Below are 61071 nucleotides of genomic sequence, written 5' to 3'. Positions count from 1 at the left end.
GGTGCTAATCTCTTTTAGTATTTGCTTGTCTGTAAAACTTTTGATCGCTTATTCAAATGTGAATGAAAGCCCCACCAGCAGAGTATTCTTGGTTGTAGGTTTTTCCATTTCTTCATTTTAAATATATTGCACCACTCCTTTCTGGCCTACAGGGTTTCTGCTGGAAAGTCAACTGATAGCCTATGGGAGTTCCCTAGTAAACAATATGTTGTTTTTACTTTCCTGTTTTTAATATTCTCTAATTTTGCCCTTTTAATTACAATGTTTCTTGGTGTGGACCTCTTCAGATTGATCATTATGGGACCCTCTGTGCTTCCTGGACCTGGATATCTGTTCCCTTTCCCAGGTTAGGGAAGTTTTCAGCTGTTATGTCGTCAAATATGTTCTCTGCCCCTTTCTCTCTCTCTTCTCCTTCTGGGACCTCTATAATACGAATTAGTACATTTGATATTATCTCAGAGGGCTCTTCAACTGTCCTCGTTTCTTAAATTCTTTTTTCTTTTTCTGTTCAGCTTGAGTGATTTCCACTATTTTGTCCTCCAGTTTTCTGATCTGTTCCTCTGTAACATCTAATCTACTGTTCCTTCCTTCTAGTGTATTTTTTATTTCAATTATTGCATTCTTCAGCTCTGCCGAATACTACGGCTGATGGATATGGGCCCTGTGTTTCTCTGGGGCTGCACTAACCCACTCATGGGCCAGACCACGTTCATGGCCTGTTGGTGAATAGTTCTGGGTACTTGTGCAACTGACTGCTTATCCTGGGGGGTCCTGAGTATGTTGCCAACCAGATGGCGGTCAGGTAATTCCCTGGCGCTAATAGGCTTGAGAAAGGACTCCAAAATGGTGCTTGATGCCAGCACCACTGTCTTTGTGTAGAATGAGTTCCCCAAAAAGGCTGCTGTCAGTGTCTATTTCCCAAGGAGGAGTTCCAGTTGTCTCTCACTTCTCCAAGAGGCTCTCTTAAGATCAGGAAATGCGTCTAAACCAGGCTCCTTTCAAATTACTGTCTGCAGTGGGATGAAGAGCATGTGAGATTTTGTGTGCAGCCTTTAAGAGCAAAGTCTCTGCTTCCTACAGTTCTCCAGCTCTCCCATAAAAAGCCCTTCTGGTCTTCAAAGCAAGCCATTCTGGGGGCTTGGGTTCCTGGTGCAGCATGCCCAGGCTGAGGAGCCCAATGTGGGACTCACTCCTTGGGGAGAACCTGTTCAATTTTGATAGTCCTTCCATCTGTGGGTTACCTACCTGGTGGTGTAGTCTTGACTATACTCATCTCTGCCATTTCTACACATCTTACTGTGGCTCCTTCTTTATATTTTTAGTTGTGGACAATCTTTTCTGCTAGCCTTCTGGTCATTCTCATTGATAGCTGCTCTGTAAATGGTTGTAATTTTGGTGTGCCTGTGGGAGGAGGTGAGTGCAGGGTCTTCCTACTCTGCCATCGTGGCCACATCCCATACCAGCATCTTTATAACAATGGCATTCTATCTTTGTGCCCAGCCAGACACACACCAGAGGCAACTTCAGAAAGTTACAAAGTCATTACATTATTTCTCCAAATTCTTCTCATCGGACATTTTAGGTCTCTTCTTCTCCTTCTCAGCATTCAAGGTCAGAGCAGCCGGTAAAGTGGTATTCTCAACAGGTGAAAAGGGAGATGTCATCATGTACCAAATTGGAGTACCAAATAAGAATTGGATCAATCACAGACTGTATATACCTACATTTGGTGCAACAATTTGGCAAGACCAGCCTTTTAGCATAGGGAAAGTCCATCTACCATAGATGTGTGGTAGAACATCCACAGAAGAAAAACGTCCCAGTAAACTCATCCTTTCTCCTAGATCAAAGTCTATGTTTGTCCTCCTCTGTGCCCAGACCTGGAGGGTGGAACGGCCTAACTTGCTCTCACTATACACAACAGGGGTTAATGAGAGTCTGAGCACTTAAGATATTCAGTACAGGTTACAGGACATTCTATAATTAAATGGGAATCCCCTTCATCTGCAAAATTTTATCCTTTCCCAAGCTGAAATGAATACCCTGCATTCCCACAGCATGTTTCACTGCTAATCCAACACTTAAGGTTTTCTTCTTTTGACTTACTCCTACTTTAAATCCTGAACCCTCGCAGAGAAGGAACTGCAATTGTTCTTTAAGAGGCAAGGGTGTACTCATTTAGACCACAGATTCTGGAATCTGACTGCCTGGGCTTAAATCCCAACTCTTATTCTTACCACATGTATGACCACGGGCAGGTTGCTTAACTTCTCTGTGATTCACTTTCCTCATTTGTAAAATGGTGATATTAATGATACCTATCTTATGGGGTTGTTGTAGTAATAATTAATGTGTGAAATGATTATCATCATGCCCAACAGATATTAGGCTTTCAAATTTTTGTGAATATTATTTTATTTCCTCTTAATCCATTTACTTAGCAAACTTTACTTAGAATCTATTCTTTGCCTTGCTGTAAAAAATACTGCCCCATCCTCTATTCTTGTGAAGGATGAGCAAACTATAAACTACTGAGGTTCAGAAGAAGTGAGCACAAGTTATACAGCCATTCACAGGAGATGCTTCAAGTCATTTATCACTTTTTTTCATAAAAATATCACCACAATTTTTTGGTCAGTCTATAATGTCTATGAAGACAGGGAATCTGTGTCATTCATCCCTGAGCTCCTATGTCTAACCAGCTGCCTGACCAAATGTAAGCATTCAGGTAAATGTTTGATGAATAAATGAATAAGAAAATGAGATTCTTCAGCTGGATCATGAAGACTGGACAAAATTTTAATAGGTGAAATGGGAGAGGACTTTCACATAGAGGAAATAGCAGTAAGTCAAGACACTGAGATCAGAAACTATAGCTTCCTTCCTGACTAATCCAGCATAATAATTTCTTAATTTTCTATTTTTGTACATGTAGACAAACTATATCGCTGGCACCTAAACCTGTACTTTCATGCCTTGTCCTCTTCCTTTAGCTCTCCTGACATAGCTCCTTGAGAGCACAAAGCCTGCCTTTCCCCTCCCTAACATTCTCCTTCTCTGGCTCCCAGCACATGTATGTTCACACAAAAAGGCCAGCCTGCTATGCTGCAATACAACCTGGACTTCGGGTCAATTACCTGCTTTCAGTCCTGGCTCTTTTGCTTACTAAGAGATTTCGGATACATCAACTTACCTCTCTAAATCTCAGCTTCTTCTAAAAATTAGGAATTAACAATGCCTTCTGTAGAAAGGAATGCTATGAAGATCAAATTTATTGATTCATTCATTCATTTAATACTTACTGCCTTTCTAAAACCTGCCAAGAACTATGTTAAGCACTGTAAAAACATGTTTATGTGTGCTTCCTCTACTTTTCAGGAGTTCATGGTTTAGTGGGAAATTTTTTTTTTTAATGAATATGCTTGCAAACCAAAAAGAGCCATACCAATATGAGATATCTTGAGAACTCTCCAATTTTGAAGCTCATTTTCCTTAAAGTGACTCTGTAGCCTACAGAAAGGGTGATTCCACAGATTCTGCTTATAAATTCTAATCCTAAAAGGTCATCTAATCCCCTTGAATTTCCTCCACAGCATCTCCCATAGTCAGTTAACCAACATCTGCTTGAACAACTCCATGAATTCTCTAATCCAGAGACAATCTTTTTTTAAATATATATTATCACAGAGTTTAAGCCCTAGATCATTCTTTCATTATGAAGCTCTTGTCATAATAAAAAGTCCAAACAAAGAAACACTAGAAGAGTATCATCTGATGATACATCAGTGCTCAATGATGCTAGATCATGTAACAAGCAGATTGTGCCAAGTGAGGGCAGAGGGACCTGGCTATTCAGAGATGCAAGAACCTCAAAAGAAGTTAAATAAAAATCACTGCCAACATCCAGCATCAAAATGCACTTCTGATATCCAGCATACTAATAGCACTAACGTTTTTATAAATTCTCTGGAGCCTTTCAGTAACGTCAATGATGTACTAAGAGGCTGAACACTGCACATTTAACAGAGAAAAAAAGATCTATAGCAGGCTAATTTGTTGCTTCCCAGGAGACTGGAATAACTTATGTTAGTCCTAAACTAAGTAACATTAATTTTGTATATCTTCTTGTCTGTGAAGAACAGGCTAAGTAAACTGGGATAAGTTGATACAAACACCAATTATCTAGGACACTTTGGGACTATCTGCAAACTAATGATAAATAAATACACCACTTCTTGTCTTTAATCATACAGAAAATACCTTTCAATCAAGGTAATTTGGTGATTTCACCACCTGCAAAATCTAAGGACTGCTACCAGATTATTAAACCTCTAGGCCTCAGCACCCACCCCTCACTCCCCCTCCAAACTCTAATAAATCACAAAGCCGCTCATGTCCCCAAAGACTCACAGATTTTGTGTGCTCTGGGCGTGGAGCAATCACTGGAGGTGGGGTAGCATCATCATCATCTTCTTCTAAAACCGGTGGCACTGCAGGGGTCTCAGACACCATCTTCACATTATTCACAGTGGAGAAAAGCCAGATTCATCATGTCCAGCTGACATGCAACTTAAACTACCAGAGTCACCAATCTCCCAGAAGAAACCTTCTCCTGACACCCTTCCTGAAACACACATCAACCTCCAAGCTCTCCACCTTTATGTAGCCAGTCTCAGGAACTCAGCCACCTTCCTTCTCTTCTTTTAGCTACCACTCTCCACTCAGTCCCTTGGGGGCTTCCTTCTCCCACCCAAAGCCTAATTGTGGATGGGGAAACCAGCTTACATCTTCTCTACCTGGCTACCCCAATCCAAACCCTGAAGACAAGACTATAGTTCCTTCTTATTCTGTGAATTTTACTCTCTATGCTGATCAGGGCATAAAGTACAAAATGTAAGGAAGGGATCAAAAGCTTCTAATTTTACAAAGTTTATCTTTGTGACTACTTAGTCCTTTCTGATATGGTAAATGAAGTCCTGACAGGCCTTTGCCTCTTCTTTTCCTTTCTTTACCAAAACCTACTATATCCATTATGCCATCAGGTGCCCTCGCCTCAACCTGAAGATTCAGAACATCAGGAAACCCTTGTCTCAAGAGGACAATGTCTCTCCCCAGACTAGATGCTATCCATTTCACTCAGCTTTTGCCCTGTCCTGGAATGAACCTTACCAGCATCACTAATTGAACTTGCTAGAATCTCAGCAACTTGATTTTCCCATGTAAACTGTAACAAAGCTGGGCCAAGACTGGCAGGTTTTAGGGCAGGTCCAGGCAAAAAATCATACCATTACTGTTTACAACACATATTCAAGAGACAAAGTAGCTCCAAAACATAAGATTTTTGATAAGATTAAATGATTACAGCATAGAGCCAGAGAAGCAATAGGGATCTCTTAATATATATTAATATAATTCAACAGTTTCACATAATTTCAGAGCATCTACTCTGTGCTCAGCAAGATACTGTGATGGATGCTGTTGACATAAATGTATGAATATGAAAAAATGGTCCATGTTCTGAAGGAGCTCACGATCTGACGCAGGAGACAGACAAGGGGAGAGTTCCCCTCCTCTCTGCCATTTGGGGTCTCTGGAGAGAGGAATATCAGGAGTCAGAACAACAGGGGATAAGTGAAGGAACTTGTCTAGTCGAATACTAGGATAGAGCTACTGTGTGGGAGCCTGGCCTTTACTATATTTGACATACTAAGATAAGGAAAACTGGCAAGCTCATAGATTCTAACAGGACCTCTAGTGCAGGGAACTTAAAAACTGCCAGTGACAGGCATATGTAAGCAACTAGCTTTGGTGACCACAGGCAATGAATCCATTCTCTGGCTCTCAAGTTTCATCACTCGAGGAACGTGGAGGAATAGGACAGGTATAATTTGAGGGGTGACCCTAAGTCACTTTCTGTTTTAAAAGACAATAGAGGTTCTTTCCCTATCAAAGCACATATTTAGATAAGTGTGTGCTCTAATTTTTTTCTCCTATTTCACTAAACAAATTTTTTAAAATTTTTATTGGAGTATAGTTGATTTACAATGTTGTGTTAGTTTCAGGTGTACAGCAAAGTGAATCAGTTATACATATTCATATATCCACTCTTTTTTAGATTCTTTTCCCATATAGGCCATTAAAGAGTATTGAGTAGAGTTTCCTGTGCTATACACTAGGTCCTTATTAGTTATCTGTTTTATACATAGTAATGTGTATATGTCAATCCCAATCTCATAATTTATCCCTCCCCCACTTACCCCCAGTAACCTTAAGTTTGTTTTCTACATCTGTAACGCTATTTCGGTTCTGTAGATAAGTTTATTTGTACCCTTTTTTTAGATTCCACATACAAGAAATATCATATGATATTTGTCTTTCTCTGACTTACTTCACTCAGTATGACAATCTCTAGGTCCATCCATGTTGCTTCAAATGGCATTATTTTAAACTTTTTATGGCTGAGTAATATCCCATTGTATATATGTATCTCATCTTCTTTATCCATTCATCCATTGAGGGACATTTAGGTTGCTTCCATGATCTAGCTGTTGTAAATAGTGCTGCAGTGAACACTGGAGTGCATGTATATTTTCAAATTATGTTTTTTTTCTAGATATGTGCCCAGGAGTGGGATTGCTGGAATATATGGTAGCTCTATTTTCATATTTTTAGGAACCTCCATACTGTTCTCCATAGTGGCTGTACCAATTTACATTCCCACCAACAGTGTAGGAGGGGTTGTTTTTCTCCACAACCTCTCCAACATTTATTGTTTGTAGACTTTTTGATGGTGGCCATTCTGACTGGTGTGAGGACATACCTCATTGTAGTTTTGATTTACATTTCTCTAATAATTAGTGATGTTCAGCATCTTTTCATGTGCTTTTTGGCCATCTCTATGTCTTCTTTGGAGAAATGTCTGTTTAGATCTTCTGCAATTTTTCATTGTGTTGTTTTTTTCAGATTTAGCTGCATGAGCTATTTGTATATTTTGGAGATTAACCCTTTGTCAGCTGCTTCATTTGCAAATATTTTGTCCCATTCTGAGGGTTCTCTTTTCTTCTTGTTTATTTTTTCCTTTGCTGTGCAAAAACTTTTCAGTTTAATTAGGTCCCATTTGTTTGTTTTTATTTCCATTTCTCTAGGAGCTGGGTCAAAAAGGATCTTGCTGTGATTTGTGTCATAGAGTGTTCTGCCTATGTTTTCCTCTAAGTGTTTTATAGTGTCTGGCCTTACATTTAGGTCTTTAATCCATTTTGAGTTTATTTTTGTGTATGGTGTTAGGGAGTGTTCTACCCACCAACACTTACTGAAGAGGCTGTCTTTTCTCCACTGTATGTTCTGGCCTCCTTTGTCATAGATTAGGTGACCACAGGTGAGTGGGTTTATCTCTGGCTTTTCTATCCTGTTCCATTGATCTATATTTCTGTCTTTGTGCCAGTACCATACTGTTTTGTTGACTGTAGCTTTGTAGTGTAGTCTGAAATCAGGGAGCCTGATTCCTCCAGCTCCATATTTCTTTCTCAAGATTGCTTTGGCTATTCGTGGTACTTTTGTTTCAATATATATTATAAAATGTTTTGTTCTAATTCTGTAAAAAATGCCACTGGTAATTTGAAAGGGATTGCATTGAATCTGTAGATTGCTTTGGGTAGTATAGTCATTTTCACAATATTGATTCTTCCAATCCAAGAACATGGTATGTCTCTCCATCTGTTTGTGTCATCTTTGACTTCTTTCATCAGTATCTTATAGTTTTCTGAGTACAGGTCTTTTGCCTCCTTAGGTAGGATTATTCCTAGGTATTTTATTCTTTTTGATGCAGTGGTAAATGGGATTGTTTCCTTAATTTCTCTTTCTGATCTTTTGTTGTTAGTGTATAGGAATGTCAGAGACTTCTTGGAATTAATTTTGTATCCTGTGGTTTTACTAAATTCATTGATTAGCTCTAGCAGTATCCTGGTTGCATCTTCAGGATTTTCTGTGTATAGTATCACATCATCTGCAAACAGTAGACATTTTAACTTCTTCTTTTCCAATTTGGATTCCTTTTATTTCTTTTTTTTCTCTGATTACCATGGCTAGGACTTCCAAAACTATGTTGAATAATAGTGACGAGAGTGAACATCCTTGTCTTGTTCCTGATCTTAGAGGAAATGCTTTCAGCTTTTCACCATTGAGAATATCGTTTGCTGTGCGTTCGTCATATATGGCTTTTATTATGTTGTGGTAGGTTCCCCATGTGCCCACATTTTGGAGAGTTTTTTTTTTTTTTTTTTTTATCGTAAATGAGTGTTGAATTTTGTCAACAGCTTTTTCGGCATCTATTGAGACAATCATATGGTGTTTATTCTTCAATTTGTTAATATGGTGTATTACATTGATTGATTTGCAGATATTGATAAATCCTTGCATCCCTTTGATAAATCCCTCTTGATCATGGTGTATGATCCTTTTAATGTGTTGTTGGATTTGGTTTGCTATTATTATGTTGAGGATTTTTGTGTCTATGTTCATCAGTGATAGCGGCCTGTAATTATCTTTTTTTGTGGTATCTTTATCTGGTTTTGGTATCAGGGTGATGGTGGCCTCATAGAATGAGTTCGGGAGTGTTCCACACTCTGCAACTTTTTGGAAGAGTTTGAGAAAGGTAGGTGTTAGCTTTTCTCTAAATGTTTGATAGAATTTGCCTGTGAAGCCATCTGGTCCTGGACTTTTGTTTGTTGGAAGATTTTCAATCACAGTTTCAATTTCATTACTTGTGATTGGTCTGTGCATATTTCGTGTTTCTTCCTAGTTCAGTCTCAGAAGGTTGTACTTTTCTAAGAATTTGTCCATTTCTTCCAGGATGTGCATTTTATTGGCATACAATTCCTTGTAGTAGTCTCTTAGGAAACTTTGTATTTCTGCAGTGTTAGTTGTAACTTCTCCTTTTTCATTTCTAATTTTACTGATTTGAGCCCTCTCCCTTTTTTCCTTGATGATTCTGGCTAAAGGTTTATCAACTTTGTTTATTTTCTAAAAAGAACCAGCTTTTAGTTTTATTGATCTTTGCTATTGTTTTCTTCATTTCTATTTCATTTATTTCTGCTCCAATCTTTATGATTTCTTTCCTTCTACTAACTTTGGGTTTTGTTTCTTCTTCTTTCTCTAGTTGCTTTAGGTATAAGTTTAGGTTGTTTATTTGAGATTTTCTTGTTTCGTGATGTAGGATTGTATTGCTATGAACTTCCCTCTTAGAACTGCTTCTGCTGCATCCCATAGGTTTTGGGTTTTCATATTTTCATTGTCATTTGTCTCTAGGTACTTTTTGATTTCCTCCTTGATTTCTTCAGTGATCTCTTTGTTATTTAGTAGTATATTATTTAGCCTCCATGTGTTTGTGTTTTTTACAGGTTTTTTTTTCCTGTAATTGATTTCTAATCTCATAGCATTGTGGTCGGAAAAGATGCTTGATATGATTTCAATTTTCAAAAATTTTCTGAGGCTTGATTTGTGACCCAAGATGTGATCTATCCTGGAGAATGTTCTGTGTGCACTTGAGAAGAACGTGTATTCTGCTGCTTTTGGATGGAATGTCCTATAAATATCAATTAAGTCTATCTGCTCTAATGTGTCATTTAAGGCTTGTGGTTCCTTATTAATCTTCTGTCTGGATGATCTGTCCATTGGTGAAAGTGGGGTGTTAAAGTCCCCTACTACTATTGTGTTACTGTCGATTTCCCCTTTTATGGCTGTAGCATTTGTCTTATGTACTGAAGTGCTCCTAGGTTGGGTGCATAAATATTTACAATTGTTATATCTTCTTCTTGGATTGATCCCTTGATCATTATGTAGTGTCCTTCCTTGTCTCTTGTAAGTCTTTATTTTAAAGCCTATTTTGCCTGATACGAGTATTGCTACTCCAGCTTTCTTTTGATCCCATTTGCATGGAATATCTTTTTCCATCCCCTCACTTTCAGTCTGTATGTGTCCCTAGGTCTGAAGTGGGTCTCTCGTAGACAGCATATATAAGGGTCTTATTTTTTAATCCATTCAGCCAGTCTGTGTCTTTTGGTTGGAGCATTTAATCCATTTATATTTAAGGTATTTATTGATATGTATGTTCCTATTGCCATTTTATTAATTATTTTGGGTTTGTTTTTGTAGGTCTTTTTTCTTCCCTTCCTCTTCTGTTCTCTTCTCTTGTGGTTTGGTGACTATATTTAGTGCTGTGTTTGAGTTGCTTTTTCTTTTTTGTTTGTGTATCTATTGTAGTTTTTTGGTTTGCATTTCCCATGAGGTTTTGATAAAGCAGTGTGTATATATACAAGAGTTTTTTTTAAGTTCCTGTTCTCTTAATTTCAAAAGCCATTCCCATTTCCTGCATTTGTACTCTCCTCATAGTTGCTGGTTTTGATATCACACTTGTGTATGGATGATTTCCTTCTTTTACTGTACATTTGCCTTTATCAGTGAGTTTTCCCATTTGTCATTTTCTTGTTTCCAGTTGTGGTCTTTTTTTCCCCCCCTGCCTAGAGAAGTTCCTTTAGCATTTGTTGTAGGACTGGTTTAGTGGTGCTGAATTCTCTAAGTTTTTTCTTGTCTGTAAAGCTTTTGATTTCTCCATTGAATCTGAATGAGAGCCTTGCTGGGTAGAGTATTCTTGGTTTGAGGTTTTTCCCTTTCATTACTTTAAATATATAATGCCATTCCATTCTGGCCTGCAGAATTTCAGCTGAAAAATCAGCTGATAACCTTATGGGGATTCCCTTGTATATTATGTGTTGCTTTCCCCTTGTGCTTTTAATTTTTTTCTTTGTATTTAATATTTTTACTTTGATTAATATGTGTCTCAGCATGTTCCTCCTTGGGTTTATCCTGTATGGTACTCTCTGTGTTTCCTCAATTTGGGTGACTATTTCCTTTCTCATGTTAGGAAAGTTTTTGATGATAATTTCTTCAAATATTTTCTCAGGGACTTTCTCTTTCTCTTCTTCTTCTGGGACCTCTGTAACTCAAATGTTGGTGCGTTTAATGCTGTCCCAGAGGTCTCTGAGACTGTCCTCATTTCTTTTCATTCTTTTTTCTTTATTCTGGTTCATGGCAGTGATTTCCACCATTCTGTCTTCCAGCTCACTTATCTGTTCTTCTGCCTCAGTTATTCTGTTATTGATTCCTTCTAGAGTATTTTTCATTTCAGTTATTGTATTGTTCATCTCTGTTTGTTCTTTAGTTCTTCTGGTCTTTGTTAATTATTTCTTGTATCTTCTTGATCCATGCTTCTGTTCTTTTTCCAACATCTTGGATCCTCTTTACTATCAATACTCTCAACACTTTTTTAGGTAGATTGCCTATCTCCTCTTCATTGTTCTTGTAGCTGTTTATTTTGCTACTTCATCTGCAGCATGTTTCTCTGTCATCTCATTTTGTCTTACTGTGTTTGTGGTCTCCTTTCCGCAGGCTGCAGGATCCTAGTTCCTCTTCTGGTGCCTGCGCCCTGGTGAGTGAGGTTGGTCAAGAGGTTTGTGCCATTATCCCCTTGATAGAGGGTTTGACTTGTGTTGTGGTGACCAGAGCCTGCCCTGGATATTGAGTGGGGCCTCCCTTTGCTCTGTGGTTGTCACTGCCCTGTCAGGGGTGGGATGTGCTCCCTAGTTGTTGGAGTATGTGCCACGAGATCTGTCTCTTAGCTGTGTTTCTGATCTGTGGTGCAAGGTAGGCAGGATTGGAGCATTCCCAATGGGTGAGAAGCCACTGAGTATTCCTCCTCTGGAGGTGTTCACCTGTGAATGTGCTCTGTTGTGTCCCCTTTCACCCATCGTATGGGCTCACAAAGTACACTGTTGTTTGCACTCCTCTCAGTCCCACCTTATCTGTGGGTATGCCAGCAGTTGGCCCTGGTGACTCTCAGGTATTGTTTTCACCAGGCCACTGGCACAGATCCACTGAGGTCAGGTCCCAGGACTGCAGTAGTCATGCACCTGGACCTGCTGTGGTAGCTATGGAGGCAGCTCAGACTCTCGCCTGGCCTAATCCCCACGTGTACATGCCCACGAAGCCCACAGCTGCCAAAGACAGACCTGTCTCAACTGCAGGAGCACTTGTCTGTTCAGATGTTCCTCAGGCCCAGAATTTAGGAAGCCATCAGTGGAGATGTAACTCCACGGTTCACACAGCCACGAGGAGAGATTTCAGCTCTTCTTCCTTAGCCCCACAGCCCCTGCGGCTCAGCTATTGTTTCAGCCCCATCAGTGCTTGTGTTCCTCTCACTGTAGTCTGCCCCAGAAGTTGCCAGAGCACACAAGCCTGTCAGGTGCGAGAGGGCTAAGGCAGTGATCAGGGCGAGTGCGCTGCCCAGGCAGTAGGATGCCAGGGTGGCAATCTGGTTGTGCAAGCCCATCAGGCAGGAATGAGCCAAGGCAGCAATCAGGGCAACCAGGCTGCACAGGCATGGAGAGGGCAGAGGAGGGGATGGTGGGGGTGCACTCAAGCCGACTCTGGCAGGAGCCTTCCCTAGTGCTGGTGGAGGCAGTGGATGGCACATAAGGAGAGAGGCTGCAATGGTGCCCCCACCCTTTGCACGTCACTCAACAATGGTGCTTCACTTCTTTGGCAGTCTGGGCTTCCTCCATGAGAATTTCCAGTTGCAGAGCTACTCACTCCCATCTCCTCAGGCTGTCTCCTCACAGCCAACAGCAATTCCCTCCCTGGGTCTGCTCTTCAAACCCTACATTCCAGCCCCCAGCTCCCATGCACACCACTGGACACCCGTCTCAGGCTTGGGTGAGCAGGGCTGTGGCATGAACCATCTGTGTAGGTCTCACTCTGTCCTGCCTGCCACAGACTTGTTGCTGCATTCTCCTCTGATCCCCTGGAGCTCCCCTTCTGACCCAGCTGATCTCCCCACAGGCGAGAGGGCTTCCCCAGATGCACAAACCTCTTCTCACCTTCAGCTCCCCACCAGGTGCAAAGGTCCTATCCCATTTCCTCTCCTCTTCCTTTTCCCTTCTTATTTCTTTCATCCTGCCTGGTTATGTGGAGATCTTTCTTGCCCTCTTAGGTGTTCGAGGTCCTCTGCTAGTGTTCAGCAGGTGCTCTGTGAGAACTGCTTCATTTGTAGATGTATTATTGATGCATTTGTGGGGAGAGATGAACTCATCCTACTCCACCATCTTGAGGATCTACTTGACAAAAATTAACTAGGAACTCAAAATGTGAATGAAGTTAACTCAATAGTCTCTTCATCATCAGGTGGCCCTGGCTGCCCAATGTAGACTGTAAACAATAGGTTTGTTTGCTTTCCACAGGTGACCTGTTTTCCACAGGTGATGGCTTTGGGTGGTAGTATTAACAACTACCAGAATCAAGAGATTTAGGTTTTTGTCCCATACTTTTATTTCTTATCCCTGTGTTCTTGGGCAAGGCTATACCACTCTAAGTCACAGTTATCATCTATAAAACACAGTAATGACAGCAACTCTCTGCCTACCTCAGATGGTCACCTTGAGGAAGAAATGATGTGGGTATAAAAACACTTTGTAATTGGTAAGGAGCTAGAAAGATGTAAGTAATCAATTAATCATTATGTCTAACAACCACAAACTTCTTTTTTAAAAAGCCAATGACTTCAACTCACTCATTCATTCACTGTGTACCAAGCTCTGTTAGAAGCTCTGGGTCTATTTTGAAGAACAAAACAGATAAAGTCCCTGGTCCTATGGTTTCCATTTTAGAAGAGGACACAGTCAAAATTAATCACCAAAGTGTCAAGTAGTAATAAGATAAACATGAGAGTAGAGATTGATTCAAAGTGGGGAAATATTCCTCTAGACAGAGCAGTCATGGGAAGGTCTCTTTAATGAGATGTCATATAATCAGTGGCCTGAATGAAATGAGAGAAGAAACCATCAGAGCCTCTGAGAAAAGATTGTTCTTGGCAGATAGAAGAAGTACAATGACTGTAAGATGGGAACATGTTTGGTGCATTCCAAAAATCTCTAGGTACCTTCCTATGTTACTGAGAAGTGCTTGTGATTTAAAATTGCTGAACTTTGGGTAATAACAGTAGGAATCTCTGATGTTCTAGGCCAGGGTTGCACCCATCCATCCTGCCCTAGCTCGATCAGAATGGGGTTTCTTCCAGGGAAGGCAGGCTGTAACTACATGGTCCAAGAGGGCTCACTTTCATTTGGAGCAGTGGGCAATGCCCAGGCCCAGTGGTGCCATCAGTGGAAGTGACCTCCCAGAGGTGGTAGCAGGAAAGGGACAACTGCTACTAGCCTGAGATTGCAATCTTGGATAGGGCAAACAAATTTCTGGCTGATGCTGCTCACAGACACAGCAGACTCTAGAGAGAGGCCTCACACAAGTCATACATACCTGACTGTGTGAATGTACAAAAACTTTCCAAGTTTGGTGGAAAATATTAATACAGAGATCCAAGAAACTCAATCCACACTAAGTACATAGAGACATCATAGACAGACTGTTGAAAGTCAAAGCCAAAGTGAAAATATTGAAAGCATCAAGAGAAAAATGGCACATGATGTAAAAGGAGAATCAATATGATTAACAACTGACTACTGATCTGAAACAATGAAGGCTATAGAGCAGTGGGATGACATATTCAAAGGGCTGAAATTTTTTAATAATCCCAATCAAGAAACCTATATCCAACAAAACAATCCTTTTAAAAATGGAGGTGAGGGGGTCTGGGCAAGATGGCGGAAGAGTAAGACGCGGAGATCACCTTCCTCCCCACAGATACATCAGAAATACATCTACATGTGGAACTGCTCTTATAGAACACCCACTGAACACTGGCAGAAGACCTCAGACCTCCCAAAAGGCAAGAAACTCCCCACGTACCTGGGTAGGGCAAAAGAAAAAAGAAATAACAGAGACAAAAGTATAGGGACGGGACCCGCACTAGTGGGAGGGAGCTGTGAAGGAGGAAAGGTTTCCACACACTAGGAATCCCCTTCGCGGGTGGAGACTGCGGGTGGCGGAGGGGGTTAGCTTCGGAGCCACGGAGGAGAGCACAGCCACAGGGGTGCGGAGGGCAAAGCGGAGAGATTCCCGCACGGAGGATCGGTGCCGAGCAGCACTCACCAGCCCGAGAGGCTTGTCTGCTCACCCGCCAGGGCGGGCAGGGGCTGGGAGCTGAGGCTCGGGCTTCGGTTGGATCGCAGGGAGAGGACTGGGGTTGGCGGCGTGGACACAGCCTGAAGGGGTTAGCGCACCACAGCTAGCCGGGAGGGAGTCCGGGAAAAGGTCTGGAGCTGCCGAACAGGCAAGAGACTTTTTCTTACCTCTTTGTTTCCTGGTGCGCGAGGAGAGGGGATTCAGAGCGCCGCCTAAACGAGCTCCAGAGACGGGCGCGAGCCGCGGCTATCAGCACGGACCCCAGAGACAGGCATGCGACGCTAAGGCTGCTGCTGCCGCCACCAAAAAGCCTGTGTGCAAGCACAGGACATTATCCACACCGCCCCTCCCGGGAGCCTGTGCAGCCCGCCACTGCCAGGCTCCCGTGATCCAGGGACAACTTCCCCAGGAGAACGCACGGCGCGCCTCAGGCTGCTGCAACGTCACACCGGCCTCTGCCGCCGCAGGCTCACCCCACATCCATACCCCTCCCTCCCTCCGGCCGGCCTGAGTGAGCCAGAGCCCCCGAAGCAGCTGCTCCTTTAACCCCGTCCTGTCTGAGCGAAGAACAGACGCCCTCAGGTGACCTACACGCAGAGGCGGGTCCAAATCCAAAGCTGAACCCTGGGAGCTGTGAGAACAAAGAAGAGAAAGGGAAATCTCTCCCAGCAGCCTCAGGAGCAGAGGATTAAAGCTCCACAAACAACTTGATGTACCTGCATCTGTTGAATACCTAAATAGACAACGAATCATCCCAAATTGAGGAGGTGGACTTTGGGAGCAGGATATATTATTTTTTCCCCTTTTCCTCTTTTTGTGAGTGTATATGTGTATGCTTCTGTGTGAGATTTTGTCTGTATAGCTTTGCTTTCACCATTTGTCCTAGGGTTCGGTCCACCCATTTTTTTGTTTTTTTTTTTACTTAAAAAACTTTTTTTCTTAATATATTTTTTCCTAATAATTTTTTTCTTATTTTTTATTTTAAAAAATTAAAAAATTTTTTCTTAATAAATTTTTTCTTAATTTTTTTCTAATTTTTTATTTTAAAAAATAAAAAAAATTTTTTTCTTAATAATTTTTTATTTTTATATTTTAAAAAATTAAAAAACTTTTTAAAATAAATTTCTTCTTAATAATTTTTTCTTATTTTTTATTATAATAGCTTTATTTTATTTTATCTTACATTATTTTATTTTATTTTACTTTATCCTCTTTCTTTCTTTCTTTCTTTCTATTTTTTCTCCCTTTTATTCTGAGCCATGTGGATGAAAGGCTCTTGGTGCTCCAGCCAGGCATCAGGGCTGTGCCTCTGAGGTGGGAGAGCCAACTTCAGGACACTGGTCCACAACAGACCTCCCAGCTCCACGTAATACCAAACGGTGAAAATCTCTCAGAGGTCTCCATCTCAACATCAAGACCCAGCTTCACTCAACGACCAGCAAGCTACAGTGCTGGACACCCTATGCCAAACAACTAGTAAGACAGGAACACAGCCCCATCCATTAGCAGAGAGGCTGCCTAAAATCATAGTAAGGCCACAGACACCCCAAAACACACCACCAGACATGGACGTGCCCACTAAAAAGACAAGATCCAGCCTCATCCACCAGAACACAGGCACTAGTCCCCTCCACCAGGAATCCTACACAACCCACTGAACAAAACTTAGCCACTGGGGACAGATACCAAAAACAACAGGAACAACGAACCTGCAGCCTGTGAAAAGGAGACCCCAAACACAGTAAGATAAGCAAAATGAGAAGACAGAAAAACACACAGCAGATGAAGGAGCAAGGTAAAAACACACCAGACCTAACAAATGAAGAGGAAATAGGCAGTCTACCTGAAAAATAATTCAGAAAAATGATAGTAAAGATGATCCAAAATCTTGGAAATAGAATAGACAAAATGCAAGAAACATTTAACAAGGACATAGAAGAACTAAATAGGAACCAAGCAATGATGAAAAACACAATAAATGAAATTAAAAATACTCTAGAAGGAATCAATAGCAGAATAACTGAGGCAGAAGAACGGGTAAGTGACCTGGAAGATAAAATAGTGGAAATAACTACTGCAGAGCAGAATAAAGAAAAAAGAATGAAAAGAACTGAGGACAGTCTCAGAGACCCCTAGGACAACACTAAACGCACCAACATTCGAATTATAGGGGTCCCGGAAGAAGAAGAGAAAAACAAAGGGACTGAGAAAATATTGGAAGAGATTATAGTTGAAAACTTCCCTAATATGGGAAAGGACATAGTTAATCAAGTCCTGGAAGTGCAGAGAGTCCCATACAGGATAAATCCAAGGAGAAACACGCCAAGACACATATTAATCAAACTATCAAAAATTAAATATAAAGAAAACATATTAAAAGCAGCAAGGGAAAAACAACAAATAACATACAAGGGAATCCCCATAAGGTTAACAGCTGATCTTTCAGCAGAAACTCTGCAAGCCAGAAGGGAGTGGCAGGATATACTTAAAGTGATGAAGGAGAAAAACCTACAACCAAGATTACTCTACCCAGCAAGGATCTCATTCAGATTAGATGGAGAAATTAAAACCTTTACAGACAAGCAAAAGATGAGAGAGTTCAGCAACACCAAAGCAGCTTTACAACAAATGCTAAAGGAACTTCTCTAGGCAAGAAACACAAGAGAAGGAAAACACCTACAATAACAAACCCAAAACATTTAAGAAAATGGGAATAGGAACATACATATCGATAATTACCTTAAATGTAAATGGATTAAATGCTCCCACCAAAAGACACAGACTGGCTGAATGGATACAAAAACAAGACCCATATATATGCTGTCTACAAGAGACCCACTTCAGACCTAGGGACACATACAGACTGAAAGTGAGAGGATGGAAAAAGATATTCCATGCAAATGGAAATCAAAAGAAAGCTGGAGTAGCAATGCTCATATCAGACAAAATAGACTTTAAAATAAAGACTATTACAAGAGACAAAGAAGGATACTACATAATGATAAAGGGATCGATCCAAGAAGAAGGTATAACAATTGTAAATATTTATGCACCCAACCTAGGAGCACCTCAATACATAAGGCAAATACTAACAGTCATAAAAGGGGAAATCGACAGTAACACAATCATAGTAGGGGACTTTAACACCCCACATTCACCAATGGACAGATCATCTAAAATGAAAAAAAATAAGGAAACACAAGCTTTAAATGATACATTAAACAAGATGGACTTAATTGATATTTATAGGACATTCCACCCAAAAACAACAGAATACACATTTTTCTCAAGTGCTCATGGAACATTCTCCAGGATAGATCATATCTTGGGTCACAAATCAAGCCTTGGTAAATTTAAGAAAATTGAAAACGTATCAAGTATCTTTCCCCACCACAACGCTATGAGACTAGATATCAATTACAGGAAAAGATCTGTAAAAAATACAAACACATGGAGGCTACACAATACACTACTTAATAACGAAGTGATCACTGAAGAAATCAAAGGGGAAATCAAAAAATACCTAGAAACAAGTGACAATGGAGACACGACGACCCAAAACCTATGGGATGCAGCAAAAGCAGTTCTAAGAGGGAAGTTTATAGAAATACAAGCCTACCTCAAGAAACAGGAAACATCCTGAATAAATAACCTAACCTTGCACCTAAAGCAATTAGAGAAAGAAGAACAAAAAAACCCCAAAGATAGCAGAATGAAAGAAATCATAAAGATCAGATCAGAAATAAATGAAAAAGAAATGATGGAAACAACAGCAAAGATCAATAAAACTAAAAGCTGGTTCTTTGAGAAGATAAACAACATTGATAAACCATTAGCCAGACTTTTCAAGAAAAAAAGAGAGAAGACTCAAATTAATAGAATTAGAAATGAAAAAGGAGAAGTAACAACTGACACTGTAGAAATCCAAACGATCATGAGAGATTACTAGAAGCAACTCTATGCCAATAAAATGGACAACATGGAAGAAATGGACAAATTCTTAGAAATGCACAACCTTCCGAGACTGAACCAGGAAGAAATAGAAAATATGAACAGACCAATCACAAGCACTGAAATTGAAACTGTGATTAAAAATCTTCCAACAAACAAAAGCCCAGGACCAGATGGCTTCACAGGCAAATTCTATCAAACATTTAGAGAAGAGCTAACACCTATCCTTCTCAAACTCTTCCAAAATATTGCAGAGGGAGGAACACTCCCCAACTCATTCTACGAGGCCACCATTACCCTGATACAAAAACCAGACAAATATGTCACAAAGAAAGAAAACTACAGGCCAATATCACTGATGAACATAGATGCAAAAATTCTCAACAAAATACTAGCAAACAGAATCCAACAGCACATTAAAAGGATCATACACCATGATCAAGTGGGGTTTATTCCAGGAATGCAAGGATTCTTCAACATATGCAAATCGATCAACGTGATACACCATATTAACAAATTGAAGGAGAAAAACCATATGATCATCTCAATAGACGCAGAGAAAGCTTTTGACAAAATTCAACACCCATTTATGATAAAAGCCCTGCAGAAAGTAGGCATAGAGGGAACTTTCCTCAACATAATAAAGGCCATATATGACAAACCCACAGCCAACATTGTCCTCTATGGTGAAAAACTGAAACCATTTCCACTAAGATCAGGAACAAGACAAGGTTGCCCACTCTCACCACTATTATTCAACATAGTTTTGGAAGTGTTAGCCACAGCAATCAGAGAAGAAAAAGAAATAAAAGGAATCCAAATCGGAAAAGAAGAAGTAAAGCTGTCACTGTTTGCAGATGACATGATACTATACATAGAGAATCCTAAAGATGCTACCAGAAAACTACTAGAGCTAATCAATGAATTTGGTAAAGTAGCAGGATACAAAATTAATGCACAGAAATCTCTTGCATTCCTATACACTAATGATGAAAAATCTGAAAGTGAAATTAAGAAAACACTCCCATTTACTAATGCAACAAAAAGAATAAAATATCTAGGAATAAACCTACCTAAGGAGACAAAAGACCTGTATGCAGAAAATTATAAGACACTGATGAAAGAAATTAAAGATGATACAAATAGATGGAGAGATATACCATATTCTTGGATTGGAAGAATCAACATTGTGAAAATGACTCTACTACCCAAAGCAATCTACAGATTCAATGCAATCCCTATCAAACTACCACTGGCATTTTTCACAGAACTAGAACAAAAAATTTCACAATTTGTATGGAAACACAAAAGACCCCGAATAGCCAAAGCAATCTTGAGAACAAAAAATGGAGCTGGAGGAATCAGGCTCCCTGACTTCAGACTATACAACAAAGCTACAGTAATCAAGACAGTTTGGTACTGGCACAAAAACAGAAACACAGATCAACAGAACAGGATAGAAAGCCCAGAGATAAACCCACGCACATATGGGCACCTTATCTTTGATAAAGGAGGCAAGCATATACAGTGGAGAAAAGACAGCCTCTTCAATAAGTGGTGCTGGGATAACTGAACAGGTACATGTAAAAGTATGAAATTAGAACACTCACTAACACCATACACAAAAATAAACTCAAAATGGATTAAAGATCTAAATGTAATGCCAGATAGTATAAAACTCTTAGACAAAAACATAGGCAGAACACTGTATGACATAAGTCACAGCAAGATCCTTTTTGACCCAGGTCCTAGAGAAATGGAAATAAAAACACAAATAAACAAATGGGACCTAATGAAACTTAAAAGCTTTTGCACAGCAAAGGAAACCAGAAACAAGACCAAAAGACAACCCTCAGAATGGGAGAAAATATTTGCAAATGAAGCAACTGACAAAGGATTAATCTCCAAGATTTACAAGCAGCTCATGCAGCTCAATAACAAAAAAACAAACAACCCAATCCAAAAATGGGCAGAAGACCTAAATAGACATTTCTCCAAAGAAGATATACAGACTGCCAACAAACACATGAAAGAATGCTCAACATCATTAATCATTAGAGAAATGCAAATCAAAACTACAATGAGATATCATCTCACACCGGTCAGAATGGCCATCATCAAAAAATCTAGAAACAATAAATGCTGGAGAGGGTGTGGAGAAAAGGGAACCCTCTTGCACTGTTGGTGGGAATGTAAATTGATACAGCCACTATGGAGAACAGTATGGAGGTTCCTTAAAAAACTAAAAATAGGGCTTCCCTGGTGGCGCAGTGGTTGGGAGTCTGCCAATGCAGGGGAAACGGGTTCGAGCCCTGGTCTGGGGGGATCCCACATGCCGCAGAGCGGCTGGGCCCGTGAGCCACAGCTGCTGAGCCTGCGCGTCTGGAGCCTGTGCTCCGCAACAGGAGAGGCCGCGACGGTGAGAAGCCCGCGCACCGCGGTGAGGGGTGGCCCCCACTTGCCGCAGCTGGAGAGAGCCCTCACGCAGAAACGAAGACCCAACAAAGCCAGAAATAAATAAATAAATAAATAAATATTTTTTAAAAACAAAACTAAAAATAGAACTACCATACAACCCAGCAATCCCACTACTGGGCATATACCCTGAGAAAATCATAATTCAAAAATAGTCATGTTCAAAATGTTCATTGCAGCTCTATTTACAATAGCCAGGACATGGAAGCAACCTAAGTGCCCATCATCGGATGAATGGATAAAGACGATGTGGCACGTATATACAATGGAATATTACTCAGCCATAAAAAGAAACGAAATGGAGTTATTTGTAGTGAGGTGGATGGAGTTAGAGTCTGTCATACAGAGTGAAGTAAGTCAGAAAGAGAAAAACAAATACAGTATGCTAACACATATATATGGAATCTAAGGGGAAAAAAAAAAAGGTCATGAAGAACCTAGTGGCAAGATGGGAATAAAGACACAGACCTACTAGAGAATGGACTTGAGGATATGGGGAGGGGGAAGGGTAAGATGTGACAAAGAGAGAGAGTGGCATGGACATATATACACTACCAAACGTAAAATAGATAGCTAGTGTGAAGCAACCACATAGCACAGGGAGATCAGCTCTGTGCTTTGTGACCACCTAGAGGGGTGGGATAGGGAGGGCGGGAGGGAGGGAGATGCAAGAGGGAAGAGATATGGGAACATATGTATAAGTATAACTGATTCACTTTGTTATAAAGCAGAAACTAACACACCATTGTAAAGCAATTATACTCCAATGAAGATGTTAAAAAAAAAATGGAGGTGAAATAAAGACATTCCCATATAAACAAAGACTAGGAAAATTTGTTACCAGCAGACCTACTTACAAATAATACTGAAAGAAATCTGTCAGACTGAAAACAACAATAACACAAATGGTTAACTCAAATCCACAAGTACAAATGAAGAGCAGAAGAAATGGTAAATAATTAACATGAAAGGTTCTATATATACACTTTTTAAGTTAATTTTACCAACATTTAAAAAACATAAAATTGTATAAAGCAATAGTTATAACACTTTCTTGCTGGGCTTATAACATATATAGATGTATTTATGTGTGTGTGTTTGTGTGTGTGCATGTGAGTGAGTGCATAGAAACAATAGCACAAAGAAGAGGGCAGGAAATGAAGCTATAATGGAGCCAAGTTTCTATATTTTATTGGAATGCAGTTAGTGCTGATCTGAAATAGAGTATAATAAATTAAAATGTATATTTTAATCCTGAGGGCAACCACTAACAAATACAGTTTTTTAAAAAAAGAAAAACAAAAATAGTAAAATAAAACTATTTATTTAACAGAAGAAGACAGTGAAAGAAGACCAGAAAAGGCCAGGATCCATATAGAAAACAAATAGCAAAATGGCAAATGTAAATCCTAACATATCAATAATTACACATTATAGATTCAAAGACATGAGTAATTTGAGAGCAAAACAATGGAAAAGATATACCATGCAAACAATAACCACAAGAGAGTGGAACTGTCTATATTAATATCAAATAAAATAAACTTTCAGATGGGAAATATTATTAGAGACATAAAAGGAGGTTTCATAATTATAAAAGTCAATACATCAAGAAGATATAACAATTATGAATGCATATGCACCTAACAGCAAAGTGTTTCTGCATAAAGCAAGAGATGACAGAATTAAAGGAAGAAAGTTCTACAGCTATAGCTGAAGAGCTCACTACTCCACTCTCAATAATTAACAAAACTAGAATGAAATTTAGCAGATATAGAAGATCTGAACAACATTACTAATCAACTCAAAACAGTCTGACATACATAGAAAATTCCACTCAAGGTCTGAAAAATACACATTCTTTTTAACCACATATGGATTATTCTTCAGCACAAACCCTATGCTAGGCCATAAAACACATCTCAGTAAGTTTAAAAGCAGTGAAAACACATGAAATGTATTCTTTGACTATAGTGAAATTAATTAGAAATCACAACAGGAAAGACATTTCTCCAAAGAAGATAAAAAATTGGCCAAAAAGCCCATGAAAAGATGCTCAACATCATTTCATTACCTATTAGGAAATGCAAATCCAAACCACAATGAGATACCGCTTCACACCCACTATGATGGATATAATGAAATGACATACAATAACAACTGTGGGGGAATATATGAAGAAACTAGAACTGTCATAATTACTAGTGGGAGTGTATAATGGTGCAGCCATTTTGGAAAACAGTTTGGCAGTTCCTCAAAAGTTTAATCATAGAGTCAGCATATTCTGACTGAATTGCAGCATATCCCAGCAATTCTACTCCTAGGTATATATACAATAGAAATGAAAACATGCATACACACAAAAACTTGTAAATGGATGTTCATATGAGCATTATTCTAATAGCCAAAAAAGTGGAAACAACCCAAATGCCCATCAACTGATGAATCGATTTTCAAAATGTAGTATATCAATACAATAGAATATTATTAGGACACAAAAAGGAATGAAGTACTGACACATACTACAACAGGAATGAATCTCCCAAACTTTATCCTAAGTAAAAGAAGCTAGACACAAAAGATTACATGTTGTATGAGTCCATTTACCTAAAATGTTTAGAAAAGGTAAATTTATATGTATAGAAAGAAGATCAGTGGTTTCCTAAGATTGCACACAGGAGTTTGACTGAACTATAAAGGGGCACAAGGGAACTTTTTTGGGTGATGGGAATGTTCTAAAACTAGACTGTAGTGATCATTGTACAAGTCTCTAATATTAATAAAATCATTGAATTGTACAATTAGTATGGGTGAATTTCATGGTATGTAAATAATACCTCAACAAAGCTGATTTGTTTTTAAGTTTTTTTTTTTTTAACAAATGGTGAGACCATTTGCATTGATTCTTTTTTTTTAAATTTATTTTTGGCTGCATTGGGTCTTTGCTGCTGCATGTGGGCTTTCTCTAGCTGTGGTGGGCAGGGGCTACTCTTCGTTGCAGTGTGCAGGCTTCTCATTGTAGGGTTTCTCTTGTTGCAGAGCACAGCTCTAGGTGCGAGGGCTTCAGTAGTTGCAGCACACAGGCTCAGTAGTTGTGGCATGTGGGCCCTAGAGGGCGCAGGCTTCAGTAGTTGTGGCACATGGGTTCAGTACTTGTGGCTCACAGGCTCTGAGCACAGGCTCAGTAGTTGTGGCACATGGGCTTAGTTGTTCTGCAGCATGTGGGATCTTCCCAGACCAGGGATCGAACCCATGTCGCCTGCATTGACTGGTGGATTCTTAACCACTGTGCCACCAGGGAAGTCCCAAGCTGATTTTTAAAAGTAAAAATTTGGGGGGAAGTGTCAAGATGGCAGAATAGGAGGACACGGAATTTGTTGCTCCCCACGAATACATCAAGAATACATCTACAAATGGACCAGTTCTCATAGAGAACCTGCTGAACATTAGTGGAAAACTTCAGGCACCTAAAGGGACAAGAAAAATCCCCTCACAACTGGTAGGACGAAAGAAAGAAGAAAAAAAGAAAAGAGGAATCAAAAAAGGGACCAGCAAACCTTGCAGGAAGCTAAAGGTGAGGGGAGGTCCCCACACTCAGAAAAACTTCCTCACGGTGGAGAAATCAGCTGGGACAGAAAAGGACCTTTGGGTGATCAAAGGAGAATGCAGCAGACAGTCTGTGGAAGGCAGGACAAAGTAAGAACTGCAGGCATGGTCTACACAGCAGCTATGCACATTCCAGCCTGAGTCGTGAGTCGCCTGTTGCAGAGGGGGGCTGGGTGCTGGAAAGTGGAGTTTGGAGTGTGGACCCAGGGAGGGGACAGCTGTAGGCTGTGAAAAGGTAGCCTGAAGAGACAGGAGTAAGGAGCTCCACAACCGGGAAAGTTTGCAGAAAAAGTCCAGGACACAATAGAAGGAAGGCATCATTGTTGTGTGGCGAGCAAGGGGCAGGGCCACCATTACAACCCCTTTCCCCACCCCCCGGCTTCTTCAGCCATCGCAGGCACTGGGAGGGGCTCCCATCTGAGGGGGCCCACCTGCCATTCGGGCTGGGGTTTCCTCCGTCCTCGTGGGCTCCGGGGGCCTGAGTGCTGCCCATCTCAAAGCCTCCTTAGGAATCAGCCCTGGGCGCCCCTGACTTGGATAGGAGTCCGCCAATGCTGGTGGGGGCTGAGTGCTAAAGTGTGGAGTTGGGAGAATGGTTCTGGGGAAAGGAGCACTGTTGTCTGCATGGATACAGCAGAGGGGATGAGAGTGAGGGGATGCACAGCTGGGAATGCCCCTAGAGAATGCATGTTCTGCCTGGAAAGAAAGGTGTCATTGTTGAGTGGTGCATGGGGGGCAGGGCCCCCACCACGCTCACACACCAGCTTCTGCCTTGGTGGGCAGTGGGAGGGACTCCCACCAGAGCAAGCACACCACAGTCTGTTACAAAAGACTACTGTTTTTGCTCCCTCTCGCCTGAGCAAGGAACAGGTGCCTGAAGGCGCACATGCAGAAGTGGGGTCAAAACCATGCTGAGGTTGGGGTTTTTGGGGGGCATGAGCCACCCATCTTCTTGCATGGCCCTGCAGGAAGCTTTTCTCTGCTCCAAACTCCCATGTTTAGGTATTGTTTGGCATGGGCTGCGGTCATAGGGGGGTGTGGCCCCCCAGTCCTGGCCACTCCTCCAGGACCCCCAACTGGGCCGGGTGGTGCACTGTGCTCCTGGCTGTTCCCTCTCCCAGCAGGAATGCCTCAGGGCAGAGCGGCCCCACACCCAGCACCCAGAATGGAGCCCATGTTTCTGCAGAGCTGGAACTCCTGGCTTGGGGTCTCTTCCCTCCACCGTCACTGAACTGCCCTGGAGCCCAAGGGTAGGGCGGCCTCACTGAGGCTGCCGGCCCTGGAGGGATCCCACCAGCTGAAGCCGTGACCATCCATGGGACCATGGGTCAGTGTAAAGAAATGCAACTGAGGAGCTTCAAGATGGCAGAGGAGTAAGACGTGGAGATCACCTTCCTCCCCACAAATACATCAAAAATACATCTACATGTGGAACAGCTCCTACAGAACACCTACTGAACGCTAGTAGAAGACCTCAGACTTCCCAAAAGGCAAGAAACTCCCCATGTACCTGGGTAGGACAAAAGAAAAAAGAAAAAAGAGAGACAAAAGAATAGCGACGGGACGTGCACCTCTGGAGGGAGCTATGAAGGAGGAAAAGCTTCCACACACTAGGAAGCCCCTTTACAGGCAGAGACGGAGGCGGGGGGGGGGGGAAGCTTCAGAGCCACAGAGGAGAGCACAGCAACAGGGGTGCAGAGGGCAAAGCAGAGAGATTCCTGCACAGAGGATCAGTGCTGACCAGCACTCACCAGCCTGAGAGGCTTGTCTGCTCACCCGCTGGGACGGGTGGGGGCTGGGAGCTGAGGCTCAGGCTTCAGAGTTCAGATCCCAGGAAGAGGACTGGGGTTGGCTGTGTGAACACAGCCTGAAGGGGGCTAGTGCACCACAGCTAGACGGGAGGGGTCCGGGAAAAAGTCTGGAACTCCCTAAGAGGCAAGAGACCATTGTTTCCGGGTGCATGAGGAGAGGGAATTCAGAGCACCGCCTAAACAAGCTCCAGAGATGGGCGTGAGCCGTGGCTATCAGCACGGACACCAGAGACAGGCATGAAATGCTAAGGCTGCTGCTGCAGCCACCAAGAAGCTGGTGTGCAAGCACAGGTCACCATCCACACCTCCCCTCCCGGGAGCCTGTGCAGCCCACCACTGCCAGGGTCCCGTGATCCAGGGACAACTTCCCAGGGACAACACATCGTGCCTCAGGCTGCTGTAACATCATGACAGCCTCTGCCACCACAGGCTCGCCCTGCATTCTGTACCCCTCCCTCCCCCTGGCCTGAGTGAGCCAGAGCCCCCTAATCAGCTGCTACTTTAACTCCATCCTGTCTGGGCAGGGAACAGATGCCCTCAGGCGACCTACAAGCAGAGGCGGGGCCAAATCCAAAGCTGAACCCCAGAAGCTGTGTGAACACAGAACAGAAAGGGAAACTTCTCCCAGCATCCTCAGGAGCAGCGGATTAAATCTCCACAATCAAATTGATGTACACTGCACCTGTGGAATACCTGAATAGACAACAAATCATCCCAAAATTGAGGCAGTGGACTTTGGGAGCAACTGTAGACTTAGAGCTTGCTTTCTGCATCTAATTTGTTTCAGGTTTTATGTTTATCTTAGTTTAGTATTTAGAGCTTATTATCATTGGCAGATCTGTTTATTGATTTGGTTGCTCTCATCCTTTTTTTATATATATATTTTTTTCCTTTTTCTCCTTTGGTGAGTGTGTATGTGTAAGCTTCTTTGTGTGATTTTGTCTGTATAGCTTTGCTTTTACCATTTGTACTAGGGTTCTGTCTGTCCGGTTTTTTTTTTTTTTGGTATAGTGTTCAGTGCTTGTTATCATTGGTGGATTTGTTTTCTGGTTTGGTTGCTCTCTTCTTTCTTTCTTTCTTTTTTTATTACTTTTTTACTTTTAATAATTTTAAAAAAATTTTTAATTTAATAACTTTATTTTTTCTTTCTTTCTTTTTGTCTTTTTTTTTCCCATTTCTTCATGTCAGACAAAATAGACTTTAAAATAAAGACTGTTACAAGAAACAAGGAAGGACACTACCTAACAATCAAGGGATCAATCCAAGAAGAAGATATAACAATTGTAAATATTTATGCATCCAACATAGGAGCACTTCAATACATAAGACAAATGCTACAGCCATAAAAGGGGAAATCGACAGTAACACAATCATAGTAGGGGACTTTAACACCCCACTTTGACCAATGGAAAGATCATCCAAAATGAAAATAAATATGGAAACACAAGCCTTAAATGACACATCAGAGCAGGTAGACTTAATTGATAATTATAGGACATTCCATCCAAAAGCAGCAGAATACACTTTCCTCTCAAGTGCACATGGAACATTCTCCAAGATAGATCACATCTTGGGTCACAAATCAAGCCTCAGAAAATTTAAGAAAATTGAAATCATATCAAGCATCTTTTCCGACCACAATGCTATGAGATTAGAAATCACTTACAGGAAAAAAAAAAAAACTGTAAAAAACACAAACACATGGAGGCTAAATAAGATGCTACTAAATAACCAAAAGATCACTGAAGAAATCAAAGGAGAAATCAAAAAATACCTAGAAAAAAATGACAATGAAAACCCAAAACTTATGGGATGCAGCAAAAGCAGTTCTAAGAGGGAAGTTTATAGCAATACAATCCTACATCAAGAAACAAGAAAAATCTCAAATAAACAACCTAACCTTATACCTAAAGCAACTAGAGAAAGAAGAACAAACAAAACCCAAAGTTAGTAGAAGGAAATAAATCATAAAGATCAGAGCAGAAATAAATGAAATAGAAATGAAGAAAACAATAGCAAAGATCAATAAAACTAAAAGCCGGTTCTTTGAGAAAATAAACAAAATTGATAAACCTTTAGCCAGACTCATCAAGGAAAAAAGGGAGAGGGCTCAAATCAATAAAATTAGAAATATAAAAGGAGAAGTTACAACTAACACTGCAGAAATACAAAGTTTCATAAGAGACTACTACAAGGAACTATATGCCAATAAAATGTACATCCTGGAAGGAATGGACAAATTCTTAGAAGAGTACAACCTTCTGAGGTTGAACTAGGAAGAAACACGAAATATGCACAGACCAATCACAAGTAATGAAATTGAAACTGTGATTGAAAATCTTCCAACAAACAAAAGTCCAGGACCAGATGGCTTCACAGGCAAATTCTATCAAACATTTAGAGAAAAGCTAACACCTACCCTTCTCAAACTCTTCCAAAAAGTTGCAGAGGGTGGGACACTCCCAAACTCATTCTCTGAGGCCACCATCACCCTGATACCAAAACCAGACAAAGATGTCACACAAAAAAGAAAACTACAGGCCAGTATCACTGATGAACATAGACATAAAAATCCTCAACATAATAATAGCAAACCAAATCCAACAACACATTAAAAGCTTCATACAGCATGATCAAGTGGGATTTACCAAAAGGATACAAGGATTTTTCAATATCCGCAAATCAATCACTGTGATACACCATACTAACAAATTGAAGAATAAAAACCATATGATCATCTCAATAGATGCAGAAAAAGCTGTTGACAAAATTTAACCCCTATTTATGATTAAAAAAAAAAAACTCTCCAAAAAGCGGGCACATGGGGAGCCTACCACAACATAATAAAAGCCATATATGACAAACCCACAGCAAACATTATTCTCAGTGGTGAAAAGCTGAAAGCATTTCCTCTAAGATCAGGAACGAGACAAGGGTGTCCACTCTCGCCATTGTTATTATTCAGTATAGTTTTGGAAGTCCCAGCCATGGCAATCAGGGAAGAAAAAGAAATAAAAGGAATCTAAATTGGAAAAGAAGTTAAAATTTCACTGTTTGCAGATGACATGATACTATACATAGAAAATCCTAAAGATGCAATCAGAAAACTACTAGAACTAATCAATGAATTTGCTAAAGTAGCAGGATACAAAATTAATACCCAGAAATCTCTAGCATTCCTATACACTAACAATGAAAGATCAGAAAGAGAATTTAAGGAAAAAATCCCATTTACCATTGCATCAAAAAGAATAAAATACCTAGGAATAAACCTACCTAAGGAGGCAAAAGACCTGTACTCAGAAAACCATAAAATACTGATGAAAGAAATCAAAGATGACACAAACAGATGGAGAGATATACCATGTTCTTGGATTGGAAGAATCAATATTGTGAAAATGACTATACTACCCAAAGCAATCTACAGATTCAATGCAATCCCTTTCAAATTACCAGTGGCATTTTTCAGTTTTTGAACAAATCATTTGACAATTTGTATGGATACACAAAAGATCTCGAATAGCCACAGCAATCTTGAGAAAGAAACATGGAGCTGGAGGAGTCAGGCTCCCTATTTTCATACTATACTACAAAGCTACAGTAATCAAGACAGTATGGTGCTGGCACAAAAACAAATATAGATCAATGGAACAGGATAGAAAGCCCAGAGATAAACCCATGCACCTATGGTCCACTAATCTATGACAAAGGAGGCAAGGATGTACAATGGAGAAAAGACAGTGTCTTCAATAAGTGGTGCTGGGCAAACTGGACAGCTACCTGTAAAAGAATGAAATTAGAACTCTTCCTAACACCATACACAACAATAAACTCAAAATGGATTAAAGACCTAAATGTAAGGCCAGACAGTATAAAACTCTTAGAGGAAAACATAGGCAGAACACTATTTGACATAAATCACAGCAAGATCTTTTTTGACCCACCTCCTAGAGTAATGAAAATAAAAACAAAAATAAACCTATTTAAACTTAAAAGCTTTTGCACAGCAAAGGAAACCATAAGCACAATGAAAAGACAACCTTCAGAATGGGAGAAATTATTTGCAAATGAAACAGCTTACAAAGGATTAATCTACAAAATATATAAACAGCTCATGCAGTTCTATGTTAAGAAAACGAACAACCCAATCAAAAAATGGGCAGAAGACCTAGACATTTCTCCAAAGAAGACATACAGATGGCCAACGAACACATGAAAAGATGCTCAACATCACTTATTGTTAGAGAAATGCAGATCAAAAGTACAATGAGGTATCTCCTCACACAGGTCAGAATGGTCATCATCAAATAATCTAGAAACAATAAATGCTGGAGAGGGCATAGAAAGAAAGGGAACCCTCATGCACTGTTGGTGGGAATATTAATTGGTACAGCCACTATGGAGAACAGTATGGAGGTTCCTTAAAAAACTAAAAATAGAGCTACCACATGACCCAGCAATCCCACTACTGGGCATATACCCAGAGAAAACCATAATTCAAAAAGACACATGTACCCCAGTGTTCACTGCAGTACTATTTACAATAACCAGGACATGGAAGCAACCTAAATGTCCATCAACAGAGGAATGAATAAAGAAGATGTGGTACATATATACAATAGAATATTACTCAGCCATAAAAAAGAATGAAATTGGGTCATTTGTACAGATGTGGATGGACCTAGAGTGTGTCATACAGAGTGAAGTAAGTCAGAAAGAGAAAAACAAATATCATGTATTAACTCATATATGTGGAATCCAGAAAAATGGTATAGAGGATCTTACTTTCAAAGCAGAAATAGAGACATAGATGTAGAGAACAAATGTATGGATACCAAGGGGAAGGGGGGCTGGGAGGTATTGGGAGATTGGGATTGACATATATATATTATTGATACTATGTATAAAGTAGATAACTAATGAGAACATACTGTATAGCATAGGGAACTCTACTTAATGCGCTGTGGTGACCTAAATGGGAAGGAAATCCAAAAAAGAGGGAATATATGTTTATGTATAGCTGATTCATTTTTCTGTACAGTAGAAATTAACACAACATTGTAAAGTAAATATACCCTAATAAAAATTAATTTAAAAAAGTAAAAATTTTCAATTTTATTTAAAACCAGTTATGTTCTCATTATATTTTAAATAATATAGGAATATAAGGAGTTAAAGGTGAGGATTCTTCAGGGATGCCTGGTAAAGATGGCAGATTGAACATAGGCATGGTCTTTTAAAGCCATTAAACCTAGAAGTTTGGGGAGAACAGGAAAGGAGACAAGATCAGCAAAGGAGGCGATGACATATTGGTGAGCAGTAAATAACTCAAGGAGGAATCCAATGCTGACAGTGGGCAAAACTGAAGACCAATTTATACATCTATGCTTCAGAATCCTCAAAACGTTCAGGAATTGGTAGCACCATATGCTTCTGAAACTGGAGGAGTGGAGCAGGGGTGGGGGGTACTAAAGGCAGATTCAATGAAAGTTACTTAAATGCAGTTAGATCCCCAAACTCTTTCCCTACTCTATAACACTGAGTGATTGCTTACACCTTCCTCAGCAGAAAATTGGAGGTTTATTCTCTGGAAAAGGAAAAACACAGGATTTCTGGATTAGGGAATGTAAAGTACAGTTAAATATAAGAGTATCATAGGAAAAACAGGGTAATAAAGTAAATATATGCATACTAATGCTGAGATCCCTAACCCTCTTACCTTACTGTGCTCCTGAAATATTACTCAAACTTTTATTCTCAAAGCAGCAGATCAGAAGATTCTTTGCTGGATCTTACCAGCCTAAATTCTAAACACAAAAATAAAGAAAACTGGGACTTCCCTGGTGGTCCAGTGGTTAAAAATCTGCCTTCCAATGCAGGGGACACGTGTTTGATCCCTGGTCAGGGAACTAAGATCCCACATGCCACAGGGCAACTAAGCCCGCATGCCGCAGCTATTGAGCCCATGTGCTCTAGAGCCTGCTCACCACAACTAGAGAGCCCATGCACTGCAACTACTGAGCCTGCATGCTCTGGAGCCCACACATCACAACTAGAGAGCCCACACACCACAACTACTGAGCCCACGTGCTTTGGAGCCTGCGTGCCACAACTAGAGAGCCTGCGTGCTGCAACTACTGAGCCCGCATGCTCTGGAACCCACACACCACACCTAGAGAGAAGCCAGCGTGCCACAACTAGAGAAGCCCACGGCTCAATGAAAGATCCCACATGTCACAATGAAGATCCCACATGTCGTAACGAAGATCCCCCGTGCCGCAAATAAGACCCAACACAGCCGAATTAATTAATTAATTACTTAATTATTTTAGAATTTTTTGTACATAGTAGCCTGTCATCTGCAAACAGCAACAGTTTTACTTGTTCCTTCCCAATTTGGATCCCTTTTATTTATTTTGTCGGATTCCATTGGCTAGGACTTCCAATACTATGTTGAATTGAAGTGGTGAGAGTGCACAAACTTGTCTTGTTCCTGATCTTACAGGAAGTACTTTTAGCATTTCACCATCGAGTATGATGTTAGCTGTGGGCTTGTCATATATGGCCTTTATTATGTTGAGGTATGTTCTCTCAGTAGCCACTTTGTTGAGAATTTTTATTATAAATGGATGTTGAATTTTGTCAAAAAGTTTTTCTGCATCTATTGAGATAATCATATGATTTTTATTCTTCAGTTTGTTAATATGGTATATCACTCTGAGTGATTGGTGGATACTGAACCATGCTTGCATCCCTGGGATAAATCCCACTTCATTATCACGTATGATTCTTTTAATGTATTGTTGAAATTAGTTTGCTGATATTTTGTTGGGGATTTTTGCATCTATGTTAATCAGTGATAGTGGCTTGTAATTTTCTTTTTCGGGGGGGTCTTTATTTGGTTTAATATCAGGGTGATACTGGTGTCATAGAAAGAGTTCAGAAGCAGGCCTTCCTCTGTAATTATTTTTTAATAGTTTGAGAAGAATTTGTGTTAACTCTTCTTTACGTGTTTGTTAGAATTCACTTTGAATATATGATGGCACTCCCTTCTGGTCTACAAAATTTCTACTGAAATTCAGTTGATAGTATTATGGGAGTTCCCTTGTATATAACTAAAAATGCCACAAAAATCTATTAGAACTAACATGAATTCAGAAAAGTTGCGGAATACAAAATTAATATACAGAAATCTTGCATTTCTATACAATAACAATGAACAATCAGACAGAGATATTAAGAAAACGGTCCAATTGCAATTGCATCAAAAAGAATAAAATAATGAGGAATAAATCTAACCAAGGAGGTTAAACACCTGTACTTGGAAAACTGTAAGACACTGATGAAAGATATTGAAGATGACGCCAACAAAGGGAAAGATACACCATACTCGTGAATAGAAAAATCAATATTGCTGAAATAAACTTACCACCCAAGGAAATCTACAGATTCAAAGCAATCATTGTCAAAATACCAATGGCATTATTCACAGACCTAGAACAAATAATTCTAAAATTTGTACAGAAACACAAAAGACCTTGAATATCCAAAACAATCTTGAGAAAGAAGTACTAAGCTGGAGGTATCATGATCCCTGACTTCAAACTATACTACAAAGCTACAGTAATCAAAACAATATGGTACTGGGACAAAAACAGACACATAGATCAATGCAACAGAACAGAGAGCCTAGAAATAAACCCACACTCATATGGTCAATTAATCTATGACAAAAAAGGCAAAAGTATACAATAAGGAAAAGACAGCCTCTTCAATAAATGGTGTTGAGAAAACTGGACACCTACCTGCAAAAGAATCAAACTGTATTACTTTCTCACACCATACATAGAAATAAACTCAAAATGGATTAAATACTTAAACATAAGATATGAGACCAAAATACTTCTAGAAGAAAACTTAGGCAGTACACTCTGTGACATTGGTCTTAGCAATATTCTTTTTTTTTTTTTTTTGTATATGTCTCCTCAGGCAAGGAAACAAAAGCAAAAAATAAACAAAATTGATTATATCGAATTAAAAATCTTTTGCACAACAGAAGAAATTATCAACAAAAGGAAAGGGCAGCTTACTCAGTGGGAAGATCTCTTTGCCATGACATATCTGATAAGGGATTAATAACTAAAATATATAAAGAACTCATACAACTCAACATACAAAAACAAAAATTCAGAGGTCCTTAATAGACATTTTTCCAAGGAAGACATACAGATGGCCAACAGACACATGAAAAGATGCTCAGTGTCACTTATCATCAGGGAAATGCAAATCAAAACCACAATGAGAGGAGGGAGGGGCAAGATGGCGGAAGAGTAAGACGCGGAGATCACCTTCCTCCCCACAGATACATGAGAAATACATCTACACGTGGAACTGCTCCTACAGAACACCCACTGAACGCTGGCAGAAGACGTCAGACCTCCCAAAAGGCAAGAAAATCCCCACGTACTTGGGTAGGGCAAAAGAAAAAAGAAATAACAGAGACAAAAGAATAGGGACGGGACCTGCACCAGTGGGAGGGAGCTGTGAAGGAGGAAAGGTTTCCACACACTAGGAAGCCCCTTCGTGGGCAGAGACTGCGGGTAGCAGAGGGGGGAAGCTTCGGAGCCACGGAGGAGAGCGCAGCCACAGTGGTGCGGAGGGCAAAGCGGAGATTCCCGCACAGAGGAGCGGTGCCGACCAGCACTCACCAGCCCGAGAGGCTTGTCTGCTCAGCCGCCGGGGCGGGCGGGGCCTGGGAGCTGGGGCTCGGGCTTCGGTGCTAGCCGGGAGGGAGTCCGGGAAAAAGACTGCAGCTGCCAAAGAGGCAAGAGAATTTTTCTTGCCTCTTTGTTTCGCGGCGCGCAAGGAGAGGGGATTCAGAGCGCCACTTAAACGAACTCCAGAGACGGGCGCGAGCCGCGGCTATCAGCGCGGACCCCAGAGACGGGCATGAGACGCTAGGGCTGCTGCTGCCGCCACCAAATAGCCTGTGGGCGAGCACAGGTCATTCTCCACACCGCCCCTCCCGGGAGCCTGTGCAGCCCGCCACGGCCAGGCTCCCGTAATCCGGGGACAACTTCCCCGGGAGAGCGCACGGCGCGCCTCAGGCTGCTGCAACGTCACGCCGGCTTCTGCCGCCGCAGGCTCGCCCCGCCTCCTCCGTACCGCTCCCTCCCCCCGGCCTGACTGAGCCAGAGCCCCCGAATCAGCTGCTCCTTTAACCCCGTTCTGTCTGGGCGGGGAACAGACGCCCTCAGGGGACCTACATGCAGAGGCGGGTCCAAATCCAAAGCTGAACCCCGGGAGCTGTACGAACAAAGAAGACAAAGGGAAATCTCTCCCAGCAGCCTCAGAAGCAGCGGATTAAAGCTCCACAAACAACTTGATGTGCCTGCATCTGTTGAATACCTGAATAGACAACGAATCATCCCAAATTTAGGAGATGGACTTTGGGAGCAGGATATATTAACTTTTCCCCTTTTCCTTTTTTTTGTGAGTGTAGATGTGTATGCTTCTGGGTGAGATTTTGTCTGTATAGCTTTGCTCTCACCGTTAGTCCTAGGGTTAGGTCCGTCCGTTTTTTTTTTTTTTTTTTTTTTTTGGCTTAAAAATTTTTTTTTCCCTAATAAATGTTTTCTTAATAATTTTTTCCTTATTTTCTATTTTTAAAAAAATTTTTAATAAGTTTTTTCATATTTTTTATTTTAAAAAATTAAAAAATTTTTTTTCTTAATAAATTTTTTCTAAATAATTTTTTTCTTATTTTTAGTATAAAAAATTAATAAATCTATTTTTAAAAATTAAAAAAAATTTTTTTTCTTAATAAATTTACTCTTAATAATTTTTTTTCTTATTTTTTATTATAATTGCTTTATTTTATTTTATTTTATCCTCTTTTTTTCTTTCTTTCCATTTTTTCTCCCTTTTATTCTGAGCCGTGTGGATGAAAGGCTCTTGGTGCTCCAGCCAGGCATCAGGGCTGTGCCTCTGAGGTGGGAGAGCCAACTTCAGGACACTGGTCCACAAGAGACCTCCCAGCTCCACGTAATACCAAACGGCGAAAATCTCTCACAGATCTCCATCTCAACATCAAGACCCAGCTTCACTCAACGACCAGCAAGCTACAGTGCTGGACACACTATGCCAAACAACTAGCAAGAGAGGAACACAGCCCCATCCATTAACAGAGAGGCTGCCTAAAATCATAATAAGGCCACAGACACCCCAAAACACACCACCAGACGTGGACGAACCCACCAGAAAGACAACATCCAGCCTCATCCACCAGAACACAGGCACTAGTTCCCTCCACCAGGAAACCTACACAACCCACTGAACCAACCTTAGCCACTGGGGACAGATACCAAAAACAACGGGAACTACGAACCTGCAGCCTGTGAAAAGGAGACCCCAAAACACAGTAAGATAAGCAAAATGAGAAGACAGAAAAACACACAGCAGATGAAGGAGCAGGGTCAAAACACACCAGACCTAACAAATGAAGAGGAAATAGGTAGTCTACCTGAAAAAGAATTCAGAATAATGATAGTAAGGATGATCCAAAGTCTTGGAAATAGAATAGACAAAATGCAAGAAACATTTAACAAGGACGTAGAAGAACTAAAGAGGAACCAAGAAACGATGACAAGCACAATAAATGAAATTAAAAATACTCTAGATAGGATCAATAGCAGAATAACTGAGGCAGAAGAACGGATAAGTGACCTGGAAGATAAAATGGTGGAAATAACTACTGCAGACCAGAATAAAGAAAAAAGAATGAAAAGAACTGAGGACAGTCTCAGAGACCTCTGGGACAACATTAAACGCACCAACATTCGAATTATAGGGGTCCCAGAAGAAGAAGAGAAAAAGAAAGGGACTGAGAAAATATTTGAAGAGATTATAGTTGAAAACTTCCCTAATATGGGAAAGGAAATAGTTAATCAAGTCCTGGAAGCACAGAGAGTCCCATACAGGATAAATCCAAGGAGAAACACACCAAGACACATATTAATCAAACTATCAAAAATTAAATATAAAGAAAACATATTAAAAGCAGCAAGGGAAAAACAACAGATAACACACAAGGGCATCCCCATAAGGTTAACAGCTGATCTTTCAGCAGAAACGCTGCAAGCCAGAAGGGAGTGGCAGGATATACTTAAAGTGATGAAGGAGAAAAACCTACAACCAAGATTACTCTACCCAGCAAGGATCTCATTCAGATTTGATGGAGAAATTAAAACCTTTACAGACAAGCAAAAGCTGAGAGAGTTCAGCACCACCAAACCAGCTTTACAACAAATGCTAAAGGAACTTCTCTAGGCAAGAAACACAAGAGAAGGAGAACACCTACAATAACAAACCCAAAACATTTAAGAAAATGGGAATAGGAACATACATATCGATAATTACCTTAAATGTAAATGGATTAAATGCTCCCACCAAAAGACACAGACTGGCTGAATGGATACAAAAACAAGACCCATATATATGCTGTCTACAAGAGACCCACTTCAGACCTAGAGACACATACAGACTGAAAGTGAGGGGATGGAAAAAGATATTCCATGCAAATGGAAATCAAAAGAAAGCTGGAGTAGCAATTCTCATATCAGACAAAATAGACTTTAAAATAAAGACAATTACAAGAGACAAAGACGGACACTATATAATGATCAAGGGATCGATCCAAGAGGAAGGTATAACAATTGTAAATATTTATGCACCCAACATAGGAGCACCTCAATACATAAGGCAAATACTAACAGCCATAAAAGGGGAAATCGACAGTAACACAATCATAGTAGGGGACTTTAACACCCCACTTTCACCAATGGACAGATCATCCAAAATGAAAATAAATAAGGAAACACAAGCTTTAAATGATACATTAAACAAGATGGACTTAATTGATATTTATAGGACATTCCACCCAAAAACAACAGAATACACATTTTTCTCAAGTGCTCATGGAACATTCTCCAGGATAGATCATATCTTGGGTCACAAATCAAGCCTTGGTAAATTTAAAAAAATTGAAATCGTATCAAGTATCTTTTCCGACCACAACGCTATGAGACTAGATATCAATTACAGGAAAAGATCTGTAAAAAATACAAACACCTGGAGGCTACACAATACACTACTTAATAACGAAGTGATCACTGAAGAAATCAAAGGGGAAATCAAAAAATACCTAGAAACAAATGACAATGGAGACACGACGATCCAAAACCTATGGGATGCAGCAAAAGCAGTTCTAAGAGGGAAGTTTATAGCAATACAAGCCTACATCAAGAAACAGGAAACATCTCGAATAAACAACCTAACCTTGCACCTAAAGCAATTAGAGAAAGAAGAACAAAAACACCCCAAAGATAGCAGAAGGAAAGAAATCATAAAGATCAGATCAGAAATAAATGAAAAAGAAATGAAGGAAACAATAGCAAAAATCAATGAAACTAAAAGCTGGTTCTTTGAGAAGATAAACAAAATTGATAAACCATTAGCCAGACTCATCAAGAGAAAAAAGGAGAAGTCTCAAATTAATAGAATTAGAAATGAAAAAGGAGAAGTAACCACTGACACTGCAGAAATACAAACGATCATAAGAGATTACTACAAGCAACTCTATGCTAATAAAATGGACAACCTGGAAGAAATGGACAGATTCTTAGAAATGCACAACCTGCCGAGACTGAACCAGGAAGAAATAGAAAATATGAACAGACCAATCACAAGCACTGAAATTGAAACTGTGATTAAAAATCTTCCAACACACAAAAGCCCAGGACCAGATGGCTTCACAGGCGAATTCTATCAAACATTTAGAGAAGAGCTAACACCTATCCTTCTCAAACTCTTCCAAAATATTGCAGAGGGAGGAACACTCCCCAACTCATTCTACGAGGCCACCATCACCCTGATACCAAAACCAGGCAAAGATGTCACAAAGAAAGAAAACTACAGGCCAATATCACTGATGAACATAGATGCAAAAATCCTCAACAAAATACTAGCAAACAGAATCCAACAGCACATTAAAAGGATCATACACCATGATCAAGTGGGGTTTATTCCAGGAATGCAAGGATTCTTCAATATATGCAAATCAATCAACGTGATACATCATATTAACAAATTGAAGGAGAAAAACCATATGATCATCTCAATAGATGCAGAGAAAGCTTTCGACAAAATTCAACACCCATTTATGATAAAAGTCCTGCAGAAAGTAGGCATAGAGGGAACTTTCCTCAACATAATAAAGGCCGTATATGACAAACCCACAGCCAACATTGTCCTCAATGGTGAAAAACTGAAACCATTCCCACTAAGATCAGGAACAAGACAAGGTTGCCCACTCTCACCACTATTATTCAACATAGTTTTGGAAGTGTTAGCCACAGCAATCAGAGACGAAAAAGAAATAAAAGGAATCCAAATCGGAAAAGAAGAAGTAAAGCTGTCACTGTTTGCAGATGACATGATACTATACATAGAGAATCCAAAAGATGCTACCAGAAAACTACTAGAGCTAATCAATGAATTTGGTAAAGTAGCAGGATACAAAATTAATGCACAGAAATCTCTTGCATTCCTGTATACTAATGATGAAAAATCTGAAAGTGAAATTAAGAAAACACTCCCGTTTACCATTGCAACAAAAAGAATAAAATACCTAGGAATAAACCTACCTAAGGAGACAAAAGACCTGTATGCAGAAAATTATAGGACACTGATGAAAGAAATTAAAGATGATACAAATAGATGGAGAGATATACCATGTTCTTGGATTGGAAGAATAAACATTGTGAAAATGACTCTGCTACCCAAAGCAATCTACAGATTCAATGCAATCCCTATCAAACTACCACTGGCATTTTTCACAGAACTAGAACAAAAAATTTCACAATTTGTATGGAAACACAAAAGACCCCGAATAGCCAAAGCAATCTTGAGAACGAAAAATGGAGCTGGAGGAATCAGGCTCCCTGACTTCAGACTATATTACAAAGCTACAGTAATCAAGACAGTTTGGTACTGGCACAAAAACAGAAATATAGATCAATGGAACAGGATAGAAAGCCCAGAGATAAGCCCACGCACATATGGTCACCTTATCTTTGATAAAGGAGGCAAGCATATACAGTGGAGAAAAGACAGCCTCTTCAATAAGTGGTGCTGGGAAAATTGGACAGGTACATGTAAAAGTATGAAATTAGAACACTCCCTAACACCATACACAAAAATAAACTCAAAATGGATTAAAGACCTAAGTGTAAGGCCAGACACTATCAAACTCTTAGAGGAAAACATAGGCAGAACACTGTATGACATAAGTCACAGCAAGATCCTTTTTGACCCAGGTCCTAGAGAAATGGAAATAAAAACACAAATAAACAAATGGGACCTAATGAAACTTAAAAGCTTTTGCACAGCAAAGGAAACCAGAAACAAGACCAAAAGACAACCCTCAGAATGGGAGAAAATATTTGCAAATGAAGCAACGGACAAAGGATTAATCTCCAAGATTTACAAGCAGCTCATGCAGCTCAATAACAAAAAAACAAACAACCCAATCCAAAAATGGGCAGAAGACCTAAATAGACATTTCTCCAAAGAAGAGATACAGATTGCCAACAGACACATGAAAGAATGCTCAACATCATTAATCATTAGAGAAATGCAAATCAAAACTACAATGAGGTATCATCTCACACCGGTCAGAATGGCCATCATCAAAAAATCTAGAAACAATAAATGCTGGAGAGGGTGTGGAGAAAAGGGAACACTCTTGCACTGTTGGTGGGAATGTAAATTGATACAGCCACTATGGAGAACAGTATGAAGGTTCCTTAAAAAACTAAAAATAGAACTACCATATGACCCAGCAATCCCACTACTGGGCATATACCCTGAGAAAACCATAATTCAGAAAGAGTCATGTACCAAAATATTCATTGCAGCTCTGTTTACAATAGCCAGGACATGGAAGCAACCTAGGTGTCCATCATCGGATGAATGGATAAAGAAGATGTGGCACATATATACAATGGAATATTACTCAGCCATAAAAAGAAATGAAATGGAGGTGTTTGTAATGAGGTGGATGGAGTTAGAGTCTGTCATACAGAGTGAAGTAAGTCAGAAAGAGAAAAACAAATACAGTATGCTAACACATATATATGGAATCTAAGGGAAAAAAAAAAAAAAAAAAAAAGAGGTCATGAAGAACCTAGTGGCAAGATGGGAATAAAGACACAGACCTACTAGAGAATGGACTTGAGGATATGGGGAGGGGGAGGGGTAAGATGTGACAGGGTGAGAGAGTGGCATGGACATATATACACTATCAAATGTAAAATAGATAGCTAGTGGGAAGCAGCCGCATAGCACAGGGAGATCAGCTCTGTGCTTTGTGACCACCTAGAAGGGTGGGATAGGGAGGGTGGGAGGGAGGGAGATGCAAGAGGGAAGAGATATGGCAACATATGTATATGTGTAACTGATTCACTTTGTTGTAAAGCAGAAGCTAGCACACCATTGTAAAGCAATTATACTTCAATAAAGATGTTTAAAAAAAAAAAAAAAAAAACACCACAATGAGATACCATCTCACACCTATCAGAATGGCTTTTATCAAAAAGATAGGAAATAACAAGCGTTGGCAAGGATGTGGAGAAAACAAAAAACTTGTGCACTGTTGGTGGGAATGTAAATTGCAGTCCTAGTGCAGCCACTAGGAAAACAATATGGATATTCCCCCAAATATCAAAAATAGAACTCCCATATGATCCAGCAATTCCACTTCTGGGTATTTTCCCAAAGAAAACAAAACCACTAATTGGAAAAGATATATGCATCTCTATGCTCATTGCAACATTCTTTACCCTAGCCAAGATATAACAAACCACCTAAGTGTCCATCAACAGATCAATGGATAAAGAAAACACACACACACACACACACACACACACTCCCAGGAATATTACTCAGCCATAAAAAAAAAGAACAAAATCTTGCCAAATGCCACAACATTGATGGACCTAAAAGGTATTATATCAAGTGAAATAGTTCAGACAGAGAAAGACAAATATATGATTTCACTTATTCGTGAAATCTAAAAATCAAAACAAACATACATAACAAAATAGAAACAGCCACATAGATACAGAGAGCAAACAGTTGGTTGCCAGAGAGGAAGCGGGGGGATGAAAAAAATGTGTGAGTGAGATTAAGAGGTACAAATTTCCAGCTATAAAATAAATAAGTCCCAAGGGTATAATATACTACATACGGAATATAGTCAACAATATTGTAATAACTTTTTATGGTGACACATGGTAAGTAGTTACCATGGTGATCATTTTGTAACATGTAAAACTAGTGAATCACTATGTTGTACACTTGAAACTAATACACTATTGTAAGTCAATTATACTTCAATGAAAAAAAGAAAAAAAATTATCTGGTATAAGCTTGGAATCAAAATTCTGCTACCTTTTGCTCACTGCAAAATGGAGACTGTGGGACTTCCCTGGTGGTCCAGTGGTTAAGACTCCGTGCGTCCACTGAAGGGGGTGCAGGTTCTATCCCTGGTCGGGAAACTAAGATCCCACATGCCACACAGTATGGCCAAAAACTAAAAAAAAAAAAAAAAAAAAAAAAAAAATGGAGGCTGTTTCAAATGCAGAATTTTAATTAATTTATCCATGAATATAACCCAGGATTCATTCCTGCTTCTTTTATATATTCTCTCAGTCCATATTCTCTGGAATTACTCTTATCTTCTAGGTTCTTTCTCCTCCACAAAATTAAGCTGTGGTTTCTTCTGCTCCAATCAGTCTGACTTTTACCTGCTTCCCATCTTCCATGAACCTCCTGACAATGGTCCATTTATGTCCTGTTTTGTTTTGGAGCACTGTTTTGAGTTCATTTTTTTATGTATCTTTTCTGAAATTAAGAAATTTAGCATAACCAGAGAGAGACACATGAATTCACTCTACTACCCTACCCTGATCAAAATTCATTCTAATATGGTAGTTTAGACTAAAATGCCCATCCAACTATATTAATCTCCCATCTAAAATACTTCCTCAGCTTCAGCACGAAGTCCAAGTTCTTTGGCCTGACATGATGAATCTTTAACTTGGCTTTTGTTCATGCTACCTCACACAAGAAACCATTGCCCTTCTCTCTGGCTCGTATCATTACCTGTGTTGACCTGACACTGTATTATAAATCCTTATTTACATGTTCTGAATCCTCACTAAATTATAAGATCAAGAGCAAAGACCTTACCAGTCCTTGAGTCTTCAGCACCCAAAGGGCCTATCACATAGCAGTTGTTCATTTTATAAATGAGAATTTGGGCACAAAAGTGCTACTGAAAGACCTGGATCTCAGACCAATGAGCCACAAATAAAAGAAGTTTAGAGTGGAAAGAACCTTAACTATCATGTTTGTTAAACGAACAAATAGTGAGGACCCAACGATTCCATACAAATTTCCTTGTAATACCAGATAGAATAAGTCACTCCATCAAATATGACCCTCATTGTACATTATTCATGTACCTCTCTTGCAGCCTTTATCCCTCTATTCTGTTGTTAATTTTTTCTCAAAGACTAAGAGAGAGCATATTCAATTTTGTATCACCAACACCTGGGCACAAAGAAGGTGCTACACAAATATTTTTGGTATGCATGAATAAATAAATGCTTAGGAGAACTGAATTTGGTATTGGTCTCTACTACTGACTCATTCAAGGTTACAGAGCAAGTCATGTAAAGTATCTGAGTCCCAATTTCTTAATTTGTGTCATGGAGATAACAATCCCAACCATTTATTTTACAAATAAAATGGAATGATTTGTGTGAAACCAATATGGAAAACAATGCCATGCTACCACAATACAAACCACATGCCCCACATAAAACTAGCAAGGAAATAAAGAGGCCCGAGCCACAGGGACAATATTCTGAACTGGGGGAGATAATGTCCTTGACAGCCTGAGTAGTTTTAATTGTAGATACTAAATCAGTACAGGATTTTACCAACCAGGTGTTATCCTCTCTGCCATATGGCATGAGCCCCAGGGCTCCTCCTCCTCACCAAGGAAAAACAGAGCTAAGGCTTTACTGCAGTCTCCTTTATAAGACCTCTCTGACATCTTCTTTCTCAGTTCCCTGCCACAGTGAAAAGAATGCTGGATGGGGACTCAGAAAACCCTAGATCTAATCTGGTTCTGCCACAGAAGCAATTATTAGTCTTCAGGAAAGTCTGTTTTGTCACCAGCAAACAGGGGAGGATAATACTTTCTTCACAAGGTAATTGTAAGGATTAATTATTCTAACATACATAGTTATTAACACAGTGCCTGGCACATGTTAGCTACTCAATAAATAATAGCTGTTACTCCTCTTATAAAAACATAAAGACATTTGAGCCACAAAGCAAAGCTCAGCTTTGTTCAGACCCCTTCTTCAATAATTTACAGTTCAACAATGGGGAGAAACTCCCAAAGATCTTAACATTTGCACATTCTTCCCCATCTTTTAATTACATCTCTTCCATTTGATGGAAGAGTGGATCAGGGGAAAGTGACACAGACTGCAGATCAGATACCTTATTGTTATTAACCCTTCTTGATTTCAGTTTTATCATCTATAAAACAAAGATAATAAACCACCTCACTAAATTCCACTGAACATTAAAAGAGATCGTGAATAAAAAAGGACCCGGTATGCGACAAGGCATTAGATATGTGAATATTTTTTATAATTGATAAGTGTATAAATGACTCAGAGTAAACTTCCCCACTTCTGGAAGCATGGTTCAAAGTATTTGGATGGTTACTCAATATTATATTAGAATGTACGACCCCCACTTAAAATTTTTCAATAGCTTCTCATTACCTTAAAGTTATAACTCCTACATGATCAGACCTGTCTACCCTCCTCCTCATCACCCACCTCTAGTCCCTTCACACTTCACATTCCAATCATAACAAACCACTTGCAGTTCTCTGTGTAAGCCTACCTCATGAACCTTGTTGCCTTAGCACATGCTAATTATTCTCTCTGTCTGCAATACTCTCATCTCTCCTAAATTCTCGACCTAAATAACTAACTCATTCAGCTCAGACTCTACCATCAAGAAGCCTTCTTTATACACCCAACCTTTTATTCAGTAAATTGTTCCTTGCCAGATGCATGGATCCGGCAATTAACAAGTCAGACATAGCCCCTGGCCTCATGAAGTTTCAGCATGCTGCACTGTAACTGTTTGTGCCTTCATGTTGCTCACAAGATTGGGAGACTCTTAGGAGTTGGGACAATGCCTGATTCATCCCAACATTGCCACTTCTCCATACAGGACCTAGCAAAGTGTAGGGACTTTGCAAATGTTTAGTAAATCAATATGATTTAGTAAATCGATATAATTACCACCTTCGTACAAGAGACAATATCAGGTATAAAGAATAGCAGTATTCTTTTTAATGGCTGAGTAATATTCTATTATGTATATTACCACATCTTCTTTGTCCTCTGTCGATGGATATTTAGATTGCTTCCATGTCTTGGCTATTATTGTAAACAGTGCTGCAATGAACACTGGGGTGTATGTATCCTTTCGGACCATGTTTTCCTCCAGATACATGCCCAGGAGTGGGATTGCTGGATCATATGGTAGCTCTATTTTTAGTTTTTTAAGGAACCTCCATACTGTTCTCCATAGTGGCTGTACCAATTTACATTCCTAGCAACAGTGCAAGAGGGTTCCCTTCTCTCCACACCCTCTCTAGCATTTATTGTTTGTGGATTTTTGGATGATAGCCATTTTGCCTGGTGTGAGGTGATATCTCATTGTAGTTTTAATTTGCATTTCTCTAATAATCAGCGATATTGAACATCTTTTCTACAGACTGTCATGCTGAGTGAAGTAGGTAAGACAGAGAAAGAGAAATATTGTATGATATCACTTACATGCGGAATCTGAAAAGAAATGATACAAATGAACTTATTTACAAAACAGAAACAGACTCACAGACTTAGAGAATGATCGTATGGTTACAGGGCGGGTGGGGGGGGAGTGATAGTTAGGGAGCTTGCGATTGACATGTACACACTGCTATATTTAAAACAGATAACCAACAAGGACCTATTGTATAGCACAGGGAACTCTGCTCAATATTATGTAACAACCTAAATGGGAAAAGAATTCAAAAAAGAATAGATACATGTATGTGTGCATATATATATATATATGTATATAACTAGATCACTTTGCTGTACACCTGAAACTAACACAACACTGTTAATCAACTATACTCCAATATAAAATAAAAAGTTAAAATAAAAAAGAATAGCAGTATTCTCTCAGTTATATCACAGCTTATAGGACCCTTTCAAATACATCCACATCTCGTCTTATCTGCTCTGAGAAACAGAATTTGTAAGTTGAGAGAGACAGAGGGATCCTTGAGGTCCTTTAATTTTACTTTCTACCCAATTCATCAATGGTTCCTATAATATCCCTTCAAGTGACAGGACATTCACCACAACTTCGGAATGAATGACTTTAAATTAATAGAATCTGCTCCCTTCAACAAGTAGTCCTAATCCTAGTTTTGTAGACCCAACTAACCCAAAAGAAGGAATTCTCTTCTAAATTCAGTAATTTGAAGATATGTCAGGAAAGGCAGAGTGTATTACGCTCACTTTATTGATGAAAACACTGAAGCTCAGAAAGGCAAATTGGCTTTGCTAATGTTCCAATCTACAAATGAAAAACTGAGTCTAGCAGTCAGTTCTTCTGGTTCCAAGGTTAGGATTTCTACAACGTTAATAAACTAAAGCTGGAAGGGATGCCTACTGTTTATTAAGTCCAGGTCCTTTACTCTGAGGCCCAGGGTGGGAGAGTGACCAAGACGAGTACCCCCCAGCTCAGACTCTGCATCTACCACACTGACTTGATCCCTAAAAATCATACCTGCCCATATCAGAAAAGAGGAAATAAAGGCTTACCAAAGTGTTAGAAGGACTATAATCCTCAGCTAATTTACCTCCAAAGGAAAAAAGACACTGGATTTAGTCAGTAAACAATTAGAGTTAATCCTTTCTTGAGAGCTAAGGAAGCCTATTCAGTCAAGCACTTGCTAGGCCCAGAGAATAATAATCATAGTGTTACTGGTACTACAGGCCCAACAGCATGCTAAACATGTTATACACATTACCTCCTCTAATCCTCACCACAGCTTTCAGTACTATTATTATGTCTACTTTTATAGATTTGGAAACTGAGGTTCAGGGAAGTTAAGTAATTTGCCCAGTAATTATTTAACACATAGACTGGTAGGAATCAAGAGTTGAATCCTGGTGCACTTCTAAACACTATGCTAGAACTGTATCCATATCATCAACTATATCATCATCAGGCCTCAATGGCCAAAGAGATTTCCTGAATTGTAAGTGAAAGGGAAAGAATTCATGGCTGGCACTGTGCTGAGCCACCCATAACAAATGATGACCAGTTTTTTAGAGAGGACCCTTCTACATCCATGTCTATTCCCCACAGGGAGAGAAAGACTAAGCCTTAGGAAAAGAGAGGCTTTAATCATCTCAAGTCTAATCAAAGGCAGGGTCTTATTTTCTAAGACTAGATCCAACTTCCTGCAAGCAGATAATTACCATAGTTCATTGATTCTTAGATGTATATTTTTTCACATTAACACGTCTGAAACAGAGATGTGTCCTACAATCAAAGGCATTCCATGGTTCAACTGGCAACTATTTTTCTTTAATGGCATATAAAATAATGGTGCATCTTACAATGAATGATAGCTTAGATTTGATGAACTATGAAACATAGATCCAATGGAGATCATAGCAAAAACATAAGTTTAAAGACCAAGTATTGTGTTTCTTTTTATTCTTTAATTCCTAAAGGTCTAAGAAGAAACTGACTCCACCAGTTCATTACCAATGGAATTAAGGAGGACAAAAGTCTACCAAATTCAACCTATTTCTCACCAAGAACCAAGCCCAAAGAATGTCCAAGATCCCAATTCCATCACATAAGAAATTACCAGGTACAGCTTTTTGGGCCTATGACAAATCAAATCATGAATACATAAACTGTGATAATACATTCTTAAAATAAACCTTGAACATCCATCTGTACCTTGGAGAAATCAATTCAGGATTGATTCACATTTTTTCTTGTCCAAAAGTACATCACCTTAGACAGAACAAAGTACAATACTATGCCTTCATCTTGTGCACTGGATATTCTGGTATTAAATATATCACCACTCTATAAAAAACAGGTAAGCACTGCTCTTTTTAAACGTGATTTACAATTTCTATGTATCAAAATCACATTCCATAGCCCAGAATGACAGAACAGAAAGTACTTTTAATCCCTTCATTTTATAAATAAATAAACTAAGGTTCAGAAGAAAAGAAACTGGTACAAGATTACATAAATCAGTGGCAAAGTAGGGCTAAAACCCAGAACCTTGGATTGTCTATCTGGTTTAGGTTTTGCTTATCACATTAGCTACTAATTGGTACAGAATATAAAGTGCTAAAAAAAATAGGAAACGTGACAAAAATTGGCATGAAGGATTGTGCTTGGATTATAGACAGCAAACTGTTTAAGGGCCCAAGTTGAAAACACCCTTCCATCACACATCAGTTGAGTCGCTCTGAGTAAGTCACTTACTTTCCCGGAGCCTAATTAATTTGTCTGAGTCTGCAAAATCGGGATAATAATCCTTCCCCTACCAACCTCTCAAGAGATTGGTCATGAGAATCATGAGAATCAAATGAGATAATTCATGTGTAATCATATATAAATTGAAGTAGTTTTATCATAATTAGTAGTATGAGAAGAGGGGAAAGTTAGCCCTGGTCTTCAACTTCTAGAAAATTAAAAATCCTTCACATGTGTGCATGCACACACATGCACACATGCACATATACACGTTTTCACAAATTTATACACACAGAAGTAGCTGTATGGACACATATCTATACATATACGCTCAATGTTATTCATTTATGCATGCACAGATGAACATACAATTACCTGAATGTGTATATCTATACCCATATTTACTCATAAATACTTAAATGGACTTTAATTCCAAACATAGGCAAACCCACAGAGCTATGCTTCCATATACATAAATGGCATTTGTACATATCTACACACATACACATAAAATCAGACTCTTCCAAAGACTGCCGCTGAGGCTTTCAAAGCCGTCTTCTAATCTGATGTCTCCATGACAAACTTTATAAAACACAAGCCTTAATCTCCTGACTAGAAAACTTTCCTACCCAGCACCCCTCAACCCCGATGACTCCTTGGAATGATCCAGGCCTTCAATGAAAGAAGTGAGACAGACCCAGCAGGCCAGACGTCAGGAAGGAAATATGCTAGGACCATGCATGACCCTCTCCAGGGCACCACTATGCAGCATGAGCAAAGCTGCAGTCTGTCATCCTCACCATCTGTGCCCTTTGCTGCAAGCCAGATACTTGCTGGGGAAAGCATCCTTCAAAATTAGCTAGTTCATCCTGGTTCTCACCTTCCCCAACAATACTCCCCTTTGAAAGAGACAGCATGAACACCAGGAAAAGCACTGGACTCGGAGTTAAGACCAGTGGTTAAGAGATCACTAATTTAGCCACATTAGAAAGGCATTTTGGGCTCTAATATCTGCAAAACAAGGGGAAACTGGAAATGGTATATACTAAGGATACTTCTTGCCCTAACATTCTAAGATGCTATATAAAAGGCAAGTTTCCAAAAATGTAGACCTTCTTATGACTTGCCTAAGAAGAGAAAAATATCTCTGCTATGGAAGGAGGTGCTCCAAATAGAGTTACTAGAAGCAAATGGTAAACTGAAAAGGTACTGGTCCAGGAATTAGGAGACCTGGATTCTAATCCCAATTTTGCAATTAAAAACATTCTGAAAAACATAGTCCCTTACATATAGAGAGAGAAAGAGTATACCTAAAGAACATTTATTATTACTGGCCTATTTTTCATTTGATAAAAATCAGTTCCTTTAGGAAGAAATTGGGCTTCCCTACTTAAAAGATACACATTAAATGACATCACATAATTCATTAATATTGAAAACAAAGATTATAATGATGGCTACATTTCCATGGTTCTGCTTTACAACCTATAAAGAACTTGGACTTCCCTGGTGGTGCAGTGGTTAAGAATCCACCTGCCAGTGCAGGGGACACAGGTTCGAGTCCTGGTCCGGGAAGATCGCACATGCCACGGAGCAGCAAAGCCCGTGTGCCAGAACTACTGAGCCTGTGCTCTAGAGCCTACAAGCCACAACTACTGAGCCCACGTGCCACAACTACTGAAGCCCGTGTGCCTAGAGCCCGTGCTCCGCAACGAGAAGCCACCGCAATGAGAAGCCCGCACACTGCAGAGAAGAGTAGCCCCTGCTCACCATAACTAGAGAAAGCCCACGAGCAGCAACGAAGACCCAACACAGCCAAAAATAAATAAATAAATTTATAAAAAAAAAAAAAAGAACTTCTACATCAGTGAGCTCATTTATCTGCACTACAGACTCTGGAGATAGGAATTATTATTCCCATTTTGAGCCTCGAAGAAATGAAGTGACTATTAGAACCTACTGAGTGTCAGAATCTACATCTTCGAGCACAAAGTCTACGTTCTAAATATATAAAATACACTACTTTTAAAAAACCTGCAGTTTCAGGGGATTCCTTGGCGGTCCAGTGGTTAGGACTCTGTGCTTTCACTGCCAAAGGCCCAGGTTCAATCCCTGGTTGGGGAACTAAGATCTCACAAGCTGCACAGCACGGCCCCCCCAAAAAAATAATAAAATAAAATAAAATGAAATAAAATACCTGCGTTTCAGAGTAAAGACTCCATTTGATGCAAAAACCCATCATCTTGGCTCTCAAATTCCAAAATTCCATCTCAGTGAAAGTGCCATCTCCACTCTTTCCACCACTTTCTTCCTTCACCCCACACCAACAGGCACGTGGAGCTCTTCCACCCAGAGGAACACTCTTTTTCTCCTAGACTGCCCTGGACACAATCCCCATACCTGTAAAGCTCATGTACTTCTGGTTATTGGAGGTCTTCTTCAAGTTATAAAATTCCAATATACCCAGAACAGCCTGTGGATTTTTATTCTGCTCCAACTTAGTGATATTTGATGTCTGAAGCAAGTGGGCCCACTGCTCTGGCATCCCCAATAAGAGAGACATGCAAGGCTGTGAGCAAGCCACAGTCACACAGGACCGTGAAGGAAATTGAGAACTAACTCTGATAACTGATAGCAGCTAAAGATGAGTTTAGTCATTCCTTTCTCTCTCTGCCCTCAGAGTTCCACACTGGTCTCTCTTATAACACATATCTTACTGTATCTGTCATTTCTTGAGGTATTTGTCCCTTCACCAGGCTATTCCTCCTTTAGAGCAGGAATCATGTCTGATTTGTCTCTGGATCATCAGTGCCCAGCACACAGCCTGACACCAAGGGGCCACTTAACCGAGGTCTATTTAAGGAATGGAGATTCAAAAGCTTCTCTAGTACAGTTCTGGAGGGGAGGAACGTGTCCCTCTCAAGAATATAAGAAGATAGTAATGAGGGTCTTGGGCAAAGACAGAGGCATCAGCCAGTCTGGAAAGAATTAAATCTAACAGTGTATAGCCAGAACTCTGAAAGACCAAAGGTCTTTCTGTGACCCAGGACTTACTGTAAACTAGCCTGTGTCAGCATCAAAACCAATGTGAATCGTGTACTCAAAATCTGAAGGAAGAGAAATCTCTGGCTGTTCCTTCTCCTGCCTTTTTTTTTTCTGCAAGAGAAACAGGGAAAAGTAGATAAATCCAGGACATTATTATATTTTTAGGCTTATTTAGCTATTTGTTGAGCTCTTAACTCCTTTAGAGGCCAAGGACTGTGATAAAAATTCACATGTGTATTTACAGAGCCCAGTGTTGGATCTAGGTCCGTAGACGGAGTAGTAAATTAAGCCATGATTAAAGGCTTTTCACTGATCTAAAGTAAGGGAGGGGCAGAAAGAACTTTCATCAGAGTTAATAGTCTTGGTTCTACCACTAATGAGTCAGTTGATCCTGACTCATTAGTGGTAGGTCAAGTCACTTCCTTTCTCTGAACTCTGGTTTCCTCATCTGCAAAACAAGAAGACTCAAATAGATGGTCTATAAAGACCTTTCCAGCCCCGGACATCTTACATTCTATGAGCTTCTATAAGCTGCACCCCACCATTTTGGTCCTTGATTATGGGCTATTGTAAGGTTCTCTAAATTACAGCATTTTAGATTTGGAATGTGTTTTAATAATATGAATTGTTAATATCATATCAGGTGTTCAGTAGACAGTGATTCAAGTTCTTCACATGTATTAACTTGCTTTAGCCTCACAGCAACCCTACCAATTAGATACTATCATCCTTATTTTGCAGATAAAGAAACTGAAGCACAGAGATTAAGTGACTTGTCCACAATCACATGATTAGTAATTGGCAGTAGCCAGACCCAAACCCAGGCAGTGTGGCCCAGAGCCTGAGCTCTAAACCACTATGCTATGCTGCCTCTCTAGACTAGGACCCTAAAGAATCATTAAGTCCAAATACTTGTAGTCATCCCTCTCCCATCAAGAGTCTTGCATACAGTAGATGTTCACTAAGGTCCTGATGACCTGACAGGAAAAACGTCAATATTTAAGGAGTTGTATTGCTGAAGTACCCTTGTTAGGGGAGGAATTGTGTTCCCCCAGATTCCTATGCCCTAACTCCCAGTACCTCACAATGTGATCTTATTTGGAAATAGGGCCTTTGCAGATATAATTAGTTAAGTTATAATTAGGTCATACTGGAGTAGGGTGGGCCCCTAATCCAATAATTCTGGTGTCCTTATGAGAAAAAAAATTTGGAGACAGATGCACACAAGAGAACATCTTAAGATAAAGGTAGAGATCAGAGCGATGTTTCTTCAAGCCAAGAAACACCAAAGATTGCCAGAAAGTCACTAGAAGCTAGGGGAGAGGAATGGAACAGATTTTTCCTCACAGCTCTCAGAAGGAACCAACCTTACAAACATCTTGATCTTGGGCTTCTAGCCTCCAGAACAGAAACAATAAATTTCTGTTGTTTAAGCTCCTGGTTTGTGGTAATATGTTGCAGCAGCTCTAGCAAACTAATATAACCCTCTTCCAACTAAAAAGAGTTTCAGGTTCTTGCTATTAGCTAGACCTCAGCAATCACTGGCAAATGCAACCCAGCTGAAACAGGCTTAAATACCTTCCAAGGCTCAGCCTGATAATCTTTCTTCCTAGATGGGGACCTACAGAGCCAAGATTTTAAACATCTGCAGAAACCCTCCCCCTTCCTTCAGCCAAGGTTCTTCTTCCTTCAATGTCCTAGGGAAGAGGTAGAGGACAGGACCATGTGGTCTAAACTCGCAGAGAACTCCCTACATATCACCTAGGGGTACTGGTTTCAGAGGGTAACTGCAAAAGCTACCATTTATGAAGCTGTTAGTATGTGCCAGGCATGCACTAAGAATTGTGTATGCGTTATTTCACTGAATACTCATGAAATGCTGCAAAACAGATATTAATACCCCCATTTTATAGTACTTCTTTTTAATAATTTGCTTGGGCATTCCTGAGTATCAGCGACAAGCATGACCTGAAAGTATCCAACTTGCCATATACTCAAACCAGAAACACATTGCAGGCCTATGAGGCGAGACCAGAATATCCCCTCTTTAAGGCAAGTGAGAGAGGAAAGGCCAGGAGCCTTGAGTCTCTGGTCTTCCCCACTACCAATCTCCCAAGAAAACCTCCAGAGTTCCTCCTTGTAGGAGAAGTTATTCTCCACACTATCACAATCATGTCACAAAATCCTTGGCTCCATCCCAAGCTAGGCATTTTCCCTCCTAGAAATGCCCAGGACCATACACCAGCAAGGCTCAGCGTTAAAGAACGGAAGCCCCAAATTCACCTCTAAAAGAATTCAATGAGCAGTATCTGGGCTGGGGTCAGACAGGGGCTGAATGCCAGGCTTGCCTGGGCCTATCTTTGGAGTTCATATTAAAAGTATGGGCTAAAGCCCGTGGGCTAAAATAAGGCTCCCAAATCCACAGTTAAGGCCCCAGTGCCCAGGAAGAGCTGGACTGCATTTACATGAGCCACTTATTCTGTAACACTTGTTCTATTGCCCTTCCAGGTTGATAGGTCTGAGCCTCACTACCAGACTGAATATTCCTAGAGGCCAAAGAAATTATCAGTATGTCACCGGCAAAGCCCATTAACAGTTCCCGGGAAATAAACATAGAATCTGGTAATAAAGTCTAACCTTTTTTTTTCCTTTGTGCTGCTTAGTCTCGCTTCACTTGCTCATTGGGTACCGTGTGCAGAAGCCCTGCACCAAGCCCTTCAGACCAGAGCTCCTAGTGGGACACGCCTGGTCCCGACACTTCAGCTCCGCAGGGGCATGGGCAGAAGCTCAGGAAGGACAACGCATTCAAGATGGCAGCGATGGGCCACGAACCAAGACGCTGCGCCCGGCTCTGCAATCTGGAGCCGGAGCAGCCCAGCAGTGCCCGCCCACAAGGACTCCTCCCCCTTCCCTGCTGAGAAGAACCCTATAAAGCAGCCCCGCCCACCGCCTTTCAGCTGAAGCTGGGGCTCTAGAGCACAGGCTCACACCTCTCCGTTCTTTGATCAAAGAATAAAGCTTTCCTTGGCTTCTAAACCAAACTCAGTCTCATTCTGTTGGCTCAAATGACACTGGGGAGGAGGACCCTTGTTGGGGCCTGACTCAAAAGGGTCAGTAACAAGTATACCCCATAGCACTTTAGATTTACATTTCATAATAATTACAATAATCACCTTCATTTGTGTCATGCTCTAGTTTTGACAAAGCACTTTCACGTACTGTAGTTCATTAGCACCTCAAAACAACTGTGTGACAACAGGGCAGTGATTATGGTGCCCATTTGACAGAAGAAACAGAGGTCCCAAGAAATTAAGTAGCCTGCCCCAGTTTGCATAGCAAGTTAGCAGCAGATCTGGGGCCAGGACTGAGGTCTTCAAACTCCCAGCCCCAAGGCCTTTGTAGTCTGTCATTCTGCCTCCTCTGGACAGCTGCTGCTCATGATGATGTTATTTCTCCTCTCTCTCCCAATGCATTCCACTCACCAAGTTATTAATGATTTTATCGTCTATACAGTGATCAAATTTACCCACTTTTCTCCATCACCATGGCCACCACCCTATTTCAGCCATTGTTATCTGTGGCCTGAATCATTCTAACAATAACCTGTCACCTGCATTCTGGTCCCCTCCAATGTAAACAGCTGCCAGGGTGATCTATAGCCTTGCTATCAAAGCAGCATCAGCATCACTTGGGAGACTGCTGGAAATGTGGAATCCCAAGCTCCACCCCAGACCTACTGAATCAGAATCTGAATTTTAATAAGATCCCAAATGATCCATGTAACTTTTACATGTGCATGTAAAAGTTTGAGAATCAAGAGAATGTGAAGAAAAACCAGAGACAGGAAGAAAATATTTGCAAAAGATACACAGTTGGCCCTCCATATCCATGGGTTCTTTATCCATGGATTCAACCAACTGTGGATCAAACATATTTGGAAAAATATCCAGAAAGTTCCAAAAATCAAAACTTGAAATGCTGCACTGGAAACTATTTACATAGCATTTACATTGTAGTTACAACTATTTACATAGTATTTACACTGTATTCGTTATTATAAGTAATCTAGAGATGATTTGAAGTATATGTATAGGTTATATGCAAACGCTATGCCATTTTATATAAGGGACTTGAACGTCCATGGATTTTGGTAACTGCGGGGTCCTGGAACCAATCCCCCATGGATACTAAGGGAAGACTCTATCTTATAAAGGACTATTATCCAAAATGTACAAAGAACTCTTAAAACCCAGCAAGAAGAAAACAAACAACCTGATTAATAAAATGGGCAAAAGATCTGAACAGACACCTTACCAAGAAGATACACAGTTGGAAAAAATGCTCAACATCATATGTCATTAAGGAACTGAAAATTATAACAACAGTGAAATACCACTTCACACCTATTAGAATGGTCAGCATCCAAAACTGACAACACCAGATGCTGATAAGGATGTGGAGCAATAAGAACTTTCATTCACTGCTGATGGGAATGCAAAATGGTTCAGTGCCTTTGGAAGACAAGTTGGCAGTTTCTTACAAAATTAAACATACTTTTACAATACAATCCAGCAATCACACTCCTTGTTATTTACCCAAAAGAGCTGAAAACTATGTTCACAAACAAAAACTTGCACACGGATGTTTATAGCAACTTTATTAATAATTGTCAAAACTTGGAATCAACCAAGATGTCCTTCAGTAGGTGAATGAATAAATAAACTGTGGTACTTCCAGAAAATGAAACATTATTCAGCACTAAAAAGAAAGGAGCTATCAAGCTATAAAAAGACAATGAGAAACCTAAAATACATATTAAGATCAGTGGTTTCCATGGGTTAGGGGGGAAGGAGGGATGAATTGGTGGAGTACAGAGGAACTGTAGGGCAGTAAAACCTATTCTGTATGATACTATAATGGTAGATACCTGTCATTATACATTTCTCCAAACCCACAGAATGTACAACCTATGTAAAATGTTGTAACCCTAATGTAAAATATGGTCATAAATTGAATACGATGTATTGATGTAGGTTCATCAATTATAACAGATGTGCCACCCGAGTACAGGATGTTGGTTGTGGGGAAGGTTGTGCATATGTGTGTGCAGGAGGTTTATAGGAAATCTGTGTACTTTCCACTTAATTTTACTGTGAACCTAAAACTGCTCTATAAAATAAGCTATTTAACAAATAAATTGGGAAGCTCTGCTCTGCAGACTTGTATCCTCTCCTTCATCTCCCACTACTTACGCTTCATACACTCTACACCCACTACACTGAACCAGTGATGGTTCACCAAACATAATGGGCTCTTTCACATCCCTTCACTTTGTCTCAAGTTGCTCCCTTTGCCTGTGAATCCTGCCTTTCTCTTTCCCTTCCCTTGCCACCTCACCATACAAACCCTTTTATTTATCCTTGTCAGGTCTCAGCTTAAAGGTCATCCCTTCTGTGAGGTCCTCCCCGATCTCTAGTTTGGGCCGTTCTTCACCGTCTCCTCTGTTCCCGCAGCACCATACTAGTAATTGTCTGTTTTAAGGGTTTATCTTCCCAGCCAAACTGAGTTCCAAGTGCAGGGGCCACATCCAATTTGCCATGAATCCCCAGCGGCTAGCAAGGGTCTGGCATAAACCTGGTGCTCAGACAATGAATGAAGAAAGGAATAAATGACCAGGCCCCAAACTCAACCTGGCAAGGAGTCTAAGGAATCAGCCTAAGACATGCAAATTCTCTCCAGAGCAGGAATAAAGGTTTCATTTTTACCAGCTCTGACCTGACCTACACAATCCTGTTTTAAAACCTGCTCTGTGGGAGCTTCGCACACTGGCCAAAAGATATTCTGAAGTCCTTGTGCCTCCAGGGACCCAGCACAACCCTGATGAAAGGCAGCAAAACGGGGGACACACAAGAAGATCTAGAGTCCAGGCCAGTTTTGCCTCTACCACACCATGCAGCCCAGGTGCTCATCTCTCTTATCTGAACCATGGGAAGAATGGACTAGATGATTTTTTTATTATTGAAGTAAATTGACTTACAACATTAGTTGCAGGCCTACAACAAAGTGATTCCATATTTTTACACATTACAAAATGATCACAACAATGAGTCTGGTTACCATCTGTCACCATACAAAGTTATTACAATATTATTGACTATATTCTCTAGGCTGTACATTACATCCCCAGGGCTTAATGTACTTTATATCTGGAAATCTATCTGGTCTAATGTGTCATTTAAGACCAGTGTTTCTTTATTGATTTTTCTGTCTAGATGATCTGTCCATTGAGATAAGTGGGGTGTTAAAGTCCCTTGCTATTACTGTGTTACTGTCAATTTCTCCCTTTATGTTTGTTAATATTTGCTTTATGTATTTAGGTGCTCCTATGTCAGGTGCATATATACTTAGAATTGTTATATCTTCTTGTTAGATTGATTCTTTTTTTTTTTATATTTCACTTAATTTTTATTCTTCTCAAATTACATATTTTTGTTTAATGTGTCAATAATAGTTTAAATTTATTGATGTAATTATGAAGCTTTATGCTCATTATTTCTTTTTGAATCTTATTCCTTTATTCTAGCTCAAGCTTTGTCTCCTGAAATGTAACCCTTTGATATATTTTTTTTAACATCTTTATTGGGTATAATTGCTTTACAATGGTGTGTTAGTTTCTGCTTTATAACAAAGTGAATCAGCTATACATATACATATATCCCCATATCTCCTCCCTCTTGCGTCTTCCTCCCACCTCCCTATCCCACCCCTCTAGGTGGTCACAAAGCACCGAGCTGATCTCCCTGTGCTATGTGGCTGCTTCCCACTAGGTACCTATTTTACATTTGGTAGTGTAGATTGATTCTTTTATCATTATATAATGTCCATCTTTGTCTCTTGTTACAATTTGGCATTATACGTATCACTACCCCTGCGCTTTTTGTTTCCATTTGCATGCAATAACTTTTTTCCATTACCTCACTTTAGGCTGTGTCTTTAGATCTGAAGTCAGCCTCTTATAGGCAGCATATATATGAGTCTTGTTTTTTTAATCCATTCAGCCACTCTGTCTTTTCACTGGAGCATTTAGTCCATTTACATTTAAATTGATAAGTATGTACTTATTGACATTTCATTCATTGTTTTCTGGGATTTCTTTTAGTACTTTTTATTCCTCTCTTCTTCTTTTGCTCACTTTCCCTGTGGTTTAGTGTTATGTGTGGATTCCTTTCTCTTTTTTCTGTGTATCTATTATAGATTTTGGATTGTGGTTACATTGAGGTTCTTATATAACAACATATATGTATATATAGTGATAATCTTAAGGTGATGATCTCTTAAGTTCAAATGCATTCCAACAAGCCTGCATTTTTACCCTGCCCACTTTAATTTTTTTTACATAATATTTTACTCCTTTGGTTTTATGTGTCCCTTAACCTCTTATTGACTGTGGATATAGTTGATTTTACTATTGATACTTTTGTCTTTTAACCTTCCTACCAGCTATAAGGGGTTGATCTATTACTTTTACTGTATGTTTGCCTTTGCAAATGAGATTTTTTTTTCTTGTTTAATTCTCATGTTTCTACTTGTGGTCTTTTTTTCCACTTAGAGAAGTCCCTTTAACATTTCTCGTAAAGTTGGTTTAGTGGTGCTAAACTCTTTTAGCTTTTCTCATCTATAAAACTCTTTATCTCTCCTTCAAATTGGAATGAAAGCCTTACCAGGCAGAGTATTCTTGGTGGTAGTTTTTTTCATTTCAGCATTTTGAATACATAGTGCTACTCCCTTCTAGTCTGCAAAGTTTCTACTGAAATTCAGCTGGTAGTCTTTGGGAGTTCCCTTGTACATAGCTAGTTGCTTTTCTCTTGCTGTTTTTAAGACTCTCTATATTTAAATATTTTGGCCATTTTAATTACAATATGTCTTGGTGTGAACCTCTTTGGGTTCATCTTGTCTGGGACTCTCTGTGCTTCCTGGACCTGGATGTCTGTTCCTTTCCCCAAGTTAGGGAAGTTTTCAGCTATTATTTCTTCATGTATGTTCTCTGCCCCCTTTTCTCTCTTTTCTTTTCCTGAGACCCCTATAATGTGACTGTTAGTATGCTTGATGTTTTCCCAGAGGTCTCTTAAACTATTCGTATTTTTTAAAACTCTTTTTATTCTTTCTGTTCAGCTTGAGTGATTTCCACTCTTCTGTCTTCCAGTTCACCGATCCATTCCTCTGTATCATCTATTCTGCTGTTGCTTCCTTCTTGTGTATTTTTTATTTCAGTTACTGTGTTCTTCATCTCTTTTGGTTCTTCTTCATATTTTCTAAGGCTTTGTTAAAC

General features: G+C 39.9%; 1 pseudogene; it reads right to left on the bottom strand.

Annotated features, from left to right (window-relative positions):
* Nucleotides 1–1547: 1547 nt before the first annotated feature.
* LOC133099858 (serine/threonine-protein kinase PAK 1-like) lies at nt 1548–52257 on the bottom strand (annotated as a pseudogene).
* Nucleotides 52258–61071: the final 8814 nt, after the last annotated feature.

Source organism: Eubalaena glacialis, chromosome 10 (assembly GCF_028564815.1).
Source record: "Eubalaena glacialis isolate mEubGla1 chromosome 10, mEubGla1.1.hap2.+ XY, whole genome shotgun sequence".
NCBI classification, from domain to species: Eukaryota; Metazoa; Chordata; class Mammalia; order Artiodactyla; family Balaenidae; genus Eubalaena; species Eubalaena glacialis.
Note: the sequence above shows the minus strand (reverse complement) of the source record. Positions and strands in the feature narration are given on the sequence as shown.